The following is a 72089-nucleotide window of genomic DNA, read 5'->3' as shown; positions in this document are numbered from 1 at the left end:
GGTTGTGAAGTATATTGAAGTAAATGATGACGAGCAAAATCACCATAAATGATGTAATTGACTTCATGCTAAGACCTCTACCTCCTTCATCCTGGACCTCCTGCACCTCCTTCATCCTGGACCTCCATCATCCTGCACCTCCTTCATCCTGCACCTCCTACACCTCCTTCATCCTGCACCTCCTGCACCTCCTACCCCTCCTACACCTCCTTCATCCTGGACCTCCTTCATCCTGCACCTCCTGCACCTCCTACACCTCCTACACCTCCTTCATCCTGGACCTCCTTCATCCTGCACCTCCTGCACCTCCTACACCTCCTACACCTCCTTCATCCTGGACCTCCTTCATCCTGCACCTCCTACACCTCCTACACCTCCTACACCTCCTTCATCCTGGACCTCCTACACCTCCTTCACCTCCTACATCCTGCACCTCCTACACCTCCTACATCCTGCACCTCCTACACCTCCTACATCCTGCACCTCCTAAACCTCCTACACCTCCTTCACCTCCTACACCTCCTACACCTCCTACACCTCCTGCACCTCCTAAACCTCCTACACCTCCTACACCTCCTACACCTCCTACACCTCCTACATCCTACACCTCCTACATCCTGCACCTCCTACACCTCCTACACCTCCTACATCCTGCACCTCCTACATCCTGCACCTCCTGCACCTCCTACACCTCCTACACCTCCTACACCTCCTACACCTCCTGTACCTCCTGTACCTCCTACACCTCCTGCACCTCCTACACCTCCTACACCTCCTGCACCTCCTACACCTCCTACACCTCCTGCACCTCTTACACCTCCTACACCTCCTGTACCTCCTACACCTCCTGCACCTCCTACACCTCCTACACCTCCTGTACCTCCTACACCTCCTGCACCTCCTGCACCTCCTGCACCTCCTACACCTCCTACACCTCCTGCACCTCCTACATCCTGCACCTCCTACACCTCCTGTACCTCCTACACCTCCTACACCTCCTGTACCTCCTGTACCTCCTACACCTCCTGTACCTTCTACACCTCCTACACCTCCTACACCTCCTGCACCTCCTACACCTCCTACACCTCCTACACCTCCTACACCTCCTGCACCTCCTACACCTCCTACACCTCCTGCACCTCCTACACCTCCTACACCTCCTACACCTCCTACACCTCCTACACCTCCTACACCTCCTGCACCTCCTACACCTCCTACACCTCCTGCACCTCCTACACCTCCTGCACCTCTTACACCTCCTACACCTCCTACACCTCCTGCACCTCTTACACCTCCTACACCTCCTACACCTCCTGTACCTCCTGCACCTCCTACACCTCCTACACCTCCTGCACCTCTTACACCTCCTACACCTCCTACACCTCCTGTACCTCCTACACCTCCTACACCTCCTACACCTCCTGTACCTCCTGTACCTCCTACACCTCCTACACCTCCTACACCTCCTACATCCTACACCTCCTACACCTCCTGTACCTCCTACACCTCCTACATCCTGTACCTCCTACACCTCCTACATCTCCTACACCTCCTACACCTCTTACACCTCCTACATCCTACACCTCCTGTACCTCCTACACCTCCTACACCTCCTACACCTCCTACATCCTACACCTCCTACACCTCCTACACCTCCTGCACCTCCTACACCTCCTACATCCTGTACCTCCTACACCTCCTACACCTCCTACACCTCCTGTACCTCCTGCACCTCCTACACCTCCTGCACCTCCTACACCTCCTACACCTCCTGCACCTCCTGCACCTCCTACACCTCCTGTACCTCCTGCACCTCCTACACCTCCTACACCTCCTACACCTCCTACACCTCCTACACCTCCTACACCTCCTGCACCTCCTACACCTCCTACACCGCCTACACCTCCTACACCTCCTGTACCTCCTACACCTCCTGCACCTCCTACACCTCCTACACCGCCTACACCTCCTACACATCCTGCACCTCCTACACCTCCTACCCTTGTGACACTTGATCTGAAAGGGAGCTGTTAATAGAGTGTGATCTGACCACGCCACCACAATCCTGAGAAATAGTCTGAGCAGCCAGATGAGCTGTTTTTGAGCTGGGTTTAATAGTCGTTATTAACGTTTTTGTAATCCTACAGATTTGGCTGGGTGGTTTATAACACATTTTTCTGTGGTGCGACAAACATCAGATCAATGAAATCAGACAGAATGCTGTAACGCTGGGTTTATTCTACGTCGCTAGGGCATGTGACTAATCCTCAGGTCAGTGGGTGAAGGGGTTTAAAAAGGCACTCGTTGCCCATTGATTTTCTTTTGCAACCCAAGGTAATAGAACATGGGAACTTCGAGTGCTGCTGGTTGAATATTCATCATCTTTTGCAACACATTTCCAACGGTTAGTCACTGGATTCTCTCCTTGGCCTCTCGTGGCCCATTATTTCTGTTAACTCTTCATCCAGGAAACCAACCATGTTGGATAATAACTAACTGATTTTGTTGATGTCTTTTCTGTGTTGATGCCATGCACAATACAGACCGTCTTTTGGGGCATTGACCTGAAAGAGGCTCTGAAGAAGATCTGTTGATACAATGCTAGATTTCAAAGACAAAAATTTCAATTTACACACACCTCTGCATTTATTTACTGAAGTGACGTAGATGTTTAGGTCACAAGGACCTTTCTCAAGGTAATTTACCATTTACTTCATTCACCTAACATGACCTATAGAGCAGGACTTCACCATCAGGCTTCACCTAACATGATCTATAGAGCAGGACTTCACCATCAGGCTTCACCTAACATGATCTATAGAGCAGGACTTCACCATCAGGCTTCACCTAACATGACCTATAGAGCAGGACTTCACCATCAGGCTTCACCTAACATGATCTATAGAGCAGGACTTCACCATCAGGCTTCACCTAACATGATCTATAGAGCAGGACTTCACCATCAGGCTTCACCTTACATGATCTATAGAGCAGGACTTCACCATCAGGCTTCACCTAACATGACCTATAGAGCAGGACTTCACCATTATGCTTCACCTAACATGAACTATAGAGCAGGACTTCACCATCAGGCTTCACCTAACATGACCTATAGAGCAGGACTTCACCATTATGCTTCACCTAACATGAACTATAGAGCAGGACTTCCCCATCAGGCTTCACCTAACATGTTCTATAGAGCAGGACTTCACCATCAGGCTTCACCTAACATGATCTATAGAGCAGGACTTCACAATCAGGCTTCACCTAACATGATCTATAGAGCAGGACTTCCCCATCAGGCTTCACCTAACATGACCTATAGAGCAGGACTTCACCATCAGGCTTCACCTAACATGAACTATAGAGCAGGACTTCACCATCAGGCTTCACCTAACAGAGCAGGACTTCACCATCAGGCTTCACCTAACATGACCTTAGGGACCTGCACTGGCTCTCCATTGCTGCACGAATCCGCTTCAAGGCCCTCGACCTAGCATACCGTGCGGCAAAGGGAACCGCTCCCGCCTACCTCCGGTCAATGGTCTCTAACTACACACCCTCAAGACCCCTACGCTCTGCATCTTCTGGCCGCCTCAGACCTACTCCTATCCAAGCTCCGGGAGGGTCATCAAAGAGAAGTCGCCTATTCTCAGTCCTTGCCCCACAATGGTGGAATTAACTACCCACCCCAGTTAGGACAGCCGAAACACGTCCAATCTTTCGCCGTCGACTAAAGACGCACTTCTTCAACCATTATCTGAATAAAAAAAAAATAAAAAAAAAATCTAACCCTAACTAACCGTACTGTCATGCACTTGTCCTAATATACTAACCTACACTGTAGCACTCAACACTTTGATGAACATTGTTGCTCAGCTGATAGAGTTGTGCCCTTCCTGATGGCTTGTCGTACAGAACATGTAAGTCGCTTTGGATAAAAGCGTCAGCTAAATGACTAAATGTAAATGTAAATGTATAGAGCAGGACTTCACCATCAGGCTTCACCTAACATGACCTATAGAGCAGGACTTCACCATCAGGCTTCACATGGACTGTTTAATTTCCAAAAATACTTTATCCTGATCTGTTTCTTATCCACAAAAACAGTCTATGTGCAGCCCCGACTTGGCTATGCAGGTGGCTCTGTGTGGGACGCAGGGTGGAATGTTCCTTGTCCCCACACACACACACACACACACACACACACACGCACGCACGCACGCACGCACGCACGCACGCACGCACGCACGCACGCACGCACACACACACACGCACACGCACACGCACACGCACACACACACACACATATTGAACAGCATGCACATCAAAACACTCACTCAAACTCAAACACAGCTGGCCAGCTATGACACAAACACACACACACACACACACACACACACACACACACACACACACACACACACACACACACACACACACACACACACACACACACACACACACACACACACACACACACACACACACACACACACACACACACACACACACTATCACGGTCCATCACTGAGTAACCAGTCATACTGTCCTCTGTGAGGAGCCTCTGGTTGGAGTTAAGTTGCTCTGAGGGATTGAAGTGCAGGCATTGCTACTTCACAGCGAGAACTCAAATTCAATGAAAACAACCGTTAATAAGAGGTTTAGTTGTGCGTTTTTAATTTGTTCAGAAAAGCCTATGGAATTTGAGAGCTCACTATGCCCCACTCTGCCCTGTAGCAGCTAGACTCCTTCTGCCTCCTCCTCCTCTCTCTCTGCCGGCTTGGAAACGCTTGGGAATCAGGTATCGTCCTCGGCGCATGTTTGCTGCGTTGTCTGCCGTCGATGTGGCGTTGTGTGTGAGCAGACGTTCACATTGGATTTTACTTTCATGAGAGTAAAGCCTTTCATCTGGTAAGTGTATCAACCCTAGAACACCATTACAAAAGAAAATCTATGATGAAAACACTCCCTGGGCACTTTTTGTTTGTTTGTTTGCTTTTATAGTTCCAGGTGCCTTCACTCTCACCTCCATTACCAGTATTTGCAATATTTGCAACAATGCATATATATATAGAGCAAGTTGAACCTCTCTGCTGATGTGAACACTAGAGCAAGTTGAACAGTCTCTGCCAATGTGAGCACTAGAGCAAGTTGAACCTCTCTGATGTGAGCACTAGAGCAAGTTGAACCTCTCTGATGTGAGCACTAGAGCAAGTTGAACCTCTCTGCTGATGTGAACACTAGAGCAAGTTGAACCTCTCTGATGTGAGCACTAGAACAAGTGTACATTGGAGGTGGTTGGGTGGGTGGGTGGGGGGTTGGGTAGGAGGGGCGGGTGGGGGACACTGTACAACTGTACAATCAAAACTGTACATTGGAATATTGACTAAACCATACTTGGTCATTTACTGTACATTGGAGGGGGTTGGGTTTGGACATTTACAGGGGCCAGTTTCGAATTGCAGTCTCCCGTAGGTATTCTTTGAGAGTGGTTTTGAAAGTGGGTAGTGATTCACATTCCTTTACAGCTGTGGGTAGGGCGTTCCACATTGATGTGGCATAATTGCGAAACGTGTTTAGTCCCTTGTTTGAGCCGAATCTGGGTTTAACATGATTTGTGGAGCTCCCTCTGGTGTTGTGGTCGTGGTATTCACTGACCTTTGGGAAGTATTTTGACATGTACATGGGTACCTTAGTGGTGTAGTGTATCTTGTAGACCAGGCCCATTGCAAGTTGCTGTACTCTGTCGTCTACTCTAAGCCATCCTAGGTAGTCAAACTGGGCAGGGGTGAGGTGGGTTCTAGGAGTAAGGTCAAGCAGTAGTCTGACCAGTTTGTTTTGTAATGTTTGTAATCTTGTTTTTAGCGCCTTTGAGGTGCTTTGGTACCATGAGGTGCAAGCATAGTCGTAGTACCCTTGAATGAGTGCTCCTGCCAGAGTCTTCAGGGTATTCTTGTTTACCAGAGAGGAGATCCGGTACAAGAATCGAGTTCGTTGGTTGACTTTTTTTATTACATTGGATGCTATTTTGTCACAGGAACGATTTGCCTCTAGGCTGGAACCTAGGTATATAATTTCATCTTTCCTTGTGACAATATTGTCACCCACTGTAACAGAGAAGCCGTTTGTCTTGCTGAGTTTGTTATTTGAACCAAAGAGAATGGACTCTGTTTTGCCCAGGTGTAATGATAGTTTGTTATCAGCGAGCCATATGCAGATTTTGCCTAGTTCCGAGCTGAGGGTCTTTTCAACCTGTAACTTGTTCTTGTCAGAGACCAGCAGGGCTGAGTCGTCCGCGAACAGGAACAAGTTACAGTCACAAGCTGATGACAGAGCAAGTTGAACCTCTGCCAATGTGAGCACTAGAGCAAGTTGAACCTCTCTGATGTGAGCACTAGAGCAAGTTGAACCTCTCTGATGTGAGCACTAGAGCAAGTTGAACCTCTCTGATGTGAGCACTAGAGCAAGTTGAACCTCTCTGATGTGAGCACTAGAGCAAGTTGAACCTCTCTGATGTGAGCACTAGAGCAAGTTGAACCTCTCTGATGTGAGCACTAGAGCAAGTTGAACCTCTCTGATGTGAGCACTAGAGCAAGTTGAACCTCTCTGATGTGAGCACTAGAGCAAGTTGAACCTCTCTGATGTGAGCAGTAGAGCAAGTTGAACCTCTCTGATGTGAGCACTAGAGCAAGTTGAACCTCTCTGATGTGAGCACTAGAGCAAGTTGAACCTCTCTCATGTGAGCACTAGAGCAAGTTGAACCTCTCTGATGTGAGCACTAGAGCAAGTTGAACCTCTCTGATGTGAGCACTAGAGCAAGTTGAACCTCTCTGATGTGAGCACTAGAGCAAGTTGAACCTCTCTGATGTGAGCACTAGAGCAAGTTGAACCTCTCTGATGTGAGCACTAGAGCAAGTTGAACCTCTCTGATGTGAGCACTAGAGCAAGTTGAACCTCTCTGATGTGAGCACTAGAGCAAGTTGAACCTCTCTGATGTGAGCACTAGAGCAAGTTGAACCTCTCTGATGTGAGCACTAGAGCAAGTTGAACCTCTCTGATGTGAGCACTAGAGCAAGTTGAACCTCTCTGATGTGAGCACTAGAGCAAGTTGAACCTCTCTGATGTGAGCACTAGAGCCAATAATCTAGTTCCAGAGCAGAGAGGATGCTTCTTAGACTAGGCAGAATTTCAGAAAATGTGCTTGTATAAAGTGCTGAAGGCATTTCGTGTTTATTTTTGGTACACAACATTTCTAGGGGTATTAAGGGGTGCTGAATCCAAATTTGCTGTATACCAAGCTCAAAAATGTCAAATAAGGCCTCAAAATTGAGAAATCCAACATGGCCGCCAGCACCAGGCCCTCTCTCCACAAAAACAGGTGCTAAACCCACAGTTTTTATTCTACTGACATGAAACTTTGCACAGAACATCTGCACCTATGGAGGAAGAGAGTAGGAATATAGCTGGGGTGCAACCATGAGTAACAGGGTGTTTTTGACTGTCTAACTGTAATATTTGTATAGGCGAGGATAAAAAAAACGACATTTATTCAGTGTTTGCAGGAATACGACAGCAATTTGGTAATAACTGTACAGTGTAGGACACCAACATTAGAATCCCCCAAGTCTTAGCTTTCTTCAGGCACCAAGTTTATGCAAGTAGCTCTTATAGATCTGGATATATAAGCATTTTAATGTAAGCATGCTGTTTTAGGCGAATTTTCTATAAATAAATGGTGGGGCTTAATGAGTTAAGTGTGACTACACAAGGTACAAACCTGAATTAAATGTGCTTTTGTAAGTTTTCTTACATACATCAACAAGGACGTAGTCACACCGGAGATTCAAGAATCCATACTTGCCGCAGAACACCTTGGACAGGCACAACTAAACATGTTTGTGGACAAACGTTTGTGTGAACCTCCAGATAGTGACCAGCACCTGAACCTGAAATCACCCATTCGAAAGAACAAAGCCAAGACATTTGCCTCTTTGTATGAAGTTGTGCAACTTTCCAAGAACAAGCAAAACACCATCAAAGTGGACAGGCAGATTCTACAAAGGCTCATCACAGCTTACAGAGCAGGTCGTAAGGTAGACCATGACAATATCCTCCAGCATGAGCTCATGCCCATCACGCCATCTCTGGCCACAACTAACGGGAGTCTACATTCCACCAACAAGTCTGTGTTAGCAAATATACTGACGAAACAAGTTAAAACCCCTGCAGATCTTACCCTTCAGGGACCCAGCTGCCTGGTCATTGATGGCCAAGCTCTGGTAATGGCACTCGGAAAGCCACCTGACACTACAACATTTGGTGACTATGCCAACAAGTTCACTGACACCGTGTTGAAGATGGGAGCAAAATACCAGAGCGTAGATGTCGTCTTTGACAGATACCATGACCAATCCATCAAAACAGACACAAGGGTGAAACGCAAACAGCGCCACAGACCAGTACGTTGTGAAATAAAAAACAAGTCTGTTCCACTTCCTGCCGATTGGTCGAGCTTCATGGCCCTTGAAGACAACAAATCAGATATCGCTCAACTACTCTCAAACCACCTGATAGAACACAGCCCGGATGATGAACCTGTAGTTGTAGTATCAGAGAGGTTTGCTGAAGCGACAACTGTCAAGTCAACAGATCCAGATCTTGAAGTCTCCTCTCTGAGTGCTGACCATGAGGAAGCTGATACACGTCTGATTTTCTCATCCAGGCTCCAGTGGAAACAATCGTCATGTCAGCGCGTGACACAGATGTGCTGCTTCTACTCTTGGCTCACTATGACAGAATCCGATGTACGCATCTCTACATGAAAGCTGGATCTCTACATCTCTACATCCACCTGCAAGACTGTATACTCTAGACTGTTTGTCGTTAACAGAATTGTGAACATAATGTCTATAACAGAGAGAAAAAAAGGAATGAAGGAACAGAATAAATCACTGTAAGGACAATTGTATCATGTGTTCGAATATACTTGTACGGGAGCTGGCTATAATCTTTTAATTATCTTCTACTCTATTCTATTCAGGAAGAGTCACATGGCATGTATCGAAGCATGCAACTGTAAGAAAGTCAACACCTGCCGGAACACTGAGGAAGCGTGTGAATAAGCTGTCACTGTAAGGATTACTGTAACAAGTATTCAAACGTACAGAGGAAGATTCCGGTAAAAAGCGGGAAGGTGGAATAGCTTTCATGTTGAACAACAATTGGTGTGATCCAGGCAACGTGAAGGAGCTTTCAAACCACTGCTCCCCAAACCTGGAGTATATATCCATCAAGTGCCGGCCATTCTTTCTCCCGAGAGAATTAACGTCGGTCATTCTGATCGGAGTGTATATTCCACCACAAGCAAACACAGGCGACACGCTCTCCAAGCTCCACAACGAGGTAAACAAGCTCCAAGCAGCTAACGTTGACGCTGCTATTGTGGTTGTGGGTGATTTCAATAGCGCTAATCTGAGAAAAGTGCTGCCAAAATTCTACCAGCATGTGACTTCTTCTACCAGAGGCGGGAATATTTTAGACCATTGCTACTCGCAATTTAAGAGCGGTTAAAAATCACATGCTGCCAGTCCTTTCGGCAAGTCAGATCACGATGCCATCTTTCTTGTACCGCAGTATAAACAAAGTCTCAAGTGCATTCCTGTAGTATCGCGAGAGGTGAAGCGCTGGACGGTGGCGTCGGAGGAGACGCTCCAAGCTGCACTAGAATGTACAGACTGGGGGGTGTTCCGCGATAACACAGATAATATTAATGACCAAACGGAAACAGTGCTGGACTTTGTTTGTACTTTGGTAGAAGAAACAATCCCCTCTACCACAATTAGAGTTTACCCAAACCAAAAGCCCTGGGTAGACAAATCCGTCCGTGAAGCTCTGAAGGCGCGCACCTCAGCATACAATGCCAGGCTTGTGACAGGCAACATGAATGACCACAAGGTGGTGAGATACAATGTTAGGAGGACAGTAATAGAAGCAAAAAGGCGCTACAGGGATTCAATTGAACTTCAATATGAACAGGCTGACTCTAGAGCTATGTGGCAGGGCCTCAGAACGATGACAGATTACAAAGGCACCTCCCTCAAACTGAACAGTGACATCCAACTGGCAAATTATCTCAATACCTTCTATGCGAGGTTTGAGGCTCGGAATAACAGCACCAGCCTACAAACCACTGCAATGGAGGAGGGGGGGGGGCACTGCTGATGGAGACTCAGTGTTCAGGATAAGAGAACATGAGGTGAGGAGGACGTTTAAGAAAGTGAATATCAGGAAGGCAGCAGGTCCGGACGGTATCCCCGGCCGCGTCCTAAAATTCTGTGCCGACCAACTGGCCCCGGTATTCACTGACATATTTAACTTGTCCTTAGAACAGGCTGTCATCCCCACCTGTCTGAAGAAGTCCACCATTATCCCTGTACCCAAAGAATCCAAGCCAGCTTGCCTCAACGATTACCGCCCTGTAGCTCTCACCTCCATAGCCATGAAGTGCTTTGAGAAGCTAGTGAAGGGCTACATCTGTTCCTCCCTCCCCATCAACCTGGACCCCCTGCAATTTGCATACCGCCCCAACAGGTCCACGGAGGACGCCATAGCCTATGTGCTGCACACAGCAGCATCACACCTGGACAAGAGGCAGGGGAACTATGTGAGAATTCTATTCATCGACTACAGCTCAGCATTCAATACCATAGTCCCCTCCAAACTCATAGCCAAGCTCAGGGACCTGGGCTTGAACTATGACCTCTGCCAGTGGGTCTTGGACTTCCTGACGGGCAGACCCCAGGTGGTGAGAGCAGGCAACTGCACCTCCTCATCCAGCACTCTCAACATAGGGGCCCCCCAGGGCTGTGTCCTGAGTCCCCTCCTCCACTCCCTGTACACACATGACTGTGTGGCACAGTGGAACAACAACACAATCATCAAATTTGCTCACGACACAGTAGTGGTGGGCCTGATCTCTGCAAACGATGAGAGGGCCTACCTGGAAGAGGTTAAGGTTCTAGCAGGATGGTGTCAAGAGAACAGCCTCTCCCTGAACATCAGCAAAACAAAGGAGATGATTGTGGACTTTAGGAGGTCGGGGTCAGGGACTACAGCCCCCTCAGCATCGACGGGGCACCGGTTGAGAGAGTGAACAGTTTTAAGTACCTCGGAGTCCACATATCCGAGGACTTGACATGGACCACACACATTGACAGTGTTATCAAGAAGGCACGACAACGCCTCTACTTCCTTAGGCGCTTAAGGAAGTTCAACGTGAGTCAGAAGATCCTCAAGAACTTCTACTCATGCACAATAGAGAGCATGCTGACTGGCAATATCACCTCCTGGTTTGGGAATAGCACTGCACAAGACCGCAGCAGACTACAGCGAGTGGCCCGTTCAGCCGAACGCACAATTGAAGGTGGGCTTCCCACTCTCCAAGACATTTACAACAAGCGGTGCATGGGCAAGGCTAAGAGAATAATCAAAGACTCCAGCCACTCAAACAACTGCCTCTTTGAACTGCTGCGATCAGGCAAGCGATACCGGAGTCTCCATGGCAAGCACAGAGAGACTCAGAAGGTGCTTCTATCCCCAGGCCATCAGGATGCTCAATGAATGAACAATAAGCAAACCATCAACACACCCACAGCGCACATACACTCACTTAAATAAACAACACACTGTATCACCCACTTTACCACTTTAGACACAATTTACACTTTATATTTATATTTATATTATTGGTAAGGAAATTGCACATCATTCTCATTCCTTATTGCACCTCACCACTACAAGGTGGCACCACAAGCTAAGCTATACCTCACCATTTTTGTACCAGCTGTACATACTGTATATATAGAAACACTGAACAATTTTGTTGTTTACATTTGTTTACGTACTTGACTTCTTGACTTTCTATTTTATACTTACTGTATTATACTTATTTTATACTATCTTGTTATTATCTAGCACACTCTCAGGAGCAACACAGAAAGAAACATTTCATGCAAAGTATTCTGTATTCTGTATGATAACTAATAAAGAAACTTGAACCTTCACTTATATTGATATGGTAAAATAATATTTTTATTTTATTATATTATAATCTATTCTATTCTATTCTGGAAAAGTGGCATTGGATGAATCATGCAACTGCAAGACACCTGCAACACCTGCCTGAATACGATTGATGACTGACAATAAATTACTGTACCTAAGCTACTGTACGCATATTAAGGACTATCTCATTTGCATAAATTACATGTTGATTAAAAAAAATCAAGAGAAAAGAGTTTGATGAATAAATCCATGGCCTGGGATCATCCCGCTTTTCTTTCTTATTTGGTTGATGAGTTATGCATCAATAACGACCACCGTTTCTGCTATAAATATGAGTTTCAAGCAACATTTTCACAACTGATCTAAAATCAGGATATGATTTTAAATTCCTCATGTATGCAAACATATAAAAACACATTTCATTCATGTTTCTACCTTGTTTAGTCAAAAAGATATGCACTTAAATAGATTTCAGCCTGGCGCTGGCGGCCATGTTGGATTTCTCAGTTTTGAGGCCTTATTTGACATTTTTGAGCTTGGTATACAGCAGATTTGGATTCAGCACCCCTTAATACCCCTAGAAATGTTGTTTACCAAAAATAAACACGAAATGCCTTCAGGGTTATGATTTTCTGAAAATGTATCTATCTTGGACGTTTCTGATTCCAGATAAAATAATGACATATTGCATCAATCTCTTTAAAAATGGAGGGAATGGGCAAGATTTAGAAGAGGAAATTCAAATGAGGCAAGATGTTACCCAAATAAATATATTTGTATTTTCTTTTTTAATTGTATTTATTTAACCAGGCAGGTCAATTAAAAACATATTTTTATTCACAATGACGGCCTGGCGAGAGGACAAGGGAAATAATTAAAACACACACCAAACAAACAACCAAATCAAATTACAAGGTATGTAATACATGAAGCAGAACAGACAAATTACAGTTAAAAAGCTGGGTGACAGTTGCAGGTGTGTGTCAACAACTCCGATAGAGTCCTTAAAGTAGTGAGAGGGATCAAGCCCAGAGGTTGGAGTTAGATAGGGAACGATAAAGAGGAATTTAGAGATGCTTTATTTAAGGGCATTAAACTAGATCTTTCTATTTTTCAGTTTATCTTAAACCCAGAGTTTAAAATATCTATGTCAAGTGTACAGTATATGGCAGGGAGTTGGAAGACAAGAACAGTAATATTTGTGTGCTGTGCCTTTCATCACGACTGTGTTCTGTGTAGGTGATCTGCACCTTTATGAAGTTTTCTTCAGTACAAATACAATCTTTTTTGAAGGCTTCTAGACTACAGCAGGAACGAGACCCAACCCCATCAGATCTTCTAGACTACAACAGGAACAACCCCATCAGATCTTCTAGACTACAACAGGAACAAGACCCAACCCCATCAGATCTTCTAGACTACAACAGGAACAAGACCCAACCCCATCAGATCTTCTAGACTACAACAGGAACAAGACCCAACCCCATCAGATCTTCTAGACTACAGCAGGAACAAGACCCAACCCCATCAGATCGTCTAGACTACAACAGGAACAAGACCCAACCCCATCAGATCTTCTAGACTACAACAGGAACAACCCCATCAGATCTTCTAGACTACAACAGGAACAAGACCCAACCCCATCAGATCTTCTAGACTACAACAGGAACAAGACCCAACCCCATCAGATCTTCTAGACTACAACAGGAACAAGACCCAACCCCATCAGATCTTCTAGACTACAACAGGAACAACCCCATCAGATCTTCTAGACTACAACAGGAACAAGACCCAACCCCATCAGATCTTCTAGACTACAACAGGAACAAGACCCAACCCCATCAGATCTTCTAGACTACAACAGGAACAAGACCCAACCCCATCAGATCGTCTAGACTACAACAGGAACAAGACCCAACCCCATCAGATCTTCTAGACTACAGCAGGAACAAGACCCAACCCCATCAGATCTTCTAGACTACAGCAGGAACAAGACCCAACCCCATCAGATCTTCTAGACTACAACAGGAACAACCCCATCAGATCTTCTAGACTACAACAGGAACAAGACCCAACCCCATCAGATCTTCTAGACTACAGTAGGAACAAGACCCAACCCCATCAGATCTTCTAGACTACAGTAGGAACAAGACCCAACCCCATCAGATCTTCTAGACTACAGCAGGAACAACCCCATCAGATCTTCTAGATTACAGCAGGAACAACCCCATCAGATCTTCTAGATTACAGCAGGAACAACCCCATCAGATCTTCTAGACTACAACAGGAACAAGACCCAACCCCATCAGATCTTCTAGACTACAACAGGAACAAGACCCAACCCCATCAGATCTTCTAGACTACAACAGGAACAACCCCATCAGATCTTCTAGACTACAACAGGAACAAGACCCAACCCCATCAGATCTTCTAGACTACAACAGGAACAACCCCATCAGATCTTCTAGACTACAACAGGAACAACCCCATCAGATCTTCTAGACTACAACAGGAACAAGACCCAACCCCATCAGATCTTCTAGACTACAACAGGAACAAGACCCAACCCCATCAGATCTTCTAGACTACAACAGGAACAAGACCCAACCCAATCAGATCTTCTAGACTACAGCAGGAACAACCCCATCAGATCTTCTAGACTACAACAGGAACAAGACCCAACCCCATCAGATCTTCTAGACTACAACAGGAACAACCCCATCAGATCTTCTAGACTACAACAGGAACAACCCCATCAGATCTTCTAGACTACAGCAGGAACAAGACCCAACCCCATCAGATCTTCTAGACTACAACAGGAACAAGACCCAACCCCATCAGATCTTCTAGACTACAACAGGAACAAGACCCAACCCCATCAGATCTTCTAGACTACAACAGGAACAAGACCCAACCCCATCAGATCTTCTAGACTACAACAGGAACAACCCCATCAGATCTTCTAGACTACAACAGGAACAAGACCCAACCCCATCAGATCTTCTAGACTACAGTAGGAACAAGACCCAACCCCATCAGATCTTCTAGACTACAACAGGAACAACCCCATCAGATCTTCTAGACTACAGCAGGAACAACCCCATCAGATCTTCTAGACTACAACAGGAACAACCCCATCAGATCTTCTAGACTACAACAGGAACAACCCCATCAGATCTTCTAGACTACAACAGGAACAACCCCATCAGATCTTCTAGACTACAACAGGAACAAGACCCAACCCCATCAGATCTTCTTGACTACAACAGGAACAACCCCATCAGATCTTCTAGACTACAACAGGAACAACCCCATCAGATCTTCTAGACTACAACAGGAACAACCCCATCAGATCTTCTAGACTACAACAGGAACAAGACCCAACCCCATCAGATCTTCTAGACTACAACAGGAACAGATCAGATCTTCTAGACTACAACAGGAACAACCCCATCAGATCTTGTGACACCTGGACAGTTCCTAACCATGGCGTTCGGTGACCTGCTGGACCAGGTCGGAGGCACTGGTCGTTTCCAGGTGTTTCACGTCAGCCTCCTCTGCCTCCCCGTCCTCATGATGGCCAGCCACAACCTGCTGCAGAACTTCGTTGCTCTGGTGCCTCCTCACTACTGCAGCGCCCCCCCGCAGAACCTCTCTCTGTCTCAGCTGAGCGCAGAGCAGACACTGCTCCTCACGGTGCCTCTGGACACGAGCGGAAAGCCAGAGAGGTGCCAGCGTTACGTGGATCCACAGTGGCATCTCCTGAACCAGAGCCATACTCCAGAGGAGAAGGAGAGAGGCCTACAGGGATGTACCGATGGCTGGGTCTACAACATGACCGAGAGGACCTCCACAATCATATCTGAGGTAGGACTAGAGGTTTTTCTCACCTAGTTTTGTGGTTTGAATAATCTCCATTGTTTAACCTACCTGAGGTGTTGTGGGCATGTCTAACTTCTCTAAATATCTGTGATGGGAGGTACACACTTGACCGCAATTACCCCCCCCCCCCAACAGACACACGTTCACACGTTATATCTTGTGTGCTGTAAATTATTTTTAAATCTCTTAAAGGTGACATATTTTTGTATATTTTCACAATTCTATTAACAATTCTATATGATTTCCACACATCTGTGTTTTGTTACGTATTCTCAGAAGAAACTAAATCTAACTTTAAGTTATTTCATTTTCCAGCTCCTATTTCTTCTCTTGTATTGAATTTGTAATTACTTAGTTCCGTCCCTGATTGGCTACCCCACACCCACAAGTAAAAAAAAAAAAAAAAATCATTGAAATAACACAATGTGCATTCTGTTGTTGAGCGGATTGTGATATTTCTGTCTTTTCCATGTGTTCCCTCAGTGGCATTTGGTGTGTGATCTCCGCTCACTAAAGCAGATGGGACAGACCACCTACATGGGAGGGGTGCTGCTGGGGGCTGGGATCTTCGGAGGTCTGTCCGACAGGTAACTACCGTGTGATTACTATCAGGGCCGGTCCTAGTATATCTGATGCCCTATAGGTGAGATGTTAGACTATAGCACGCTCCGCCCTCAACACAACCACCCATCACTAGCCCAACATCATACTGGTCCCACTGGGAACCAGCACTAACCGCTGGATCCTGATCTGCTCCTGATGTTTCTGTAGGCAGTTCTCAAACCTTCCTGACTGAGATTTACAAACTGAAATCCTGAACCCTTTTCTGTTACCGGGGGAAAGTATTCGGTATGAAAGTATTTGGTATTTGGAGTATGAAGTAAACAAGCGTCAACCTTCAGTAGCTGCGAACGCGTATAGTGCATCCACACACACGCACGCACAACATTTTTGAATATTTCAGCTAATGAAGTTTAAGATAAGAGTCCTAATACCAAGACAGGTGAAACAACACTCGGACCAGGAGTGACAGGGGTGTAGGCCTCTTATCCTGGCTCAGTGATGATGAGATGAGTCTCAGGTGTGTAGACCGGCCCAGGTAGGCAGGCTGAGGGTGAAGCGGGACCATGGAGGGGCCCATATAGTAGTGGGGACCTGCTGATAGACAGGGGAGAGAAAGGCCCTGGCTGTGGCCATAACATGTTACTGTTCCACTGCAACCAGTAATAAGACACCAACTTGTTATGTTTTTGTTGAAAATATGTCTCATATATCAACACATGGCAGTGATTGTTTCTTCCAACATGGAGGATAATGGGCGTCTAAACATTCTGTGAAACATTCTGTTGTTGAGAAGTCATTGTTTCATGTGAGATGCATTGGAATGAACACACAAGCAAGCCACACACAGCTGTGATTTCATACTTTATACTGTAGCTAATATTTTCAAATAGCATATTTCACTCAGGTAACAGAAAAGGGTTCAAGGACTTCAGAAATCAGCAGTTTGGCAAACTTCGGTCGGGAAACATTGTCCACCTGAAGTCGAATTTTGAGAACTGCCCTTTTCGACAGAGCACCTTGGAACTGTAGTTCAAATAAAATTAAATCAAATGTATATAGCCCGAGATCACATGGAATAGCCCCCATGGGCTGTACAAGTCTTCTTGTACAAGTCAAGAAGAAATATCACAATAGATCAAAAACAAAACCACCATAAAATCCAAATATGCAACGCTCCCAGACTTTCCCCAATGAAGATAAGGAACGACTCACTAAAAACCTAGCAATAGGGAAAAAAACACCACAGGTGGGGTGGAGGAGAGAAACCTCAGATGGGCTGTTCAAAGGTTGACCCCCCAACTGCATGTCAGTGATAATATAGTGTTGCAATGGATGATAGATGGATGGAAAATAGAACAGGCGAATAATTGGTATGAATGTATATATACATGTAATGAAACACATATATATACATACATGGTAGTAGTAGTATCTAAGGTACATTTCCCCAAAAATTCAAACAAATAAAAAAAGCTAAGAACAACAACAAAAAAAGAAAAAGGGCATAGGAAAACTGAGGGCGATGTAGAGTGAATCCATCGCGCTTGTGGTAGTCAGAACCTGTTTAAGGAAGAATAGCCGCTGTTGTCGATGCTGTTAGCCACATTAAGGACGGTGCAGGGAAGATCACACCACCTTGACCATCACACCACCTTGACAGGCCCAACGGGCTGAAAGCAGCTCTGTTTTGCTTAGGTTCAGTTTGAGGTGGTTGGTCGCCATCCAGGTGGAGATGTCGGACAGACAGGCCGAGACATGGATATCTGAGGGAGGAAAGGAGAGGACGAATTGAGTATCATCGGCATAGCAGTGATACGAGAAGGCATGAGATGTGATAATGTTACCCAGATATTTGGTGTAGAGGGAGAAGAGGAGGGGTCCAAGAAGCCCTCTGGGGGATGCCTGTCTGAAGGGGGTGACAGGGTACCTCACCATTATACTTGGTAGGAGCGGTTGTCGAGGTAGAATGACAGCCATGCCAGCGCAGAGCCTACCACTCCCATTCCTGCGAGGGATGCAAGGAGAATCTGGTGGTTGACTGTGTCGAAGGCTGCCGACAGGTCCAGGAGAATCAGGACAGAGAGGCCCTTCGCTCTTGCTAAGTGAAGAGCCTCTGTGACTGCTATGAGGGCCGTCTCTGTGGAGTGACCAGTCCTGAAGCCTGACTGATTAGGGTCTAGGACAGGGGTGGCCAACCAGTCAGAGACTAAGAGCCACAAAAAAATTACTGTGGTACCACAAAGAGCCACACCATATACCAGCGTTTCTCAACCTTTTTTTTCAGTCACGGCACCCTTCATGTGTTTATAGGTCTCACCCTCTGGCCTCTGAAGTTGCTAATGTCTTTTTTATTTGGGCCTCACAGGGTTAAAAGTACCCTGTGAGACCCACGGTTGCAAAATTACAAAATCACTTTTAGCCATTTAAAAAAATAATGTTTATTTAAAAAATGTTAAAGGGGAACTATTTTACTATTTCTTTCACTATTTGGGCACTTTTACACAATTCCTGTGAGTCTATGGAACACCTAGGTTTTTTTCAAAAAAAATGCATTGTTTTGTATTTCTAATCAAGTACTAAAAACCACATTTTTCTACCTCAAGATCTTAAGCCGTTTTGAGGCTGGGCTCCAACCACTGTGTGGCCTGGTGCCAACTGCCACATCAACTGCCACATTATTATGCAGCTGAGAAATCTCTGACATCACAGATATGCACATTTTCAGATGACTCAGTTCAGTGAGGGTGAATATTGTGAGAGGAGAATTGGAAGAATTCGCCAATATGAGAATTAGAGACATATATCCTATTAATATAAGTCCACATAGCTAAGAAACAATGGTAAACACTGAAAAAAGCCATTTATAAGATAGTTCCCCTTTAAGCACATGTATAGTCAATTGGTCCTGTTGTTCAGCCTCACAATGCTATTTGATAGTAAATGTGTTTATATGTCCCACCCTCTGGCCTCTGAAGTTGCTAATTTCTTTTTAATTTGGGCCTCACAGGGTTAACCTCTTAAGCCCGAGATATACAGTAAAAGTGTATATTTTCAGCATTATGTTTGTTTACCAATTATTTTAACTGTTATTAGTGAAATATAAGATTATAGAAATCTCAGGGCATTGAGTCGGAAACCGGCGCATATTGACAGGAGGAAGTGGCACAGCCAAAAGTGAGTGTAGTCTTTTGAAGGAAGAGACTCAGGGCTTTCAAATTTCGAAAAACTACCCTACCCAGCTCACACCAGCCCCTGTCAATCATCTGACTTCTGGATTTACTTTTTAATTTCTCTTGTTTTTTGGGATTATCTCCCACAAACCTGAACGTTATTGCCATAAAACAGAACGCAGTTAGTTTCTCTACCTTTCTGTGAACGTCTTGCAAAAAACGGTGTTGCAATATGATGAAAAATGGTGGAGAAATTTACATTATAAAAAAGATGGCAGAATTCAGTACTGTATCTACAAAACCTTCTGTTTAATCATCTTCCCTTTATTCATTTGCTTAGATTTTTCAGGTCTGGTCAATTTTAGCATGGTGTTATTTACAGTCAAAGATAATTTTTTTTTTAAATAGAATTGATATTCTCCTTTGGTTCATTACAATTTACTCAAGCCTAGTAACAGACACACTATTTCTGACACTGATCCATATATGTCCCTAGATTCAGATACCAAGAACATGCAAATGGACCATTTAAAAAAAAATTGTAAATGTTTATTCTACGTCCTTATGGAATGAGTGACATAAAAAAAAAATTTAAAAAAAAAAGGTAAAATAATTTTTTTTTTATGGATGGAAGAGCCGCACATTGACGGGCAAAGAGCCGCATGCGGCTCGCGAGCCGCGGGTTGGCCACCCCTGGTCTAGGAGGTCATTCTGTAATAGATAATCAGCGAGTTGGTTGGATACAGCACGTTCAAGTGATTTAGAAACGAAGGAGAGAAGAGAGACAGGGCGATAGTTATCTATGACGGTGGGGTTCATGTTTTTTTTTATTTTTACGAGCGGTGTGAGTCTGGCTTGTTTTAGAGAGGTGGGAACCACCCCTGAGCTAACATCAGCTAACATCATACCAATATATGCAATGTTACTGTCGTAAATCATACTAATTTAAGAGTAAAAATAACTCATGACGTTCATCATAGACAGTTGAAATTCTAATGGCATTCAAATATCCCTTTTAATTTGACAAAGTATATTCTGTTTTGTTATAAAGAGGCAGTCAGATAAAACTCCACACAGACGGGCAGTCACTGCTGCTCTGCTGATGGGGTTTTTATGACGGGCAAACCGATCTAAAGCTGCCGGCTCACAGGTCCTGTTGTCTGGTGTTTCAGCTAGTTCCCTTGGCATTCCAGCAAATCACTGTACCAAGGTTGCACATTATTTTTTGAAGTTAACCATATCAAGTCAAGGGAAGACACTCATTTTAAGGGATACTGTAAAAGGCACTTAGTGTACCCTGTGTCAACAAGCAACCAACGAGAAAATAGGAGTCTAAATCTGGCACTCAGAACCTCAGGGCCGCTGTGATAAGCAGCGACCTCGGGCCTGAGAAGGTTTGTATAGTGTATTGTTTTGTGGACTCAGACCGCAGATCTTCTGACAGCTTCCTGTCTCCTCAGGTTTGGACGACGCGTCCTGCTGCTGATCTCCAACCTGATGATGGCAGTGGGGGGGACTTGCACGGCATTCTCCACCTCCTTCACCTCCTTCTGCGTCTTCCGCTTCATCTGTGGCATGGCTATTTCTGGCATCGTGCTCAACGCCTTCTCCCTCAGTAGGTTTATTGTTTTGTCTTTATAATCTTCATATATATCCAGGGGACATTTAGCTGAGCATTCAGTTTATTTAATTGAGACCGAAATCATCCGGAGACACAGGTTGCCAGCTCAATCAGTCCTTGATCTACTGGATGAAATAAATGATGACATTGAGCCATGCAGCCACCCAGAGATCCCATGCAATCGTATTTATTATTATTTAAATATTGTTATTTAATGTTGGCTTTCCCAATAAATATAAATAATTTATAAATAAAATAAATAATTTATAAATAAAATAAATAAAATAAATAAAATAAATAAATAAAATAAATAAAATAAATAAAATAAATAAAATAAATAAAATAAATAAAATGAATAAAATGAATAAAATGAATAAAATGAATAAAATGAATAAAATGAATAAAATGAATAAAATGAATAAATAAAATAAATAAAATAAATAAAATAAATAAAATAAATAAAATAAATAAAATAAATAAAATAAATAAAATAAATAAAATGAATAAAATGAATAAAATGAATAAAATGAATAAAATGAATAAAATGAATAAAATGAATAAAATAAATAAAATAAATAAAATAAATAAAATAAATAAAATAAATAAAATAAATAAAATAAATGGAATAAATAAAATAAATAAAATAAATAAAATAAATAAAATAAATAAAATAAATAAAATAAATAAAATAAATAAAATAAATAAAATAAATAAAATAAATAAAATAAATAAAATAAATAAAATAAATAAAATAAATAAAATAAATAAAATAAATAAAATAAATAAAATAAATAAAATAAATAAAATAAATAAAATAAATAAAATAAATAAAATAAATAAAATAAATAAAATAAATAAAATAAAATAAAATAAAATAAAATAAAATAAAATAAAATAAAATAAAATAAAATAAAATAAATGTGTCGTCGGGTCCATGAGGAGTATAGACGCTGGAAGCAGGCCAATGAAACTTTTATTCTGGAGGATAATGCTGAGGTTCTATTATCCTAACTAAACATTAAATACAACTTGCTCCCTCAAAATATTCGTCAATTATAAAATATCTTCACTGGCACATTGCCTCATTGTCAAGAGGGGTGTGTAGTTGCGGGAAAGGTTACAGTAGTACAGTAATGATGCAATAAGGATGCTCCCTTACATTTCGTCCTGTACAGCCAGAATCTATGGACGGATTTAGTTGATTGAGGTTTCGTTGGAACACTAGAAAATAGATCTTATAAACAGTATATGATTTGTTCGAGAAATATAAAGCCACAGGCGGAGATAGCCTTCGCAAAGTGGCGTGATTTGCTCCATGTCTGGCAGTGAACGCTATTATAAATAAGGCACTAACCCATGTAATTTCAAATGCTTGTGTAGCAGGGTGGATTATCCCTGCTTCGTGGGAACGGTTGCTGGCAGTCAGGAGGTAGCTGGACACAGCAGAACTCTGTCTGGCTGCACCCTCGTCTTTGGGCCTGGGGCGTCGACTGGAGGCTGGTAGTGTGAGTGGATGGGGCCCGGGATTTACCAACCTGGTCTGGTACTCTGGTCTTCCTTCCCTGTCGCAGGGCGGTCAGCAGTACTCCCCAACACGCTCCCACTCCTCCCAGTCGCTCCTTAGACCCTCCCACACCTCGTGACTGAATTGTAATCAAATACTCTGAGTTCCCCCCGCAAGCAGTACCCTCCCTCACTGACCCTAGAAACCTTCCACTGAAAAGGGGAGAGTTGGGTAGGAAGGGGTTAACCATATATATACGTTACCCACACCAAAAGAGTTAATGCAGGGCACAGGAATGGACACGCACACAGAACCCCATTCAAGTCTTTATGTTAATTGTACTGTTCAGTTACAATTATTTAATACTACTGGCCAATTGGGCTGAAGTCCTACTATAGCCCCTGCTGTTCAACTCAATACCTCATAAACACGTATATTATGCACCCACCTCTGGGTTACTATCCGGGATAATATACTTCACTGTGTTTGACTCATCACCCACGTCTGGGTCTTCACCCTGTATAATACCTCAACAGGCTTTAATTATACGGCCAGAATAATACCTCAAAAGGCTTTAATTATAATGCACCAGGTCTGTAACTTCCCCCCCCAGGGAAGGGTTAATTGAATGGGAAAATATTAATACACACACATTGTATCACGCTCAAAGAAAAGGAAATAAAACCAAAGTGTGGGCCCACAATTACCAAAACAAAAGCCCTATGCTAATGCCGGCATGTACTGTTTATGGGGTACCCCTATGCACTGTGGTTAGCAAACACCAGCTTCGCCCGTAGGCTGCGACACACTGTGTAATGTACGATAGGATCCTGGGCGCCGAAGCCCTAATGTTTACTCTACCAAAATGGCGGCCGCGCCGCTCCACCACCGTCCTGGTGGCAAGATGGCGTCGAACACTCGCGCCGCAGGGGCTAGCAGGCGGAGCTATAGCAGAGAGGCAGTGCTGGCTGAGCTGGTGCTGGGCGAACTCTGCTGGTGGTAAAGAACTCCCCGTGTCCTGCAGGCAGCCTGGAGCAGGTGTGCTGCTGCTCTCCGGTGCAGACAGCTGTTGACGCCCGGGCAGACTGCTTGGATGTCCCGTACGTCTCTGGCACGCAGACTATACCGTCACTGTAACTAGGTATAACACGAGCAATGCTACTGTGATCCTTAGCCGCACGCTACCTATACCGCTCACTGTAACTAGGTATAACTCGACTCTTAGTGCCTGACTCTGCACTTAATGTTCATAATATCATAACACTGGTACTGCTAGGATATCGTATCCACTAGCCAGTACTTCCTATCACCCGTCACTGTTCCACGGGGCACTCCGGCATAAAGTCAGCAACGGGGCTATCCAGAGCCCCCCCGTTAGACGTGACTTCTCGTTGTCAAGTTCACTGCCGAAGAGAACGACTTCCGCTGGCCTCCTCCCTTTATCATCTCTCAGCTCTCTCCGCCACTCTCTGCCTGCTACTGCCCCCTGCTGGTCCCGCCTGCCAGTCACAAGGGGGACGCACTGTAGAATATTATGAATCAATACTGTAATTCATAATCCGTGTTCCAATGCTCTTTGGCCGGGGACGTTTGTGTCATTGTTCGTGTGAATCAATGACACTAGTTAGAATGTCTTTGTGTACAAAAAGGGATATAAACACAGTCAGCAGTTCTGAATAATATACCATATTTTCCAGACTGCTACATTTCCCCCCACTTTGAACTTGCTAAGTCCTCTGCAAGTTAACAACAAAACAACAAAAACAAACGCATGCATGAAAACGGTCCTGAGACCAACAGTTTCACACATCGGTTGACAATTACACATTATGCCAACAGTTTTACACACTCCCTCAGGAGTTGGACACACTGTTCAACAAACACACTCTTGAGCACGTGGTCCTGTCGCCGACCACTGGTGCTCCGACGGATTGATCCGCTTCTCGGGGCTCCGGCGAGCACGGATGGGGCCCGCTCGACCCCCCGCAGCCCGAAGCAAGAGAGCCCGAACTTCTTCCGCCGAGATCCTTACATAACCTTCGCTGTTGACTTCCATGTCAGATTCCTCCGTCTCGGTTGGCAGGTCCTCGGCCACGGCTTCGCCCTCCGAGGCCTCTGAGGGGCCGCTCGCGGCGCCCTCCTCGCCCCGGTCTCCGCCGTCTTCGCCGCTCTCCCCTGAGGGGACCAACTCTACCTCTCCTCCCTCGTTCGGCGCTGCTTCAGCGACGACCCGCGGGACCCTGGGTGGGTTACACGCCCTAGGGTGCGGTTTTCGAGGGTAAACGAAGGCACCACCCACGTCTGCTTCGGATGAGCTCCGCGCTCTCCTCAAGGTCCTTCGGGGAGCTCTCGTCCGCTCTTCCGGGTCGGAGGCCGGGAAGGAGCAGATCTTGCTCTGATCTCTCTGCACGGTCCTTTCGGGGCCCCCTCTTTCGGGACGAACCGTGAACACTGACGTCCTCTTGACGTTTCCATCGCCGCCCTCTGGGCCCGGCTTGTCACCGGCCGGCGAGCGTCTGCGGTGGTTGTTGAAGTTGTGGCGGTAGCGGCGCCGACGAGGCCCCTGGTCCTGGCCGGCCTCGCCCCCTTGACCTCTTTCCGACCTGTTCCCCTTGTTCTCCTCTCGGTCTCGCACCAGCCTGGGGCGGGGGAAACTCCTTGGTCGGAAGCCTCCGTAATAGTTCTGTCTCTTGGGTACAGCCTCCGGTTCTGACCGCATCGGGCTGCGCGGCCGGGCGCCAGCGCTTCCGTCGGAGCGGCCGCAGTGGTATCGAATCCTACAAACACTACGGCACGCTACCACACCTCCCCTTTCAGACCATGGTCTGGCGGTCGCCAGGTCGGACGACCCGCCTGCTGCTGTGTGGGTGGCGTCCTGTACTTGTGGGGGAGAAACCGCACCGCCCGGTGCTTCCGTCGGGCGTGGTTCTCCCCTCGCGCGAGGGCACTCGCGGCCAATATGGCCCGGCTGTTGACAGGTGTAGCAGATCAGTCTCCCATCCTCGCTCCGGCGGGGTAGTCTGCGCGGGGTAGAGGGCCCGTCTCCCCTCCGTCGGCTTCCGGCGAAGCCTCTCGGGGTCGTGTCTCGCTCCTGTAGCGCGGCTATGTCCAGAGGTGGCTCGCATCTCTTCACGGTGACGCCGCGTATCATGCCCCTGCCGGCACCCCCTGTGGGGGGAAGGACAATCTCCTCTTCGGACCAGTCTATCGCCGCCATCATCAATTCGAAAAACGTCCGCTCCCCGTTCTCCTTTACGGACCTCTTCATTTCCCGTCGCAGCATCCCATCCTTCAGGCCTACCACAAACTGCTCCTGCAGCCGGGCGGCAGGATCCGCGACTCGTTGGGGTTCTCGGCCCTGTATGCGGCGCATCTGCTCTTGTAGATCGTAAGCAAACTCCCTCACGGTCTCGCCCTCTCTTTGTCGGCAGTCGAGGAACTCTCTCAGGCGGGCACTGACCGAGGTCTTATCTCCGTACGTCTCCTGCAGCACTCGGAACACGGCGTCCGGCTCCGGGGCGGTCCCTTCTAGCACGAAGCGCACCGTCCGTTTAGCCTCGCCTTTTAGATGCTGTTGTATGAACTCTGCCTGTTCGTCACCGGGCACTCTGCTGCTCCGGAAATGCGCTTTCATGTCCTGGATCCAGTCCTCCACCAGCGGCCCTCCTCTCTCTTTTCCCCCTCCGAACTCGCTGCACTTTCGGTCCCGTTGGACGTACACGGTAGAGGGGCCGGTGCGGGGTTCGCGGCCGTCCCGGTCGAGAGCGGCTTGGGTCTTTTCCAGGACCAGCGCCTGTCGGTCCAGGAGACCGGCGAGTGTGTGGGTTCTGTTTGTCAGGGCCTTCACCTGTGCGGTCAGTTCCTCCATGCGTTCGGCCTCCTCTTTCTTCACCTCGGTGTCCAGCGCCAGTAGTGCCGCCTGCCTCCGACACTCCGCCTGCAGGTCCTCTAACTCCGCCTCCCTCTCCTGCGCGTGGTAGGCCTCCCCTTTCTGTATCAAGGTGGCGGCGGCCTGGCCCTCTCGTAGCTCCTGTAGGGCCGCCTGAGTGCGGAGGGCCTGGTCAGTCAACTCCTTCATCGCTGCGGCTTGCTGCTTTAGCAGTGCTGCCTGAGTCTGACACTGCTCCTGCAGTTGCTCAAACTTCGCCGCCATCTCTTGCGCGGCGGGGGTCTCCTTCTTTGACATCGTGGGTCTCTCTACGGGTCTCGGTCAAGGGAGTAAGTTAGGATGTTGATCCTGTTCGTGACGCCAAATGTAGCAGGGTGGATTATCCCTGCTTCGTGGGAACGGTTGCTGGCAGTCAGGAGGTAGCTGGACACAGCAGAACTCTGTCTGGCTGCACCCTCGTCTTTGGGCCTGGGGCGTCGACTGGAGGCTGGTAGTGTGAGTGGATGGGGCCCGGGATTTACCAACCTGGTCTGGTACTCTGGTCTTCCTTCCCTGTCGCAGGGCGGTCAGCAGTACTCCCCAACACGCTCCCACTCCTCCCAGTCGCTCCTTAGACCCTCCCACACCTCGTGACTGAATTGTAATCAAATACTCTGAGTTCCCCCCGCAAGCAGTACCCTCCCTCACTGACCCTAGAAACCTTCCACTGAAAAGGGGAGAGTTGGGTAGGAAGGGGTTAACCATATATATACGTTACCCACACCAAAAGAGTTAATGCAGGGCACAGGAATGGACACGCACACAGAACCCCATTCAAGTCTTTATGTTAATTGTACTGTTCAGTTACAATTATTTAATACTACTGGCCAATTGGGCTGAAGTCCTACTATAGCCCCTGCTGTTCAACTCAATACCTCATAAACACGTATATTATGCACCCACCTCTGGGTTACTATCCGGGATAATATACTTCACTGTGTTTGACTCATCACCCACGTCTGGGTCTTCACCCTGTATAATACCTCAACAGGCTTTAATTATACGGCCAGAATAATACCTCAAAAGGCTTTAATTATAATGCACCAGGTCTGTAACTTCCCCCCCCAGGGAAGGGTTAATTGAATGGGAAAATATTAATACACACACATTGTATCACGCTCAAAGAAAAGGAAATAAAACCAAAGTGTGGGCCCACAATTACCAAAACAAAAGCCCTATGCTAATGCCGGCATGTACTGTTTATGGGGTACCCCTATGCACTGACCAGCTTCGCCCGTAGGCTGCGACACACTGTGTAATGTACGATAGGATCCTGGGCGCCGAAGCCCTAATGTTTACTCTACCAAAATGGCGGCCGCGCCGCTCCACCACCGTCCTGGTGGCAAGATGGCGTCGAACACTCGCGCCGCAGGGGCTAGCAGGCGGAGCTATAGCAGAGAGGCAGTGCTGGCTGAGCTGGTGCTGGGCGAACTCTGCTGGTGGTAAAGAACTCCCCGTGTCCTGCAGGCAGCCTGGAGCAGGTGTGCTGCTGCTCTCCGGTGCAGACAGCTGTTGACGCCCGGGCAGACTGCTTGGATGTCCCGTACGTCTCTGGCACGCAGACTATACCGTCACTGTAACTAGGTATAACACGAGCAATGCTACTGTGATCCTTAGCCGCACGCTACCTATACCGCTCACTGTAACTAGGTATAACTCGACTCTTAGTGCCTGACTCTGCACTTAATGTTCATAATATCATAACACTGGTACTGCTAGGATATCGTATCCACTAGCCAGTACTTCCTATCACCCGTCACTGTTCCACGGGGCACTCCGGCATAAAGTCAGCAACGGGGCTATCCAGAGCCCCCCCGTTAGACGTGACTTCTCGTTGTCAAGTTCACTGCCGAAGAGAACGACTTCCGCTGGCCTCCTCCCTTTATCATCTCTCAGCTCTCTCCGCCACTCTCTGCCTGCTACTGCCCCCTGCTGGTCCCGCCTGCCAGTCACAAGGGGGACGCACTGTAGAATATTATGAATCAATACTGTAATTCATAATCCGTGTTCCAATGCTCTTTGGCCGGGGACGTTTGTGTCATTGTTCGTGTGAATCAATGACACTAGTTAGAATGTCTTTGTGTACAAAAAGGGATATAAACACAGTCAGCAGTTCTGAATAATATACCATATTTTCCAGACTGCTACATTTCCCCCCACTTTGAACTTGCTAAGTCCTCTGCAAGTTAACAACAAAACAACAAAAACAAACGCATGCATGAAAACGGTCCTGAGACCAACAGTTTCACACATCGGTTGACAATTACACATTATGCCAACAGTTTTACACACTCCCTCAGGAGTTGGACACACTGTTCAACAAACACACTCTTGAGCACGTGGTCCTGTCGCCGACCACTGGTGCTCCGACGGATTGATCCGCTTCTCGGGGCTCCGGCGAGCACGGATGGGGCCCGCTCGACCCCCCGCAGCCCGAAGCAAGAGAGCCCGAACTTCTTCCGCCGAGATCCTTACATAACCTTCGCTGTTGACTTCCATGTCAGATTCCTCCGTCTCGGTTGGCAGGTCCTCGGCCACGGCTTCGCCCTCCGAGGCCTCTGAGGGGCCGCTCGCGGCGCCCTCCTCGCCCCGGTCTCCGCCGTCTTCGCCGCTCTCCCCTGAGGGGACCAACTCTACCTCTCCTCCCTCGTTCGGCGCTGCTTCAGCGACGACCCGCGGGACCCTGGGTGGGTTACACGCCCTAGGGTGCGGTTTTCGAGGGTAAACGAAGGCACCACCCACGTCTGCTTCGGATGAGCTCCGCGCTCTCCTCAAGGTCCTTCGGGGAGCTCTCGTCCGCTCTTCCGGGTCGGAGGCCGGGAAGGAGCAGATCTTGCTCTGATCTCTCTGCACGGTCCTTTCGGGGCCCCCTCTTTCGGGACGAACCGTGAACACTGACGTCCTCTTGACGTTTCCATCGCCGCCCTCTGGGCCCGGCTTGTCACCGGCCGGCGAGCGTCTGCGGTGGTTGTTGAAGTTGTGGCGGTAGCGGCGCCGACGAGGCCCCTGGTCCTGGCCGGCCTCGCCCCCTTGACCTCTTTCCGACCTGTTCCCCTTGTTCTCCTCTCGGTCTCGCACCAGCCTGGGGCGGGGGAAACTCCTTGGTCGGAAGCCTCCGTAATAGTTCTGTCTCTTGGGTACAGCCTCCGGTTCTGACCGCATCGGGCTGCGCGGCCGGGCGCCAGCGCTTCCGTCGGAGCGGCCGCAGTGGTATCGAATCCTACAAACACTACGGCACGCTACCACACCTCCCCTTTCAGACCATGGTCTGGCGGTCGCCAGGTCGGACGACCCGCCTGCTGCTGTGTGGGTGGCGTCCTGTACTTGTGGGGGAGAAACCGCACCGCCCGGTGCTTCCGTCGGGCGTGGTTCTCCCCTCGCGCGAGGGCACTCGCGGCCAATATGGCCCGGCTGTTGACAGGTGTAGCAGATCAGTCTCCCATCCTCGCTCCGGCGGGGTAGTCTGCGCGGGGTAGAGGGCCCGTCTCCCCTCCGTCGGCTTCCGGCGAAGCCTCTCGGGGTCGTGTCTCGCTCCTGTAGCGCGGCTATGTCCAGAGGTGGCTCGCATCTCTTCACGGTGACGCCGCGTATCATGCCCCTGCCGGCACCCCCTGTGGGGGGAAGGACAATCTCCTCTTCGGACCAGTCTATCGCCGCCATCATCAATTCGAAAAACGTCCGCTCCCCGTTCTCCTTTACGGACCTCTTCATTTCCCGTCGCAGCATCCCATCCTTCAGGCCTACCACAAACTGCTCCTGCAGCCGGGCGGCAGGATCCGCGACTCGTTGGGGTTCTCGGCCCTGTATGCGGCGCATCTGCTCTTGTAGATCGTAAGCAAACTCCCTCACGGTCTCGCCCTCTCTTTGTCGGCAGTCGAGGAACTCTCTCAGGCGGGCACTGACCGAGGTCTTATCTCCGTACGTCTCCTGCAGCACTCGGAACACGGCGTCCGGCTCCGGGGCGGTCCCTTCTAGCACGAAGCGCACCGTCCGTTTAGCCTCGCCTTTTAGATGCTGTTGTATGAACTCTGCCTGTTCGTCACCGGGCACTCTGCTGCTCCGGAAATGCGCTTTCATGTCCTGGATCCAGTCCTCCACCAGCGGCCCTCCTCTCTCTTTTCCCCCTCCGAACTCGCTGCACTTTCGGTCCCGTTGGACGTACACGGTAGAGGGGCCGGTGCGGGGTTCGCGGCCGTCCCGGTCGAGAGCGGCTTGGGTCTTTTCCAGGACCAGCGCCTGTCGGTCCAGGAGACCGGCGAGTGTGTGGGTTCTGTTCGTCAGGGCCTTCACCTGTGCGGTCAGTTCCTCCATGCGTTCGGCCTCCTCTTTCTTCACCTCGGTGTCCAGCGCCAGTAGTGCCGCCTGCCTCCGACACTCCGCCTGCAGGTCCTCTAACTCCGCCTCCCTCTCCTGCGCGTGGTAGGCCTCCCCTTTCTGTATCAAGGTGGCGGCGGCCTGGCCCTCTCGTAGCTCCTGTAGGGCCGCCTGAGTGCGGAGGGCCTGGTCAGTCAACTCCTTCATCGCTGCGGCTTGCTGCTTTAGCAGTGCTGCCTGAGTCTGACACTGCTCCTGCAGTTGCTCAAACTTCGCCGCCATCTCTTGCGCGGCGGGGGTCTCCTTCTTTGACATCGTGGGTCTCTCTACGGGTCTCGGTCAAGGGAGTAAGTTAGGATGTTGATCCTGTTCGTGACGCCAAATGTAGCAGGGTGGATTATCCCTGCTTCGTGGGAACGGTTGCTGGCAGTCAGGAGGTAGCTGGACACAGCAGAACTCTGTCTGGCTGCACCCTCGTCTTTGGGCCTGGGGCGTCGACTGGAGGCTGGTAGTGTGAGTGGATGGGGCCCGGGATTTACCAACCTGGTCTGGTACTCTGGTCTTCCTTCCCTGTCGCAGGGCGGTCAGCAGTACTCCCCAACACGCTCCCACTCCTCCCAGTCGCTCCTTAGACCCTCCCACACCTCGTGACTGAATTGTAATCAAATACTCTGAGTTCCCCCCGCAAGCAGTACCCTCCCTCACTGACCCTAGAAACCTTCCACTGAAAAGGGGAGAGTTGGGTAGGAAGGGGTTAACCATATATATACGTTACCCACACCAAAAGAGTTAATGCAGGGCACAGGAATGGACACGCACACAGAACCCCATTCAAGTCTTTATGTTAATTGTACTGTTCAGTTACAATTATTTAATACTACTGGCCAATTGGGCTGAAGTCCTACTATAGCCCCTGCTGTTCAACTCAATACCTCATAAACACGTATATTATGCACCCACCTCTGGGTTACTATCCGGGATAATATACTTCACTGTGTTTGACTCATCACCCACGTCTGGGTCTTCACCCTGTATAATACCTCAACAGGCTTTAATTATACGGCCAGAATAATACCTCAAAAGGCTTTAATTATAATGCACCAGGTCTGTAACTTCCCCCCCCAGGGAAGGGTTAATTGAATGGGAAAATATTAATACACACACATTGTATCACGCTCAAAGAAAAGGAAATAAAACCAAAGTGTGGGCCCACAATTACCAAAACAAAAGCCCTATGCTAATGCCGGCATGTACTGTTTATGGGGTACCCCTATGCACTGTGGTTAGCAAACACCAGCTTCGCCCGTAGGCTGCGACACACTGTGTAATGTACGATAGGATCCTGGGCGCCGAAGCCCTAATGTTTACTCTACCAAAATGGCGGCCGCGCCGCTCCACCACCGTCCTGGTGGCAAGATGGCGTCGAACACTCGCGCCGCAGGGGCTAGCAGGCGGAGCTATAGCAGAGAGGCAGTGCTGGCTGAGCTGGTGCTGGGCGAACTCTGCTGGTGGTAAAGAACTCCCCGTGTCCTGCAGGCAGCCTGGAGCAGGTGTGCTGCTGCTCTCCGGTGCAGACAGCTGTTGACGCCCGGGCAGACTGCTTGGATGTCCCGTACGTCTCTGGCACGCAGACTATACCGTCACTGTAACTAGGTATAACACGAGCAATGCTACTGTGATCCTTAGCCGCACGCTACCTATACCGCTCACTGTAACTAGGTATAACTCGACTCTTAGTGCCTGACTCTGCACTTAATGTTCATAATATCATAACACTGGTACTGCTAGGATATCGTATCCACTAGCCAGTACTTCCTATCACCCGTCACTGTTCCACGGGGCACTCCGGCATAAAGTCAGCAACGGGGCTATCCAGAGCCCCCCCGTTAGACGTGACTTCTCGTTGTCAAGTTCACTGCCGAAGAGAACGACTTCCGCTGGCCTCCTCCCTTTATCATCTCTCAGCTCTCTCCGCCACTCTCTGCCTGCTACTGCCCCCTGCTGGTCCCGCCTGCCAGTCACAAGGGGGACGCACTGTAGAATATTATGAATCAATACTGTAATTCATAATCCGTGTTCCAATGCTCTTTGGCCGGGGACGTTTGTGTCATTGTTCGTGTGAATCAATGACACTAGTTAGAATGTCTTTGTGTACAAAAAGGGATATAAACACAGTCAGCAGTTCTGAATAATATACCATATTTTCCAGACTGCTACACTTGGTTCTGAGTTGGTTTCCCACTTTAGTTTGAAAGTTGTGTCTGTTTGTTATTTAAATTTTTTCTCCCTATAAGCGACCTTGGGTTTTATGAAAGGCGCTATATAGCCACCCAACTCCTCGTCCAGTCATCCCCCGCCTCGACTACTGCAACGCACTGCTCGCTGGCCTCCCGGCCACTGCCACCAAGCCTCTTCAACTCATTCAGAACGCAGCGGCCCGCCTGATCTCAAACCTACCGAAGTCGGCCCATGTCACCCCACTTCTTAGGGACCTGCACTGGCTCCCCATTGCTGCACGAATCCGCTTCAAGGCCCTCAACCTAGCATACCGTGCGGCAAAGGGAACCGCTCCCGCCTACCTCCGGTCAATGGTCTCTAACTACACACCCTCAAGACCCCTACGCTCTGCATCTTCTGGCCGCCTCTGACCTACTCCTATCCGAGCTCCGGGAGGGTCATCAAAGAGAAGTCGCCTATCCTCAGTCCTTGCCCCCACAATGGTGGAATTAACTACCCACCCCAGTTAGGACAGCCGAATCCCGTCCAATCTTTCGCCGTCGACTAAAGACGCACTTCTTCAACCATTATCTGAAATAAATAAAAAATAAATACAAATAAAAATATTTTTTTTAACCCTAACTAACCTTACTGTCCTAAAAATTCTAAATATGTGCATAACGTATTTTTCACCATTAGTATTCCGTTCATTTCGTATTGTATTTCATTTACTTCGTAATGTATAGAGCTTGCTTAATTTGTATTTTGTGTCTATGCCTCATTTCGGGCTTATTTTTCCACTTCCTGATATCTGCCAACAGCGCTGTCAGGAGTGCAGACTGCTCCGTGAGCCACACATAATGGGCGCCATCCGCGCAATGTCCTTAGTGGATAGCTCGCAAAGACGGAGCAGAATCAGCGTCCAAACCCCCACGCAGTTAAAGGTGCAATTCCCACCGCGCAATCCAATCTTAGTGGATCCCGCCCTGAGTGTGTCTCCTTGGGAGGTGTAAATTCCCGGACACAGCCTGCCACCTGCGGCATCCCCCAAGGTTCCGTCCTCGGCCCCCTTGGTCGTGTCATCAGCCGGCATGGGATATCCTTCCATTGCTATGCTGATGACACCCAACTCTATCTCAGGACTGCCCCACTCCCCTCTGTCCCCCTGCTGTCACCACCATCGTCACCTCATCCACACTGACCACCTGCCTTGAGGAGATAAAGGCGTGGATGACTCACAACTTCCTGCAACTTAACAGCTCCAAGACAGAAGCCATTCTAATCGGCACCCCACACCATATCAAATCATCCCCAATAACCAGCATCACCTTTTCCAGCCAGAACCTCCCCCTCTCACCTGTAATCACCCCACCTGACCTTTGACTCCCACATTAAACACCTGTGCAAAACCTCATTCTTCCACCTCAGAAACATAGCCAGACTCCGTCCCACACACTCACCCTGCCAGATGCCGAAAAACTTGTTCACGCCTTTGTCTCCTCAAGGCTTGACTACTGCAATGCACTGCTCATTGGGATTCCTAGCAAGAGCATCCAGAAGCTCCAGTACATCCAGAACTGTGCTGCTAGGATCCTGATGAGAGTGCGGAAATATTAACACATCATGGATACTCCATTCTCTACACTGGCTGCCCGTCTCCTTCAGGATAGAGTACAAGGTCTCCCTCCTTACCCATCAGTGCGTCCACAGCAACACCCCCTCCTATCTAAAGGAACTCATCGCTCCCCCGACCTCCACCCGCTCCCTCCGCTCTGGACACTCAAACACACTCAAACCCAAACACCAAACGAACCTCCGCACCAGGGGAACCTCTCCTCAGCTGTGGAATGCCCTCCCACAGTCCGTTGAGGCACCACAGTCCGTTGAGGCTTTCAAAAGGGGACTAAAACCATTTATTTTTAACAAGGCATTTGCCTAAATGGACCGACTGATGCCATGTGTGTTTTTAACTATTTCAAATTTTTTATCTGAATGTTTCTTTCATTTCATTGGTTGTTTTATTCATTTTAATTGTTTTATTCATTTAAATGTTTTGTATCTCTATCTGCCTCTTTTATGTAGCACTTTGAGATTGTTACAAATATAAAGTGCGTTACAAATATAATTTATTATTATTATTATTATTATTATTATTATTATTATTATTATTATTATTATTATTATTATTATTATTATTATTATTATTATTATTATTATTATTATTATTATTATTATTATTATTATTATTATTATTATTATTATTATTATTATTATTATTATTATTATTATTATTATTATTATTATTATTATTATTATTATTATTATTATTATTATTATTATTATTATTATTATTATTATTATTATTATTATTATTATTATTATTATTATTATTATTATTATTATTATTATTATTATTATTATTATTATTATTATTATTATTATTATTATTATTATTATTATTATTATTATTATTATTATTATTATTATTATTATTATTATTATTATTATTATTATTATTATTATTATTATTATTATACCATTAGTCACTAAGCTGCTCCACCGGGGACTTTGGGGGGTTCAATGTCTTGCTCAAGGGCACTTCAGCAGTAGTTTTGAGGGAAGGAAGAGCGATGCTCAGTTCCCTGTTGGTCTGGTCCCATCTGTAACCTGCCTGTTACCTGCCTGGTTCTGACTGAAGCTTGAGGTTCACTGCTGTCTTCACAAGAGTGAGACATGGACAGCAGAGTGAGACATGGACAGCAGGGTGAGACATGGACAGCAGAGTGAGACATGGACAGCAGAGCGAGACATGGACAGCAGAGTGAGACATGGACAGCAGGGTGAGACATGGACAGCAGGGTGAGACATGGACAGCAGGGTGAGACATGGACAGCAGGACAGCAGGGTGAGACATGGACAGCAGGGTGAGACATGGACAGCAGGGTGAGACATGGACAGCAGGGTGAGACATGGACAGCAGGACAGCAGAGTGAGACATGGACAGCAGGACAGCAGAGTGAGACATGGACAGCAGGGTGAGACATGGACACCAGAGTGAGACATGGACAGCAGAGTGAGACATGGACACCAGAGTGAGACATGGACAGCAGGACAGCAGGGTGAGACATGGACACCAGAGTGAGACATGGACAGCAGAGTGAGACATGGACAGCAGAGTGAGACATGGACAGCAGAGTGAGACATGGACAGCAGGGTGAGACATGGACAGCAGGGTGAGACATGGACAGCAGGGTGAGACATGGACAGCAGGACAGCAGGGTGAGACATGGACAGCAGGGTGAGACATGGACAGCAGGGTGAGACATGGACAGCAGGGTGAGGCATGGACAGCAGGACAGCAGAGTGAGACATGGACAGCAGGACAGCAGAGTGAGACATGAACAGCAGGACAGCAGAGTGAGACATGGACAGCAGGGTGAGACATGGACACCAGAGTGAGACATGGACAGCAGAGTGAGACATGGACAGCAGAGTGAGACATGGACAGCAGGACACCAGAGTGAGACATGGACACCAGAGTGAGACATGGACAGCAGAGTGAGACATGGACAGCAGAGTGAGACATGGACAGCAGAGTGAGACATGGACACCAGAGTGAGACATGGACAGCAGAGTGAGACATGGACAGCAGGGTGAGACATGGACAGTAGAGTGAGACATGGACACCAGTTCAGCAGAGTGAGACATGGACAGCAGGACAGCAGGGTGAGACATGGACAGCAGAGTGAGACATGGACAGCAGGACAGCAGGGTGAGAGATGGACACCAGAGTGAGACATGGACAGCAGAGTGAGACATGGACAGCAGAGTGAGACATGGACAGCAGGACAGCAGAGTGAGACATGGACATCAGGGTGAGACATGGACACCAGAGTGAGACATGGACAGCATGGTGATACATGGACAGCAGGACAGCAGAGTGAGACATGGACAGCAGGACAGCAGGGTGAGACATGGACAGCAGAGTGAGACATGGACAGCAGAGTGAGACATGGACAGCAGAGTGAGACATGGACAGCAGGACAGCAGGGTGAGACATGGACAGCAGGACAGCAGAGTGAGACATGGACAGCAGGACATCAGGGTGAGATATGGACAGCAGGACAGCAGGGTGAGACATGGACAGCAGGGTGAGATATGGACAGCAGGACAGCAGAGTGAGACATGGACAGCAGGACAGCAGAGTGAGACATGGACAGCAGGACAGCAGGGTGAGACATGGACAGCAGGGTGAGATATGGACAGCAGGACAGCAGAGTGAGACATGGACAGCAGAGTGAGACATGGACAGCAGGACAGCAGGGTGAGACATGGACAGCAGGGTGAGATATGGACAGCAGGACAGCAGAGTGAGACATGGACAGCAGGACATCAGGGTGAGACATGGACAGCAGGACAGCAGGGTGAGACATGGACACCAGAGTGAGACATGGACAGCAGGACAGCAGGGTGAGACATGGACAGCAGGACAGCAGAGTGAGACATGGGCAGCAGAGTGAGACATGGACAGCAGAGTGAGACATGGACAGGAGGGTGAGACATGGACAGCAGGGTGAGACATGGACAGCACAGTGAGACATGGACAGCAGGACAGCAGAGTGAGACATGGGCAGCAGAGTGAGACATGGACAGCAGGGTGAGACATGGACAGCAGGGTGAGACATGGACAGCAGGGTGAGACATGGACAGCACAGTGAGACATGGACAGCAGGACAGCAGAGTGAGACATGGGCAGCAGAGTGAGACATGGACAGCAGGGTGAGACATGGACAGCAGAGTGAGATATGGACAGCAGAGTGAGACATGGACAGCAGGACAGCAGGGTGAGACATGTACAGCAGGGTGAGACATGGACAGCAGGACAGCAGGGTGAGACATGGACAGCAGGGTGAGACATGGACAGTAGGGTGAGACATGGACAGCAGGGTGAGATATGGACAGCAGAGTGAGACATGGACAGCAGGGTGAGACATGGACAGCAGAGTGAGATATGGACAGCAGAGTGAGACATGGACAGCAGGACAGCAGGGTGAGACATGGACAGCAGGGTGAGACATGGACAGCAGGACAGCAGAGTGAGACATGGACAGCAGGGTGAGACATGGACAGCAGGACAGCAGGGTGAGACATGGACAGCAGAGTGAGACATGGACAGCAGGACAGCAGGGTGATACATGGACAGCAGAGTGAGACATGGACAGCAGGACAGCAGGGTGAGACATGGACAGCAGGGTGAGACATGGACAGCAGGACAGCAGAGTGAGACATGGACAGCAGAGTGAGACATGGACAGCAGGGCGAGACATGGACACCAGAGTGAGACATGGACAGCAGGACAGCAGAGTGAGACATGGACAGCAGAGTGAGACATGGACAGCAGGGTGAGACATGGACAGCAGAGTGAGACATGGACAGCAGGGTGAGACATGGACACCAGAGTGAGACATGGACAGCAGAGTGAGACATGGACAGCAGGACATCAGAGTGATACATGGACAGCAGGACAGCAGAGTGAGACATGGACAGCAGAGTGAGACATGGACAGCAGTGTGAGACATGGACAGCAGAGTGAGACATGGACAGCAGGGTGAGACATGGACACCAGAGTGAGACATGGACAGCAGAGTGAGACATGGACAGCAGAGTGAGACATGGACAGCAGGACAGCAGGGTGAGACATGGACAGCAGAGTGAGACATGGACACCAGAGTGAGACATGGACAGCAGAGTGAGACATGGACAGCAGTACAGCAGGGTGAGACATGGACAGCAGAGTGAGACATGGACAGCAGGGTGAGACATGGACAGCAGGGTGAGACATGGACAGCAGAGTGAGATATGGACAGCAGGGTGAGACATGGACAGCAGAGTGAGATATGGACAGCAGGGTGAGACTTGGACAGCAGAGTGAGACATGGACAGCAGGACAGCAGGGTGAGACATGGACAGCAGGGTGAGACATGGACAGCAGAGTGAGACATGGACAGCAGGGTGAGACATGGACAGCAGGACAGCAGGGTGAGACATGGACAGCAGGACAGCAGAGTGAGACATGGACAGCAGGACAGCAGGGTGAGACATGGACAGCAGGGTGAGACATGGACAGCAGGGTGAGACATGGACAGCAGAGTGAGACATGGACAGCAGGGTGAGACATGGACAGCAGGACAGCAGGGTGAGACATGGACAGCAGGACAGCAGGGTGAGACATGGACAGCAGGGTGATACATGGACAGCAGGGTGAGACATGGACAGCAGGACAGCAGGGTGAGACATGGACAGCAGGGTGAGACATGGACAGCAGAGTGAGACATGGACAGCAGGGTGATACATGGACAGCAGGACAGCAGGGTGAGACATGGACAGCAGAGTGAGGCATGGACAGCAGAGTGAGACATGGACAGCAGGGTGAGACATGGACAGCAGAGTGAGACATGGACACCAGTTCAGCAGAGTGAGACATGGACAGCAGGACAGCAGGGTGATACATGGACAGCAGAGTGAGACATGGACAGCAGGACAGCAGGGTGAGACATGGACAGCAGGACAGCAGGGTGAGACATGGACACCAGAGTGAGACATGGACAGCAGAGTGAGACATGGACAGCAGGACAGCAGGGTGAGACATGGACAGCAGGACAGCAGGGTGAGACATGGACAGCAGGACAGCAGAGTGAGACATGGACAGCAGGGTGAGACATGGACAGCAGGACAGCAGGGTGAGACATGGACAGCAGAGTGAGACATGGACAGCAGAGTGAGACATGGACAGCAGGGTGAGACATGGACAGCAGGACAGCAGGGTGAGACATGGACAGCAGGGTGAGACATGGACAGCAGGACAGCAGGGTGAGACATGGACACCAGAGTGAGACATGGACAGCAGGACAGCAGGGCGAGACATGGACAGCAGGGTGAGACATGGACAGCAGGGTGAGACATGGACAGCAGGGTGAGACATGGACAGCAGAGTGAGACATGGACAGCAGAGTGAGACATGGACAGCAGGACAGCAGGGTGAGACATGGACACCAGGATTTGGATCAAATAGTGTTGCTCAGCATTTATTTAACCTGCTTTGAGAATCAAAGGAAAAGAGGATTACAATTCAGATAAGTACAGTAAGTTAAGGCCGTTTACGGCGTTGACTGCTGGCTCACCAGGTTGGGTCCGATTGCCACGCAATTGCAGCGTCTTGGCTGGGTTTGAATCTGGCCTGTGGACCTTTGTTGACTGTCAATCTTTATCCATGATCCTCTTGTCTTCCAGTCGTGGAGTGGATTCCCACCCGCGTGAGGACGGTGGTGGGCACGGGGACAGGGTACTGTTACACCATGGGCCAGCTCATTCTGGCGCTGGTCGCCTACTTCATCCGGGACTGGAGATGGCTGACTCTGGCCGTCTCCCTTCCCTTCTACGTCTCCTTCCTCTACTCATGGTGAGATGAAAAATGCTAAACTCCAAAGTACTACTTGGCTTGAAACTAAAAGGATAATAATAATTATTATTATTATTATAATAATAAACTTTATTTGTATAGCACCTTTCATACAATAATTGCAGCTCAAAGTGCTTCACAGCAGTAAAAAAGACTGAGCACAAAATTGGCAGATCAATGCATAAGTGCAGACATAAAATAAGTATAAAACAAGCATAAAATACATGGATGTTCGATATTGGCTTTTTTTTTTACCGATATCCGATATACCGATATTGTCCAACTCTTAACACAACATTATGCATACTTTTGACAATAAATAAAATAAGAATTTGTTCTTACTTGCTTGCCTGGGTAAATAAAGGTTAAATACACTTATTATTATAATTTTTTTTAACCGATACAGATCATTTCCGATATTGCATTTTAATGCCAAGATCGCCAAAGTGCAATACCGGCCGCATCCTGCCAGATGGCAGTGTCGCCCACCCTTTGAAATCTTATATCTAACTCTGTGTTACACTCAAATGTCTCCGGGCACTATATTTAGACGGAGCCGAGTAAGTCGCTTCATCCGACCTATTCTAAACGCATCTGGCACACTCTATCCATAAGTTGTGCCAAATTATGTCCAGGACCAGATGGACACCAATACTGGAAATCGCGATCAGACAATTGGAATATTCTTTTTGGAATACCACCGACCACAGGTAAGGACTATCTGAGATCAATTTCAGCTTGATCCAACAATGTTTTCATATCCATCCAGCTGATCGGCTTCTGTAGTGTTCAACACGAATGCCATTACTGGCAATCAAAGCATCAGAAACGTTATGATGAAACATAATACCTATTATATACGTTTGATTTGGAAATAGTAGCGTGTCCAGGCAAGAAACGCCAATGCTTATAGTAGAATTCACGTTGCGCCCTATTATTTACTTCCCAGGAATGATCCCGGATCACTCTGAAATTATACGTCACCACAGGATAACATGTGAACGTATGCATGCAAAAATGATCTCTTCTTTGCATCTTGGACGGAAGAAAGTCAGTGTCAAATGACTATAGTATTGTCTCCATAGCTAGAATATAGAATATTCTATATTATAGATATAGCTCTACAAACAAGGTGACGCACTCCTATCTTTAAAGCGTGGCATAGCTACAACGGGACCTGGCTAATCCCTGGCGCTGAATGAGTTAATAGGCCTCTTTGTTTACGGTTTGATTCTATGGCAATTTTAGAATAGACAGTAATAAAAGAGTAAAATAGGATAGACAAAAGAGTAAAATAGTGCAATAGTGCAGTGCAATAGAATAGTTGGTAAAATACTAAGATAAGATAAGATACCTTGACCTCTTTTTATTTGGTTATGTTTCTACACCAGTAGAAATCAGTTACATCATCTACATGTCTTCAACTGGGCCTTTAACCCCTAATTTCCCACTTTAAATGTTGTGTCTGTCCACCATGTTTGTTATTTTTTATTTATTTTTTCCCCCTACTGTACAGTGGTGGCCAAATGTATTAGAACACTTGGCATATTTAAAAGGTTTCAGTTGTTCTTGTTCAATTGGCCATTAAAATACATATAAAACTAATTTAATATATACAAAGTCATCATTATGCTCTATAAACCATAGAATAGAGCCATCATAAGGCGATTTATGTCATTTTCCTTACAAAAAACTAGCTAGGCCTATTTCACTGTCAATGTCACACAATCATGTTCCTTCAGTCCAATCACTGTAAAGTACGATTTAGGCCGCCATGATGCCACCAATTCATACCAGAACCGAAAGGGGAGAGGTTGGACAAATAAACGTTCAGATAAGTGAAGCATCTCATAATTCTCAGTCTAAAGGACCAAAGAAAGACCTCGCGAGAACTGCGCGACAAGATCAACACCACAATGACTAATGGTGCAACAGTGTCTTCAAGAACTGTGCGTCGGAAACTGGGAGAACAAGGACTTTACTTTACAAAGAAACCATTACAGAGAGAGAAAAATATGGTGAAACGCCTGAAATTTGCAAAAGAACACAAGAAATGAACCAAGTAGGATTGGTATAAAGTGTTGTGGACTGATGAGTCCAAGTTTGGCAACAAGCGAAGAGTGTATGTTCGACGGAGGAAGGGGGAGAGATATAAAAATGAGTGTCTCTTGCCAACAGTTAAACACGGAGGGGGTAGTATTATGGTGCAGGGTGCCATTTCAGCCTCAGGAACAGGTGACTTAGTGAAAATGTATGGCATCATGGATAAGAAAGTATACCACAACATTCTGGTGAGGCACAGAGTACCATCTGGGAGTCATCTTATTGGGATTTTCTCCCATCCCAATGTTAGTTGTTATGCCAATTCCCAATTCCCTTCCTGGTCGCTGCGCACTTACCCCCCACAGTCGGTCTGGGAGAGTGGAGGCTATCACGTGCTTCCTGCGACACACGTCCAGCCAATCAACCGCTTCTTTTCACCTGGCAGCGCGGACTCTCACTGAGAGGGTGGAACAGCAGGATCACACTACCCCCCTTAGATCCTATCCACGCTGAACAGGCGCCCCGACCGAACTGTAGGAGTTGCTGTTTACAACGACCCGGACCCACCCCGCCAGCTTTGCCACCCTCTAATACAGCCAATTGTATTAGTGTGAACGGCCAGCCAAGCTGGTGACAACGCCGGAGCTGTGAGCTGGATCTCCGGTGTTGGTGACGAATGCAATCTCCGCTACGCCACCTGACCGCAATGACCCTAAACATTCTTCGAACTATTGCCGGAACTATCTGCAACAGAAGGAATCTGTTGGAACATTGAAAATGATGGACTGGCCCCCTCAAAGTCTGGACCTCAACCCCATTGAGCTAATTTGGGGCGAGTTGGACAATAAACTGGACAGATCTATTACACATTCAAAGGAAAGCCTTTGGCTTGAGTTGCAGAAGGCATGGGATAACATTAGTGTTGAAGTTCTCAGGAAATATATTGACACTATGCCAGAGAGATGTGCTGCTGTAATTGCTGCAAAAGGTGGACATACCAAATATTAAAGTTAAAAGTGGATAAAAACAGTAGGACTCACTTCATCTGATATTTGTTGTGCTCAGAGCAACCATCTACATATTTCATGAACATTAGGAAATGAAATCATGTTTTGGAGGCAAGAAAGGGTCAATGTTTTCAGATCTGTCAGGTGTTCTAATAATTTTGGCCATTACTGTATGTAAAGCGACCGTGGGTCTTATGAAAGGCGCTATATAAAACGAAGTTATTATTATTATGTGTGTCATTCACTGGCTGGTAAAGGAATACATTTGTTTTCTGGCATGGTACCAATAATAGACGTTCCATCAGTAGCTGAATTGTTCTCCCTTATGTACGGTGTCCAGTTTGTGACAGTTCCTTTTCTCTTGTACGATGGTTACCATGTGCATGTAAGATGGATATCAGAAGTACTACTATGTTCCCTGAGATTTTCAACTTTGTTATTCTTTTTTGAGGGGCCACTATGAGAGAACATAGCCTAAGTGATTCCCTTAAAGGAAGAACACATGTGAATTCTTAGGATGGGTGGCATTCCCCTCTTAAGTGTTTGTACCTAACATTTAGTTACAGTATTAGATCCATGGTAACTGCAAGACGTTTTAATAAGTGTATCATATTTATGTTGTTAGGTGGTTTCTTGAATCTGCAAGATGGTTAGTCCTGAACAAAAAGTCTGAGCAAGCTGTCAAAAACCTTAAAACCGTCGCCCGCATTAACGGAAGACACGAGGAGGGAGACAAGATTAACCTTGAAGTAAGTCCTGTCATGTTTGTGTTACTGTGAGGATGTTAGTGTTACTGCGAGGATGTTAGTGTTACTGCAAGGATGTTAGTGTTACTGCGAGGATGTTAGTGTTACTGCGAGGATGTTAGTGTTACTGCGAGGATGTTAGTGTTACTGCGAGGATGTTAGCGAGGATGTTAGTGTTACTGCGAGGATGTTAGTGTTACTGCGAGGATGTTAGCGAGGATGTTAGTGTTACTGCAAGGATGTTAGTGTTACTGCGAGGATGTTAGTGTTACTGCGAGGATGTTAGCGAGGATGTTAGTGTTACTGCGAGGATGTTAGTGTTACTGCGAGGATGTTAGCGAGGATGTTAGTGTTACTGCGAGGATGTTAGTGTTACTGCGAGGATGTTAGTGTTACTGCGAGGATGTTAGTGTTACTGCGAGGATGTTAGTGTTACTGCGAGGATGTTAGTGTTACTGCGAGGATGTTAGTGTTACTGCGAGGATGTTAGCGAGGATGTTAGTGTTACTGCGAGGATGTTAGTGTTACTGCGAGGATGTTAGCGAGGATGTTAGTGTTACTGCGAGGATGTTAGCGAGGATGTTAGTGTTACTGCGAGGATGTTAGTGTTACTGCGAGGATGTTAGCGAGGATGTTAGTGTTACTGCGAGGATGTTAGTGTTACTGCGAGGATGTTAGCGAGGATGTTAGTGTTACTGCGAGGATGTTAGCGAGGATGTTAGTGTTACTGCGAGGATGTTAGTGTTACTGCGAGGATGTTAGTGTTACTGCGAGGATGTTAGTGTTACTGCGAGGATGTTAGCGAGGATGTTAGTGTTACTGCGAGGATGTTAGTGTTACTGCGAGGATGTTAGTGTTACTGCGAGGATGTTAGTGTTACTGCGAGGATGTTAGCGAGGATGTTAGTGTTACTGCAAGGATGTTAGCGAGGATGTTAGTGTTACTGCGAGGATGTTAGCGTTACTGCGAGGATGTTAGTGAGGATGTTAGTGTTACTGCGAGGATGTTAGTGTTACTGCGAGGATGTTACTGCTGCTGTGTGCACCGCGTTAAGATTATGAAGATGCTCTGGAGGTGTTTACATTCACCATGATTAGATATGCACAGATACAGTGCCACGCTTTTTCATAATCTTTTACCATTACTGAAAATCGAATTGTTTGCCAATTCATCACTGCATGAAGTCCAACGTATCCGAAAACACGTCTAAAACACCACATGAACCCATAACAGTCGCCACAATTGTCTCTGCTATGCTAACCTCTGTCACTCTGGAAGGTTTTGCCATTGATGTTTGTTTAAGTTAGTATTATTATCATTTCTTATCCAGGGACAGTGCACATTAATAAACATCTTCAGTTTCCACATCAATGTAAATGTGCCAGATTTGAGCTAATGAGCTAGTTTCCATCTGTAGTACCTGCCTACCATTGATTGATTGATTGATTGATTGATTGATTGATTGATTGAAAACTTTATTAACAGATTGCAGAATGGGTACAATACAGTACATCTCAATACACACAATTGTTAAGGGGATGCAGACCAGAGAAAGACTTTCGTCTTGTTGACATCAGGGTCCCCCATTTTCAATTCATCAGGACATATATGACATGACATAAAGATAGACATGTCTTTATGGTGTGGGAGGAAACTGGAGCACCCAGAGGAAACCCACGCGAACACAGGGAGAACATGCAAACTCCACACAGAAAGGCGAGGCAGCAGTGTTCATTAATTTGCACTGTCCCAGGGTAAAAAACAAATAAACAAACTTAAACTTAATCACCATGTATACGCTGGACTGAGACGGTTGTGTGTCGTTCAGATGCTACAGGAGTCCATGAAGAAGGAGATGCTCTGCTCTCAGGGGACGTACTCGGCCCTGGACCTGTTTCGCACCCCGACCATGAGGAAGATGACCCTCTGCCTCAGTGTTGTCTGGTACTAATAGCTCAAACCCTGCCCTCTTTTCTTTGTATTTTATTTTTTTATTATTTTTTAAACAAACACATAAACAAACATGACAACACACAATAGGATATACAAATACACATATGCTCCAGCTCGTACCCCCCTCTCCCGGACCCCCCATTGGATAATCCAACCATTATAATTTGTTCCTAACCAGACACTACCATTATATGCTGGCTTTTATTCTCTCCACCACTTCTAACCACATTGCCATTTTGGATTCATTGAGACCCAAAATTCTAGCTGTTGATATTTCTTGATAAATCACATCGAGATATGTAAGAATCCAGACCTTACGGCACATTTTTTCCGGTTGAAACCATCGTGATGCTATCAGCTTTTTAGCCACTGTGATACCGGATAAAACCAATCTCTTTAGCTGTGGAGGTACTGCATGCTCAAAGACATCATTCAGCAGTAATACAGAGGGGTGTACAGGTATATCCAGAGTTAAGAGATTTGACAATTGCTGGGTCACTTCTTTCCAAAATATCTTAACTGGTGGGCAGTCCCAGTACATGTGCATAAATGTCCCTTCATCCCCATTTGTACATAAGGAGCATTTGGAGTCTTGTTTAAGACCCATTTTGTTCAGTCTTATAGGAGTTAAGTATGTCCTGTGAATATAGTTAAGATTGATTTGTTGATGGTCCGGGTTCCTTGATGCAAGGCGTACATTTGCCCAGGCTTCTTGCCAGTCAAAGTCTATCTCCAGGTCTGGTATATCCCTCCTCCAGACTGAGTCTAGATGTAGGGTTTCATACGAGGCCGTTAGTAATTGATGATAAAAATCTGAAACAAAACCTCTCGATGTCTCTCTTTCATAGAAGAATTTGTGGTATCTGTGGTGTACAATTGGTATCCTTAATGGAACACCGTGAGCCTTCAAACATGCCAATAACTGTGCGTAAAAATAATATGAGGACTTGGTGAGATTAAATTTTTTGCATATGTCATCAAAACTACAAAAACCCTGTTTGTTGAAAACGTCTCCTAATGTGTGTATGCCTTGCTTTTCCCATCTAGGGAATCTTATAGGTTGTTTTCCAATCAAGAGTGCATTGTTATTGAATAAGGGAGTATGATTATGCCATGTATGTGGGATAGAGTCTTTTTTTTGTGTTTCACGCCATATCCAGATTGCATGAGTGATTATGGGGCCAAATTTCCGTTCGCATTGCTTAATTGATAATTTGGTGTACACTATGTCCTTCAGCCTATGTGGAGCTACTATATTTTCTTCTAAATTTCTCCAGGATACTGATGCTTGGGGATCAAACCATGTTGTCAGTGGTCTTAAAGTGTATGCCTTAAAATAGTGGTGGAAATCTGGAAATGCCATACCACCGTCTGCTTTGTTTCTCTGTGCGGTGGATCTTTTTATACGTGGTGGTTTGTTATTCCAAATAAATTTGTATGTGGAGGAGTGTAATTCTTTCCAGTAACCCTTTGGAGGGGGTAACGGTAGCATTGAGCTGAAGAAGTTGATTCTAGGTAGGACGTCCATCTTAATTATTGATATTCGTGCTTGTACTGAGTTTTTAAGTTTTGACCACCTGACAAGGTCGTATTTGATTTTGTTTTGGATTTTTATGTAATTGTGCTTCACCGTTTGGCTTATGGTAGGGAATATTTCAACTCCCAAACATCTAAAGTGTTTTACCATCGGTATCTCTTCTGGGAGGGTTATATTTCTTTTTGCAGGGGCGTTAAGTGGGAGGAAGGCCGACTTCGGCCAATTTATCCTAAATCCCGATAAATCTCCAAAGTCCTCAATCAACTTGAGAATATGAGGCAATGCGGTGTTGGGGTTTTGCATGAACAGTATTACGTTGTCCGCATATAAACTAATTTTGTGTTGTGTGCCCTTGATTACGATTGGTTCTATGGATTGGGATTGTCTTATATATTGTGCTAAAGGCTCTAATGATAGATCGAATAGTCCGGGACTAAGGGGGCAACCCTGTCTGGAAGACCGTGATACTGGAAAGATTTCGGAGGTGATTGTACCTGTTGTAATCATGGCCGATGGGTCTTTGTATAATACTTTAATCATATCAATGAATCCTTTTCCTAACCCCATCCTTTCTAACACTGCCCATAGATACGACCATTCCAACCTGTCAAAAGCTTTCATTGCATCCAGGGACAGCATCGCCTTAGGTGTGTTGTCTTCCTTGTTAGCATCTAGTACGTGTAGTAATCGTCTTATGTTATCAGTGATCAGGCGGCCTCTTATGAAGCCTGTTTGGTCCGGATGAATTAAAGACGTCATATGCTTTTGTAGTCTGATGGCTAATACCTTAGAGTACAGTTTGATATCGGTTCCGAGGAGGCTTAAAGGTCTGTAACTACCGCACTCGGTGGGGTCTTTGTCTTTTTTGAGGAGGACTGTTATGAGTGCAATATTGTCATTCTTATGGAAGTTCCCCTCCTTGACTGAGTATAAAATCATATTTAGTAATAAGGGTCCAATTATGTCCCAACAAGAGAGGTACATTTCTGGTGGGATACCTGCCCTCTTTTCTTGATCCTCCAATCACAACTGTCGCTTCCCGTGGACAAACAATGGTAAAATGGTAAATGGTGCATTTATATAATTAATTTATCCAAAGCGCTTTACAATTTGTTCCTCACATTTTACCCATTCACTCACACATTTACACACACCGATGGCAGAGGCGACCGTGCAAGGTGCCGGTTAGGGGGTCAAGTGTCTTGCTCAACGACACTTCGACACGCTGCCCGGGAGGAGCGGGAATCGAACCGGGAATCTCCAGATTACCAGACGACTGCTCTACCTCCCGAGCCACTGTCGCAATATAACATGATTAAAGTAACGTTTTCTTTATGATATATGGTCACAAATGTTTTATATACAGTAGGCTTACTTTGAAATTATTTTATACATTGTTCGAAAATGGGAACCGCTGTTCTAATAGAACTCTTGATGATGACTTAAAGGGGAACACCACCCAAATTAAGAACTCCAATATGTTATTTCCATCGCCTAGGAAAGTTCAATCAATATTTGTGAACATGAACATATCCTCTCTCTCTCAAAGCCAGACACCAGATAAGTAAGTCTGGAGCTGCTCCATAGACAATTGGAGACTGATTTAGTAATTTTTTTTATACCCAAATAAACTTTATTCTATTGTAGTGTTCACAGAAAATTTACTTTTATACCCATTCTCCTGGGTGCTCTCATTATCATAGGCCAGTGAAGCAAGTAACCTTTAGCACAAGACCTATGAAACTCATTAAAATGTTAGTTATTAGAGCGGCCGGGTAGTGCAGCGGACTAAGCATCTGTCTACCACCACAGACAGTGGGATCGAATCCAGCTGTGGTGCTTCCGGGTTGGTCGGCCGTCCATACTAACACAATTGGCAGTGTTAGCGGGTGGGAAACCCGGCGAGGGTGGGTCCTGGTCGTTGTAAACAGCGACTCCTACAGTTCGGTCGGGGCGCCTGCACAGCAAGGGAAGGATCTAAGAGAGGTAGTGTGACCTTCCACACGTTACGCTTTCCCAGTGAGAGTCCGCGCTGCCAGGTGAAAAGAAGCGGTGGGCTGGGTACACTTGTGTCGGAGGAAACATGTGATAGTCTCCGCCCTCCCGGACCGACGGTAGGGGGTAGAGTGCGCAACGACCAGGAAGGGGATTGGGAATTGGTATAACAACTAACATTGGGATGGAAGAGAAAAACGAAAAAAAGGAGGAAAAAAGAATAAAAAAAAAATAAATAAAAAAAATAGTTATTAACACTTTAATCGCCATGGGTTAAATTCATAATTTACCATCCCTAGCCAGCTCTATTTGTCTATGGAGAAGTTCCCCTTCTTTGCAGGGCTATAACTTTTTTAATTCTATTGCTAAATTGCCATTATTATGGCCCATTCAATGTCCTATATCCATTGTTCAGGGTGTAGCAACGATATACTTTTTCATTCACATATTCATACTAAAATATGGTCTAAAGTATAAGTATGTTTTTATCGTTTTCTGCAGCTTTCTCCAGAACTTGATTTATAGCTCCAAATGCATTATATTGATGATGAAATACAGTTTGATAGCAATCGGCGCGAGATAAAAAATTTCAACTGGACGTGGTTCTAGAAGTTACTACGTATCATCTGATATTGACCGGATGGGCGAGGGGGCGTTTATAATTCCGTGGGCAACGTTATACCATTCGTCTAGTGTGGGTCAGGTCATCAGAGCAGTTTATATGGAATACGTTAGAAAATAACGCTGGATCTTACCGTATGTTCCTCGCGCCGTTGGACGATCAGCGCGGAGTAGACAATTTTCGATTATGGGATGTTGATCCTGATGAACCATTTCCAGGTTGTATAATACTATATACGTCCAAATAACGTTGTTTATTGAGTTAAGGCGAGCGATTGATCATCCAGTGTGTTGAGATGGAGTCCGGCTACCGATCGCGAGTGCCCGGACGACATATGGATGAGCACTTCCTGTTTGGCGCGCCCCTCCCTCTTGGCCGATCTGCCGATCGGCCACCAGATGGCGCTCTTGAACCGTTAGACAGTTGAGTGGAGCTCACCAGTACATCTCATGTCTCCGGAGGAGAAATATGATTTCGATCACAGATTTTTGAATTATTGATATCAAAGACGAGTTACGGCGTCTTCGGCAGAATGAGCATGGCTAGGAATGACGTCTAAACACGTCATCGGCGATTAAAGTGTTAACGATGGAGCTTATTCAAAAGTGAATCGTTATGCAAATTCCCTTCCTGGTCATTGCACGCATTGCCCCACTGTAGTTCTGGGGAGGGTGTAGACTACCACATGCTGCCCCACTGTCGTTCTGGGGAGGGTGTAGACTACCACAATACCACATGCTGCCCCACTGTCGTTCTGGGGAGGGTGTAGACTACCACAATACCACATGCTGCCCCACTGTCGTTCTGGGGATGGTGTAGACTACCACATGCTGCTCCACTGTCATTCTGGGGATGGTGTACAGTAGACTACCACATGCTGCTCCACTGTCATTCTGGGGATGGTGTAGACTACCACATGCTGCCCCACTGTTGTTCTGGGGAGGGTGTAGACTACCACATGCTGCCCTACTGTCGGTCTGGGGAGGGTGTAAACTACCACATGCTGCCCTACTGTCAGTCTGGGGAGGGTGCAGACTATCACATGCTGCCCTACTGTCGGTCTGGGGAGGGTGTAGACTATCACATGCTGCCCTATTCTCGGTCTGAGGAGGGTGCAGACTATCACATGCCTCCTCCGATACATGTGGAGTTGCCAGCCGCTTCTTTTCTCCCAGGAGTTTCACTGGGAGAACGTAACGTGTGCAGAGGTTCACACTATCTCCCCCTGATCCCCTCCCTCCCAACCAGTAGAAGTCGCTGTTTGCAATGACTAGGACTCACACCCCACCGGCTTCCCACCTATTTATCACTAGATGACTGATTGATATTTCCCACTTGCAGTCATTTCAAATCACATTAACACCGAAAACACCTCTGGTTTGTTCCCAACACCAGGTTGTCCACCAGCTTTGCCTACTACGGACTGGCCATGGATCTGCAGAAGTTTGGCGTGGACATCTACTTGATACAAGTGATCTTCGGAGCCGTCGACATCCCCGCTAAAGTTATTATAACCGTGTCTATGAGCCTCATCGGACGGCGGCCTTCGCAGTGCGCTGCACTCGTCATCGCTGGAGTCACCATCCTAGTGAACCTGTTGGTTCCTTACGGTACGTTATCATCCCAGTGAACCTGTTGGTTCCTTACGGTACGTTATCATCCCAGTGAACCTGTTGGTTCCTTACAGTACGTTATCATCCCAGTGAACCTGTTGGTTCCTTACAGTACGTTATCATCCCAGTGAACCTGTTGGTTCCTTACAGTATGTTATCATCCTAGTGAACCTGTTGGTTCCTTACGGTACGTTATCATCCCAGTGAACCTGTTGGTTCCTTACGGTACGTTATCATCCCAGTGAACCTGTTGGTTCCTTACAGTACGTTATCATTTTAGTGAACCTGTTGGTTCCTTACGGTACGTTATCATCCCAGTGAACCTGTTGGTTCCTTATGGTACGTTATCATCCCAGTGAACCTGTTGGTTCCTTACGGTACGTTATCATCCCAGTGAACCTGTTGGTTCCTTACGATACGTTATCATTTTAGTGAACCTGTTGGTTCCTTACAGTACGTTATCATCCCAGTGAACCTGTTGGTTCCTTACAGTACGTTATCATTTTAGTGAACCTGTTGGTTCCTTACGGTACGTTATCATTTTAGTGAACCTGTTGGTTCCTTACAGTACGTTATCATCCCAGTGAACCTGTTGGTTCCTTACAGTACGTTATCATTTTAGTGAACCTGTTGGTTCCTTACGGTACGTTATCATCCTAGTGAACCTGTTGGTTCCTTACGGTACGTTATCATTTTAGTGAACCTGTTGGTTCCTTACGGTACGTTATCATCCCAGTGAACCTGTTGGTTCCTTACAGTACGTTATCATTTTAGTGAACCTGTTGGTTCCTTACAGTACGTTATCATTTTAGTGAACCTGTTGGTTCCTTACGGTACGTTATCATCCTAGTGAACCTGTTGGTTCCTTACGGTACGTTATCATCCTAGTGAACCTGTTGGTTCCTTACGGTACGTTATCATTTTAGTGAACCTGTTGGTTCCTTACGGTACGTTATCATCCCAGTGAACCTGTTGGTTCCTTACGGTACGTTATCATTTTAGTGAACCTGTTGGTTCCTTACAGTACATTATCATCCCAGTGAACCTGTTGGTTCCTTACAGTACGTTATCATTTTAGTGAACCTGTTGGTTCCTTGCGGTACGTTATCATCCCAGTGAACCTGTTGGTTCCTTACTGTTGTGAAGGATCAGATTAAACCGAATATATATATTTATTTATATATATATATTTAAATAGTATTTGTATATCGTTTGCTATCCCCTGTATATTCCTTGTACAATATGCACTGAATATCCCTTTAGTCTACTAAACAGCCCATAATAGTTTCATTCTACCATTGGACGAGAACCTGGCGCCAGGTTGCCATACCCCTAGGTTCAAGTTCAATCGTGCCGCCCAACATGTCGTGGCAAGCCCCGGTTCCGCGTAGGAATACGTCTGGCGAAATACGAATGGTACTATTTGTTCATAGCGCATATATATATGGCGCAAGTAAAGTAGAACTTTCTTTTAGTCCAGTTCTTTACCCTCCAACAGAGTGACAGACGCGAAGCCTCACCCACGACGCACGTGTGGTGTAGTAAGGCCTACTTGGCCTCAGAATAGGCATTGAGATATCGTGTGGATTAATAGTTGAATAGTCATAGTTTGGCACTATACCGTCGAGTTGGACGTATTCTATTAAGCTAATAATAGTCTATTTATGTATGGTGCATCGTTCGGTTAGAGTTATAAAGTTATCAGTACCCCCATCGTTCCTGACGTTATCTGGACGCTTAACCAGGCTGGGCAGACCCCTAGTGGTGCTTGCATCCGAGGAGCTCCGGGCCAGGGCGACTGGACCTGTATATTGGATTACTCTACCCGGACGACGGCGAGCCTTCCACGGCTTGGATTATGCTTTGGGTGCTTTGATTATTCCATGGATAACGGCCAACACTGCGGAGTGTTGGAACTACCCCCCGGAGAGGACTCCAGGTGAGACGGCGCTCTACACCAGTGAGGTCGCCTCACGTCTCTCCGTTGTGGACCGGCAGCTACCGTCCACCAGAGGGTCCAGCTGTATTCGTCTGCGGACCGAGGTTCTGTGGGCACCGTGTTCAAGACTTTGAATTCTCCCAAGAAATCGTCGCCCAGATGGGATACCGCCAGCGGCTTCTCTAACCCCCCCCTCCTACTGTCTTACAACCAGCGGGACCCCCCCCCCCCCCTTAGTGTATCCAGCTATAATCATTTAAGTACCATCGCTATAGTTTCCTAAATATCCAGGTTGTATACTTACTCCCTGCGTAACCAGAGATTGGACATTCAATGTTGATTTACCTACGAATACTCATTTGCCATACAAGTGCATATTTCAAATCATAAGTGTAAACAAGTGAACGTTGTATATACCTTTTGCTATATTAAATATTCGATTTGTACATTTGTGTGGATTCGTTTCATCAGGTGGGAAAGTGTTCATCATACTTATATCATGTACTGGATGGCCAGAAGTTAAAGTACAAGAGGTAGTGGTATTAAATATCATATCTAACAATACAGTCAGGGAATTGTACCCCTCAGTTACACTTACGGTACGTTATCATCCCAGTGAACCTGTTGGTTCCTTACAGTACGTTATCATCCCAGTGAACCTGTTGGTTCCTTACGGTACGTTATCATCCTAGTGAACCTGTTGGTTCCTTACGGTACGTTATCATCCTAGTGAACCTGTTGGTTCCTTACAGTACGTTATCATTTTAGTGAACCTGTTGGTTCCTTACGGTACGTTATCATTTTAGTGAACCTGTTGGTTCCTTACGGTACGTTATCATCCTAGTGAACCTGTTGGTTCCTTACAGTACGTTATCATTTTAGTGAACCTGTTGGTTCCTTACGGTACGTTATCATTTTAGTGAACCTGTTGGTTCCTTACGGTACGTTATCATTTTAGTGAACCTGTTGGTTCCTTACGGTACGTTATCATTTTAGTGAACCTGTTGGTTCCTTACGGTATGTTATCATTTTAGTGAACCTGTTGGTTCCTTACAGTACGTTATCATCACAGTGAACCTGTTGGTTCCTTACGGTACGTTATCATCCAAGTGAACCTGTTGGTTCCTTACGGTACGTTATAATCCCAGTGAACCTGTTGGTTCCTTACGGTACGTTATCATTTTAGTGAACCTGTTGGTTCCTTACGGTACGTTATCATTTTAGTGAACCTGTTGGTTCCTTACAGTATGTTACCATCCCAGTGAACCTGTTGGTTCCTTATGGTACATTATCATTTTAGTGAACCTGTTGGTTCCTTACGGTACCTTTTATTTTTTTCAGATATTGATTTAATGGTGAAACATTTGTTTGGCATGTGTGCAGATCAACAGACTCTGCGCACGATTCTGGCCGTCGTGGGGAAGGGATGTCTCGCTGCCTCCTTCAACTGCTGCTATCTGTACTCTGGAGAACTCTTCCCAACCATCATTAGGTAAGAGAGCCTCTGTGCACTCAGCCCTGTGTTCTACTGTTGTTTATTCATACAGGTTTCGTCTCATTGAGATCTCTTCTTCCAAACACCTGTAGGTTTCATGAAATGTTCAAATGTCAACGTTACAAAGTTACAAGGTATCTAACGCTAAGTGATCCTATAACCTAGTAACATATTTGCTGTATTTAAAAGCAATTACGGACCAGAGATACTATTATAATCCCTATGGAAGTTCCATAATGGCTAATGCAAAAGCAGTTATAGTCATTGTCACAAACGGGTCAATTGTGACAAATAGGGAGTCCACAAGTGAAAGCAATCTAACAATATAATTTATTTAAACCTATATAACAAACAATCCTTTACATAAACAATGAATATGTATGTATACGAATCAGTGATGAATGCAGTGTGTGGATTAGTGAAAAGCAAAGTGCGGTGCGGTGTGGTCTAAGTAGGAAAACTGTAATTCAATGGGTGGTGGATAACCTGTTCAGAGGAGAGGGAGAAGCAGAGAGAGGTTAACCAGGGACATATTTATACAGGCAGCTCTCGCTGACGAGCCACCCACTCTACCATGCTCCCTAGAGAGGCAGCAGACTCACCAATAAGCAGGCAGAGTGGGGCCGTCACAGTCATGCACAGAGTTTGAGTTCAAGTTCTTTATTTGTAAAATACAGGGGCTTTGCAGGTACTGTAATGACATTCTTGTGAGCTCAGACTCAACAGTGCACAATTAAGAAACAACAATGAATACAAGAATGGTAACAATAAGTAGTAGTAGTAGTAATAACATAAAATTAAATATAAAATGGAGTCTGTTGATCTCAACCTGCCGCGTGTCTTGTCATCTTCTGCTCCTCAGACAGAACGGCATGGGCTGGGTCTCCATGATGGCTCGGCTAGGGGCCATGACCGCTCCCATGGTGCTCCTGGTCGGGGATGACGCCGCCTGGCTGCCGGGGTTAATCTATGGAGGGGCTCCGATCATAAGTGGCGTGGCTGCATTCTTCCTACCAGAGACACTGGGGACACACTTACCTGATACGATACAGGATGTGGAGGACAGGTACGTAGAGGATTCCTCCAATCAAAGTCCATGTCTCGACTATGACGAGGGTTAAACATTCTTCTTTATGGAATATGAAAACTAACATTCTTCTTTATGGAATATGAAGACGAACATTCTTCTATATGGAATATGAAAACTAACATTCCTCTTTATGGAATATAAAAACTAACATTCTTCTTTATCAAATACAGGGGAAATGGGAGGAAGTCTAAAAAACCTTCCTTGCCAGACACAGAAGAGTCTTTTCAAAAGGAGGCTCCTTAAAGCCCCCAACAAGGTAATTCGGCAATTGCTTTTGATTATGGCATTTGGGATGGAAAAAGAATGACAATGAAAGAAAATATGATTTGAGAGACGTTTCTAAATTTACTGTTCAAGAAGCTAAGAGAGGGATTAAAAGGAGATGTATCTCTATAGCTGTGGTTAACTTGTGGAACAATGCTGATATAAATTTACCCTCTTAAGTCCTAGCCATATTTTCAGAAAATTCTCCTAAAAGTACATACCCAAGTAAATGGAAGATTGCTCTACTTCTACAAGGTCCATTAGCATGTTCTTGGTATCTAGGGACATCTATGGACCTCATGGAATGTATTCCCAGTGTCAGAAATATTTAGTATGTCATTTACTATGCCTGAGTAATATAAATTATTATTATAATTTTCTAAAACCTGTTCACTCAGAATGGATAATTAAATTGCCTCAACTACTGCAATGCACTGGCTTTCCATTGCCGCTTGAATCCGCTTCAAAGCCCTTGACCTGGCATACCATGCAGCGAGGGGAATGGCTCCCTCCTACCTCTGGTCAATGGTCTCTAACTACACACCCTCAAGACCCCTACACACTACATCTTCTGGCCGCCTCAGACCCAGTCCTATCTGAGCTCCTGCAGGGTCAGAAGCCGCCTATTCTCGGTCCTCACTCCACAATGTTCAAGTTGGTCAGAGCAGTAAAACTCCTGTTTTTATACATAATCAGATTGTCTTTAGTAATACTGTGCATGAGCATTACACTAGACTAGGTTCCAGTAGTGGGCAGCTTGAATTGCCAGGTCCTAAAACCAACACTTTAAGGGGATCTTTTATTTTTAGAGCATTAACTCTTTGGAATAACCTGCCTCAAAACCTCTGCTGCATTTACAGTAGATTCACTTTTTTAAATAATCTTAAATTGTTTTTAAATAGTTTTTAACACTGTAAAGTATTTTTTTGTTTGTTTTACACTGTAATGTAATTGTAGCTATCTTAATTGTTAGTTTCATCATGCATTGTGTGTACTGACTTTTAATAATTTAGTTTTTGCAATAATAATTGTTTTTGTATGTTTTTTTGTGTGTGATGTGGACCCCAGGAAGACTAGCTGGTTGCTATGGCACCAGCTAATGGGGATCCTTAATAAAATCAAAATGTTGGAATGAACTTCCCACAATTTAGGACAACCGAAACCCAACCAATTTTCTGCCGTTGAACGACTAACCTTCATACTGTCTTTTACTATTATGCACTTTGCTACTAAGTAATCTACCATGTCTATATTACCTATGCTATATGTCTCTACTACTATGCACTCAAGACTGTAGAACTCATGTTCAACACTGTTTTGCCGATCAATCTTGCTATACCCTTAGCTGCCAGAGTTGTACCCTTCCTGCATATACAGGAAGGGTTGTACAGAAGTGGCTTTGGATAAAAGCATCAGCTAAATTACTAAATGTAAATGTAAAATGTAAATGTTCTCCATTGTTTACTAATCAAGGATTCTAAAACGAAGCCTGACAGGATCATTTAGACAGGGTGGTCATTATTTAAATCACTTATTATACCTGACAGGACACTGGACAGTGAGGCTAAGAACACAGGCATCTGTAATCGTGCAGAAAAAGGGTCAAGTTGATATGGCTGCTGTAGATGCCACCCAGAGAAGAGACATACCCCCCTAATCTTTTTTATTATTATAATTTGTTCAATCAATAGTTAATAAACCATAACACACCTTGTTTGAGCTTCACCTAAAAAGGGAATAAACACAAGCTAATTATATGGAGCTTCTGTCGTAGTGGGAGAATTAATAATTAAACCATAATTCATATGGAGCCTCTGGGCTTCCTGACAGCCAGTGTTCTTTTAATGAGGCCAGAAACATGTCCAGCAGCAATGCTGGTTAAAAACATCACTAATTTCAGTCAGACATGTTATAGCCTCGTTTTAAAAGCACTTTGGTTTGTTGGCAACCTGTCATGACGTCAATTGTAGTTAAGAGTTAACCTCTTCAGGTGTACCATCTCACATCTGAGATTAGGATCTTGAGAGACAATCGTTCCAATGACGATGTCGTCACAATGACTACAGTGCTGAAATCTACTGAGTGGTGGAATTCTCTAAGAAATCTACTGAGTGGTGGAATTCTCTAGGGTGCACATTCCCAGCCATTAGATTAGACAGGCCCCACTCTAGGACGCCAGCTTTTCATTACAACTTTTCACTGTGTGTCACGTTGTTTGTAGAGCTAAATCTATATTTTACATTATAGCTATGTATCCATTGTCATTGTCAATTGACAGTATAAACCTTCCCTTCAATATGCCATAAAGAAATAGTTTTTTCATCAATACCTTCCCTTTTTATAGCGTAATGAATATGAGCGTTATATGGGAATGATCTGGGATAATTCCTGCAAAGCTAGTTTCCAAAATACAGCTCCATGACAGTGAATAGGATATTAAAATCGAATAAAAGAAAAAACGAGTTAAACATGTATACATGATTGGCTGTCATGCTTCTATTATTAGAAGGGTCATTCTTTTTATTTTTTATACATTTTTTTTATAAGTTTTATTTAGCAACAACAACAAACAACATAATATCAACATCAACAGTAACAACAACAATAATGACAAAACAATAATAAATACAGATCTAAACTTAACTAATAAATACAAAATACAAATATACCAAATAATTTTTTTTAAATAAAAACACACCACAAACACAAAGGACATTAGACAAACATCCCCCCCCCCCCCCCAAGACTGCCGGATTCCACAGGACCAACACCCTACCCCCACTCCACCGCCGCTATAGAAGGGTCATTCTAATATTGTTTTCTTTCTATGTTGATACACCTTTTTTTTTTTTTTTCATATCTACTTTTTCTCCCATTTTAAATTTTTCTCCCATCCCAATTTCGTATTGTCCAATTCTACCCTCCCCTGTCTCGAACGCTGTTAGGCTATGCCTCCCACAGGCCGGCTGCAATGTGGACCAAGCCTTGCATCACGTGTCCCCTCCGGTACACGAGGAGGCAGCCGTCGCATCTTTTCACCTGCACAGCGCCATCTCTCAGCGGCGAGGGTCTGCATGGGAGGGTCACGCCGCCCCCGTTGCTTCCTGATTCTGCTGCGCAGGCGCACCAACCGACCTGTAGGAGTCGCTGTCCACAACGTCCAATCCCCACCCACCAGCTTCCCACCCCTAACACTGCCAATTGCGTTAGTATGAACGACCAGCCAAGCTGGTAGCAATGCCGAGAGCTGGGCTCGAACCCAGCATCTCCTGCATTAGTGGCGAGCACCTTGTTGATACACTTTGTGAAAAAAAATATACTTATTGATTTCTATGTACATACAAAGAAAAGGTTAATGACCAAAATAACTTAAGTAACTAAATTATGTGATAATGTATTTAATGTGGTCTGTTTCCTCAGATATGTGATGTTGGAGCTGAGCTACTGGAACCAGCCCTGCCGTTAAAGACTTATATGATCTGATCAATAACTCTGTATATTTCAAACTCTGTCTGTTCCAACTGAATGATTGCTACATTATCAATACTGTTAAATAAAGGTTAGGACATTTCTTTTTTGCAAATACGCCTCATTGTGCAAATGTCCCTCATTATTATTTGGCCTCATAATGAATGATCACAGGAAGACCTTAAAGGAACACGCCAACTGTTTTGCCACATGGAGAAATAAATGTAAAATAATTTTACATTTTCCTTTTCTAAGCATATTATATGCTCAGAACAATTTTTTGCCGAACCACTGCTGCCTGGGCGCAGTGATTTCATCACCTCAAAAGGGCTGTTTCCTAAGCCTAATGCATGCACAGAGAAGAAAATGGTATGTATCTGCTTGTCTAACTCGAGGGTAGATGGCTGTTATGCCCCCCTGTGGTCACTCAATGGAAGGGCGCAACATAAGGCAACTAAGGTTATTATATAACCCTAGTCATATGAGTAATAGCGAGCGCTTTGCTCTATTGGAACTATCCCTTTAATCATATACTATCATGAAAACTTTCACCACGTGTACGCACCCATCTGCCTGACCACTCCCACATATAAGCGGGGTCATGGCCATACTATCAGCTCCTTCCCCAGTCTTTCACCGCCGAAACGGAAGACCATAGGGTCCTCAGTGAGTCAGAGCAAAGTGCTCGCTATTACTCATATAACTAGGGTTATAGAATAACCTTCGTTATATTTCATATATAGCTTACGCTTTGCTCTATTGGAACACAAGAGCTGAGCAGAGCGGAAGCCCGACAGATGTACCCGCTGAGGCCCCCTACAACCATCAGAATACCGGGGACGATCCGGGCCCCCCCGCCTCCCCTAGCGAGGGACAGGAGGGAGATCAGACCCTGACTGTGTGAAGAGGGTTTAGCGCCTCAACGCACAGGGTGAGCAGACCGTGGGACTTACCTTTGTTTAGAAGGGCCCGCGACTACTCAGACGTGCATCCCACACGCCACCAGGGAACGGAAGTGAGCAAAAAGCCCCCGTCACAGCCCCCAACATCGCGGGGTCGAGGTAAAAAAAAACCAACCCTGTGGCAAGGCCATAGCAGCAAGGCACGGAGAAAAAGGGGCCTGGTGAGGTCAATGAGGCCGCGGCATCGAGACCCCACCAGACGGTCACTGGTGACACCACCCCCCACATCGCCAGCGCATTGGACAGAGCCTAAACCAGGTGAAGGCCCTTCTCCCCTTGGCACGCCGCTCCGAAGCGCTCCCAAGGAGGCTTCCCCCCCCCACAACATCGAGGGGCCAGCCGGCGCGCCGGGAGACAACCCTCCAAGGAGGTTTGTCTCCTTCCCAGCCCCCGCATAAAAAAACACAGTTTTTATGATGTTGGACAACCAAGGCACGCCGGTCCCAAAAAGCGGATTCAATCATTGAAAAACACCCCGGGCCAGCGCTGATCGGTCTCGTAAGACCACACGCCGATTTCATAAAACAGCGTGTATGCTCGTAAAGAACCCGAGTACAGTGACGGTGAATTTCTAACAAGAAAGAACCCCACAATGTTTCCGCTTGCTGTCTGGGACAAGCAGCAGGAAGCCGATCTACAAAAGACACAAACACGGGTCCTCACATGACGAGCCTGGGAATAACAACCACGTCAATTCTGCTCTTTATGTAAGAGGGGAAGACAGCGGTTTTCCCAGAGAGACCTCAACGTGAGTAAACAATTGAAAAAGGTTCATGTAACACATTGGACTAAGACTCTCTGAGGAGGAGGCTCTGAAACTCTGAGGAGGCTCCCTCACTGAGAGGGAGGTTCTGAAACTCAGAGGAGGCTCTGAAACTCCCTGAGGAGGAGGCTCTGACCCAATATAAACTACTGGTAGGGAGAAGAGTAGAAGACAAATTGTCTCTACTGCATTGCATCACCTATCCTTTACAATGACAGCGGTCTGCAGCACAGGCCCTGTAACTCACGGACATGTCTCTTGGCCAATAAGAAAACGTGCTTGTGCTTCAATGGCCTCTCGAGCCTGGGAATAAAAACGTGTCAATTCTGCTCTTCATGTAAGAGGAGAAGACAGCGATTCTCCCAGAGAGACCACAACGTGAGTAAAACAATTGAAAAAGGTTACTGTAACAATTGGACTAAGACTCTCTGAGGAGGAGGCTCTGAAACTCTCGGCAGCGGAGTAATGTGCCCCAGTCTGGAGCAGAAACCCACACGTTAAAAAAGTTGATGCGGCTACTAACAATGCCCTCCGGATCATCACTGGATGCCTGAAGGCTACACCCGTCTTCCTGCTGCCAGTCCTTGCAGGAATCGCACCAGCTGGCCTACGACGAGAGGCTGCCACTCTCGCCCTAGCAAGGAAAGCAGTGAAGCATGACTGGCACACCCTACATAACACCACAACAACAACAGCACCTATGAGCAGACTCAAGTCCCGCCACCCCTACAACAAGGCGGCACAAGAGATGCTCCGTTCCACCACTGAGGACCTATCCAGAAATAGATGGCTGGCGGCAGCCTGGAAGAGAGAGTGGGAGAGTGCTGGGCCAACCCGTATCCACCACTACATCTGGGATCCAGGAGATGGCGCCACAGGAGACGATCTTCCACGCCGGCAATGGGTTCTGCTGAACCGTTTAAGATCTGGGGTCGGTCGCTTTAAAGCAGCATTAAAGAAGTGGGGCCTGGTAGACAGCGCTGCATGTGAGTGTGGAGACCCTGAGCAGACTGTTGACCACATCCTGACCATCTGCCCCCTATACAAACCACCCTCGGAAGCCAGCCTCTTTGATGTGGGACCAGAGTTAAGGGCATGGCTACAAGATACAGAGTTGGACCTCTGACGTTACACGAAAGAAGAAGACAGCGGTCTGTAGTACAGGCCCTATAACTCACGGACATGTCTCTTGGCCAGCAAGAAAAAGCGCCTGTGACGTTTTCAAATGGCCAGGGGAAAACCGTGTCCCACCTATCCTGATTTGGTGTGGGAGACAGGAAAATCCCCCCCCCCCCCTTGTGAGGAGAGAGAGAACATCCTCGACAGGGAGACTGATAGGTAGAAAGCATCAGCGTATTTAGACCACTATCACTAGGGCACGTGCCCTAGTGATGATCATCTGTGCCCCAGTGATGAAAAAAAAAAAAAAAAAAAGTTTAACAAATGTTTTTTATTTTCCCTTTTTTAACATGATCAAATGATCATTTAACATGATCAAATAATTATTATAATATTTTTTACTTCGCTTTGAAATATTATAGTGAAATATTTTGCACTGCATTTATCTTGTTGAAATCCTCCAACAGGCTCTTTTTTGTAAGTTGACTGGTTTGCACACCAATAATACAGTGCAATAATAGAATAGTAGAATAGATAGTAAAATTATGCAATAGAATGGCCAGAGTAAAATAGTGCTACAGTACAATCAACAGCGGGGTGTATTAGAAGGCTATGGTGAAGAGGTACGTTTTTAGCTTATTTCTGAAAATATTAAGAGATCTAGCTTCCCTAATGTCCATATAGTGTGTTCCATAACTTTGGTGCATAGTTAGCAAAGGCTGCATCCCTGATTTTCTTTAGACTGTGGCTTGGAACCTTCAATAGACCAGTAGTAGATGATCACAATGTTTATACTTTGTATATAAGGAGGAGGACCTTGAAATCAATTCTAAATGTTATCAGAAGCCAGTGTAGGTTACTTACTTGTAACTTCGGGTTTGATCCAAGGAGTAAGTTGCCCCATATTGCTCTGTAACATTTCTCTTTTTGTTATAGGACCGACTAGTAGGATTTCAGTTTTGCCCTCATTTAATTTTAGGAAGTTGTTCGTCATCCATTTGTTTATTGCTAAGAGACAGGCGGAAATGGAGTTTATAGCTGTGTGATCATTTGGTTCAGCGGAGATGTACAATTGTGTGTCATCTGCGTAACTATGGAAACATACATTGTGCTTTCTAATGATGTCTCCTCAATGTTCAATGTTCAATGCAATGTTCAATGCAAGTAAAGCACTTTAAACTTTAAGTATGACTAAATGCTTTATTGACTATATATATAGTAACTGTTCCAAAATGCATAGATTTCTATGTATTTTAGGGGTTTGGGTGGCTAGCTCTTTTTAATATAAATGTCAGATTGTGTTATGGTTTGTAACCGACCCCAATCGCACAACACAAGACAGGTATGATGGTTTGCCAAGAAACAGATATTTATTGAACAACAGGGAAAAACAGGGAAAAGGGCACTGTCCCTTTAAGGGAGAATCACAAATACAGGAATATAATATGAGGGGAAGGAAAGGTGCCTTTAAGAGGCGGGCAGGAAAAGGGAACACTATGGGAAGGTAAGGGAACGCCTAAGGGAAGGTTAAGGGAACGCCTTGGGACAGAGGAACTAGAGACTAGGTAAACAAGGGACAAGGAGAACTAGGGATAGAGGACTAGGGACTAGGAGAACTAGGGATAGAGGACTAGGGACTGAGGAGAACTAGGGATAGAGGACTAGGGACTAGGAGAACTAGGGATAGAGGACTAGGGACTAGGAGAACTAGGGATAGAGGACTAGGGACTAGGAGAACTAGGGATAGAGGACTAGGGACTGAGGAGAACTAGGGATAGAGGACTAGGGACTGAGGAGAACTAGGGATAGAGGACTAGGGACTAGGAGAACTAGGGATAGAGGACTAGGGACTAGGAGAACTAGGGATAGAGGACTAGGGACAGAGGAGAACTAGGGATAGAGGACTAGGGACTAGGAGAACTTGGGATAGAGGACTAGGGACAGAGGAGAACTAGGGATAGAGGACTAGGGACTAGGAGAACTTGGGATAGAGGACTAGGGACAGAGGAGAACTAGGGATAGAGGACTAGGGACTAGGAGAACTTGGGATAGAGGACTAGGGACAGAGGCCCGCGGAGGCGGGCTGGGGAACAGGAAGGAACAGGGAGGACTGGTGGAAATCATCTGGGCCGCTCTGCAGGACAGAGGAGATAGTTAATGCACAAAGGGAAAAAACAGAGCAGGTGCAGAACAGTCCAAATAACAAAGTGAACAAAGTAATAATATCTTCGTGTGACAAACACACAGGGGGAGATGTAAAGTCCAAAAATACTATTCTAAGTGAGAACCAAAAACAGAGGCAATACGCTGGGGAACAGCAGCGGGACGAGGGCAAGGGGCACTACGCTGAGTGAGTGACATCAAAATCAAAACTCACCCAGGCGTATGCGTAAAGGTACAGGGACAGCAACGGGGGGTGCCGGCTGTCCGAGCCGAGGACAGAGTGGTGCAGGAACAGGCAGCGGGGCGAGAGCGTCGCCACCGGGGCGCCGGCTGTCCGAGCCGAGGACAGAGTGGTGCTGGAACAGGCGGCGGTGGCGATGGCGGTGTCACCGGGTAGCCGACTGTCGGAGCCGAGGAACAGAGTGGTGCTGGAACAGGCGGCGGTGGCGAAGGTGTCGTCACCGGGTAGCCGACTGTCGGAGCCGAGGAACAGAGTGGTGCGCCACTGCTTGAGTGCGCACCGGAACCGAGAGACGCGTCGGGGTGCGTCTGCGAGGAGGAGTGTGCCAAGCACGAAGGTCTAGAAGATGCGCGTTGCGCGCTGGTCTGGAGAGCGTGCCAAGCTCGAGGGTTCTTGGAAGATGCGCGTTGCGCGCTGGTCTGGAGAGCGTGCCAAGCTCGAGCGTCCTTGGAAGATGCGCGTTGCGCGCTGGTCTGGAGAGCGTGCCAAGCTCGAGGGTTCTTGGAAGATGCGCGTTGCGCGCTGGTCTGGAGAGCGTGCCAAGCTCGAGGGTTCTTGGAAGATGCGCGTTGCGCGCTGAGGACTGGAGAGCGTCTGCGCTGGTCTGGATGTGCGTCAGGACGAACAGCTGCGCGGGGGTCTGCAGTGGAACGCTGGGGTGCCTCCCGTGGAAGTACAGGGAGCGCAGACCAGTCTCCCCCACAGGCAACGGCGACAGCTGGCGAAGGCTGGAGCAAACATCTCGACGCCGGAGAATGGAACAGCATAGGCAGACAGAGGATCTCCCGAAAGAGTCTAGATGTTTAGAGAATATGACTCGGCAAGTATACAACACGACCCCACGCCAAAACGAGGGGAAGCGCCCTGGTATTTAAAGCCCACAGGGGGACTAATTAGCCTGCCACCACAGGTGCGAGAGATAATAGAATATCGAACAGGTGTGGCCACTAAGGGTAAGGAACGAGAGGGTGGGGGCTAGAGAGAGTGAGTGAGAAGGGAAAATAAACAGTATAGAAGGGAAATAAACAGTATAGGCTTAAAGAAACAGAGAAAAGGTAGTGAGCAGCGGGCAAAACCTCACAGTATCCCCCCCTCCAACGGGAGCCACCCGGCGACCCAAAACAAATACAGACAGAGTGGCAGGGGGCAAAACAAGAGGTACTGGCCAAGCCAGCAGGGGAAGCCACCACAAGAGTGGGGCTAGCAAAAGAAACAGGGTCGCCGAGGGGTAACTGGGGGAACTGGTCTAGAGGAACTGGTCTAGAGGAACTGGGTCTAGAGAACTAGTCTAGAGGAACTGGTCTAGAGAACTGGTTTAGAGAACTGGTCTAGAGAACTGGTCTAGAGAACTGGTCTAGAGGAACTGGTCTAGAGCAACTGGTCTAGAGGAACTGAGGGGCAAGCAGGGCAGCAAAGGGGTAACCATGGTAGCACCGGGAAAGGGCTAGCAGAGGGAAGGTTGCTGCCAGGGCACTGATAGCTACAGGGCCTATGCTAGCTGTAATGCTACATCAACATAGAGGCTGCGCAAGCTGCCGGAGCCAGGCTAGCAGAGGGAAAGGGTAGCTGCCAGGGCACTGATAGCTACAGGGCCTATGCTAGCTGTACTGCTACATCAACATAGAGGCTGCGCTAGCTGCCGAGCTAGGCTAGCAGAGGGAAAGGGTAGCTGCCAAGGCACTGATAGCTACAGGGCCTATGCTAGCTGTACTGCTACATCTACATAGAGGCTGCGCTAGCTGCCGGAGCTAGGCTGGCAGACAGGGCTGGACCAGCATGAGAGAACAAGCTAGCTGGAAGGACAGTCCTAGCTGTGGGAATACTGACCTTGCTAGCTGAAGGGCAGTCCTAGCAGTGGGAGAAACTACACAAAAAAAAGTGGAGGCCATGCAGAGGGACCGGGTTAGCTGCTTGGGCCTGGCTAGCTACAGGGCCTATGCCAGCTGCAAGGCTGCATTAACATAGAGGCCGTGCTAACAGCCGGGGCCAAGCTAGCAGACCGGGGCCATGCAGAGGGAAACTGGGTTAGCTGCCAGGGCATGGCTAGCTACAGGGCCCATGCCAGCAGCAAGGGCTGCATAAACATAGAGGCTGTGCTAGCAGCCGGGGCAAGACTAGCAGACAGGGGCTCTGCTGAGGGACTGGGTTAGCCGCCAGGGCATGGCTAGCTACAGGGGGGTCAAACAGGGCAAAACGGGAAGCAAACAGGGGAGCTAACCGGGGAGACTAACAAGCTAAACAGGGAAGCTAAACTGGGCTAAAAGGGAAGCTAACAGGGCTAACAGGGGAGCAAGAGGGGACAAGAAAAAAAAAGGCAAACTCAACATACACAGTCTGTGCTGGCTGGGGTCGTAGACTTGGTGGGGTCGTACTGTTATGGTTTGTAACCGACCCCAATCGCACAACACAAGACAGGTATGATGGTTTGCCAAGAAACAGATATTTATTGAACAACAGGGAAAAACAGGGAAAAGGGCACTGTCCCTTTAAGGGAGAATCACAAATACAGGAATATAATATGAGGGGAAGGAAAGGTGCCTTTAAGAGGCGGGCAGGAAAAGGGAACACTATGGGAAGGTAAGGGAACGCCTAAGGGAAGGTTAAGGGAACGCCTTGGGACAGAGGAACTAGAGACTAGGTAAACAAGGGACAAGGAGAACTAGGGATAGAGGACTAGGGACTAGGAGAACTAGGGATAGAGGACTAGGGACTGAGGAGAACTAGGGATAGAGGACTAGGGACTAGGAGAACTAGGGATAGAGGACTAGGGACTAGGAGAACTAGGGATAGAGGACTAGGGACTAGGAGAACTAGGGATAGAGGACTAGGGACTGAGGAGAACTAGGGATAGAGGACTAGGGACTGAGGAGAACTAGGGATAGAGGACTAGGGACTAGGAGAACTAGGGATAGAGGACTAGGGACTAGGAGAACTAGGGATAGAGGACTAGGGACAGAGGAGAACTAGGGATAGAGGACTAGGGACTAGGAGAACTTGGGATAGAGGACTAGGGACAGAGGAGAACTAGGGATAGAGGACTAGGGACTAGGAGAACTTGGGATAGAGGACTAGGGACAGAGGAGAACTAGGGATAGAGGACTAGGGACTAGGAGAACTTGGGATAGAGGACTAGGGACAGAGGCCCGCGGAGGCGGGCTGGGGAACAGGAAGGAACAGGGAGGACTGGTGGAAATCATCTGGGCCGCTCTGCAGGACAGAGGAGATAGTTAATGCACAAAGGGAAAAAACAGAGCAGGTGCAGAACAGTCCAAATAACAAAGTGAACAAAGTAATAATATCTTCGTGTGACAAACACACAGGGGGAGATGTAAAGTCCAAAAATACTATTCTAAGTGAGAACCAAAAACAGAGGCAATACGCTGGGGAACAGCAGCGGGACGAGGGCAAGGGGCACTACGCTGAGTGAGTGACATCAAAATCAAAACTCACCCAGGCGTATGCGTAAAGGTACAGGGACAGCAACGGGGGGTGCCGGCTGTCCGAGCCGAGGACAGAGTGGTGCAGGAACAGGCAGCGGGGCGAGAGCGTCGCCACCGGGGCGCCGGCTGTCCGAGCCGAGGACAGAGTGGTGCTGGAACAGGCGGCGGTGGCGATGGCGGTGTCACCGGGTAGCCGACTGTCGGAGCCGAGGAACAGAGTGGTGCTGGAACAGGCGGCGGTGGCGAAGGTGTCGTCACCGGGTAGCCGACTGTCGGAGCCGAGGAACAGAGTGGTGCGCCACTGCTTGAGTGCGCACCGGAACCGAGAGACGCGTCGGGGTGCGTCTGCGAGGAGGAGTGTGCCAAGCACGAAGGTCTAGAAGATGCGCGTTGCGCGCTGTTCTGGAGAGCGTGCCAAGCTCGAGGGTTCTTGGAAGATGCGCGTTGCGCGCTGGTCTGGAGAGCGTGCCAAGCTCGAGCGTCCTTGGAAGATGCGCGTTGCGCGCTGGTCTGGAGAGCGTGCCAAGCTCGAGGGTTCTTGGAAGATGCGCGTTGCGCGCTGGTCTGGAGAGCGTGCCAAGCTCGAGGGTTCTTGGAAGATGCGCGTTGCGCGCTGAGGACTGGAGAGCGTCTGCGCTGGTCTGGATGTGCGTCAGGACGAACAGCTGCGCGGGGGTCTGCAGTGGAACGCTGGGGTGCCTCCCGTGGAAGTACAGGGAGCGCAGACCAGTCTCCCCCACAGGCAACGGCGACAGCTGGCGAAGGCTGGAGCAAACATCTCGACGCCGGAGAATGGAACAGCATAGGCAGACAGAGGATCTCCCGAAAGAGTCTAGATGTTTAGAGAATATGACTCGGCAAGTATACAACACGACCCCACGCCAAAACGAGGGGAAGCGCCCTGGTATTTAAAGCCCACAGGGGGACTAATTAGCCTGCCACCACAGGTGCGAGAGATAATAGAATATCGAACAGGTGTGGCCACTAAGGGTAAGGAACGAGAGGGTGGGGGCTAGAGAGAGTGAGTGAGAAGGGAAAATAAACAGTATAGAAGGGAAATAAACAGTATAGGCTTAAAGAAACAGAGAAAAGGTAGTGAGCAGCGGGCAAAACCTCACAGATTGTTTTATTTATTTCATAGATTTCTATGCATTTCAGGAGTTTGGGGGGCTGGCTCCCCAAAATAATTAAATAACATAACCCTAACCTAACCCTAAAACCGAAATAAAGTAAAAAAAAAATAGTTACAAAATCCACCCATTTTCGCCCACAAACCGGCCAAAACCGGCCAAATTTTTTTCTTCAGTTGTTGGTGCCCTTCTGTGCCCTACTGAAGTGCTGGGTCTAGATACGCCCCTGGTAGAAAGGCACAACCTCTCGGCCAATCAGTTTCGTAAGGATATAACTATATCCGGGGCGGGGGGTTATTTTATCCACCCCCTCACCACCTCACCCCTGATACGACCCCATAAGAAAGCAGAGCCGTGACACCAGTTGCATGGCGTGCCAGACGAAAGCACATACTTACCTGTAGAGTAAAAGCTTTACATCATGTACGCCAGCCACGGCCGATAACCTTGTTTGTGTAAAAAATTGGCTTTATCCACGGCTCTGGCTTATGTGTGAAAACTTGCCACCCGTTATTTTTATCATTACCCTTAAGCAAAGAAAAAATATCAAGCTAAAGAGAGGGACTCAAGGCCCTTGGTCATATGCCACATATGTACAACTCTGTAGCAGTGGCGGCCGCTGGCGCTGGTGCCTTGTAGGTCGCAGTTCTCGTTAATAGGTCGAGTTGAAAATGTAATGCTCTGAGATGCTCTGGAGCAATCTCTCTCTGTCTCTCGGATCAATCAAATCAAATAATTAACACATGTATGTTGTCATTTTAAACAACTCACCATTCATTCATTATGCATCAGCAGCAGCTAAATTAATGTTATAGTTCACAACACAGCAGCGCGTTTTGAATCGCTAGCCTATTAATTATCGTCTCAGCAAGCACAGTCAATACTTTTTTCCGTAGCCGCATTTCGCGGAGACAGCTGTGTATAGCGAGAGAGAGAGAGCGAGAGAGAGAGAGAGAGAGACTCACTGTTTAGTTGAAACGTCCAGGGCAGGAGAGCTTGATAAACGTGTATAATCCACTGTTGATGTATATCCACTGTCCACTGTCTCCAGACTGCATCCGCCATATAGCTTGTTAGCCAAGTGTTAGCTTGTTAGGCTGTTAGCACAACACAAGTACATTTCTTTGTCCATTTTTCCGCGTCGAACAGACTGCAAACTACCTGGCGTTCTATCGCCATGCTCTAAGACAAACTCTAACCTTAACCAACTTTGAAAGAGTGCCTAAGCTTAACCATCTAAAGAACTTGCAGTCACGGCACGCTCTGCTGCCTGCATTTCACAACAACACAACAACACAACTATCTCTCAGTCTCTCACCAACGGACCGGAAATTCCGGAATAAGCTAGAATTGGAACATTAGAAATTGGATTCGGCCAATCAGAGATCGTCTCTGTGAAATTCTGCTACGGAAAAAAATACTGGCGTCGGCCAATCAGAGAGCGTCTCCGCGAAATGCGGCTACAGACATTCTTGACGCTACTGGCTAGATCGCGCCCGGATTCCAACATAATAGTCATATTTCAACGCACAACGCGTTACGCACTGATTGGCTTCGACGGATACAGCGATCAAACCGTGACGCGCACTCAGAGCGCTATTGCGTCTAGCCCGGGCCGAAAAAAAATAAATAAAAATAAGTGATGTCACTTCCTGTTCAAGAAAACGAGTATTTTTTTATTTTATATAATAACGTTATATTGTGCATTGGAAACACAAACATACTTAAAATGAGTAAATGTTATTAATTTTAAACATGTTTATATTATTTATAG

The 72089-nt window shown here is 46.8% G+C and overlaps 1 protein-coding gene across 1 annotated transcript; it reads left to right on the top strand.

Moving 5' to 3' along the window:
- Positions 1-15552: 15552 nt before the first annotated feature.
- Positions 15553-60495, top strand: slc22a6l (solute carrier family 22 member 6, like; the record flags this gene model as incomplete). The annotated part of the gene is made up of 10 exons (XM_084321893.1): positions 15553-15933; positions 16432-16535; positions 21143-21297; positions 40557-40725; positions 44401-44524; positions 46350-46465; positions 52024-52238; positions 55564-55672; positions 56538-56741; positions 60450-60495. The coding sequence occupies 10 exons, from the start codon at positions 15553-15555 to the stop codon at positions 60493-60495; spliced, it is 1623 nt and encodes a 540-aa protein (XP_084178019.1).
- Between the last annotated feature and the right edge of the window lie 11594 nt (positions 60496-72089).

The sequence above is a fragment of the Notolepis coatsorum genome (genome assembly GCF_963971535.1).
Source record: "Notolepis coatsorum genome assembly, chromosome: 9".
Taxonomy (NCBI): Eukaryota; Metazoa; Chordata; class Actinopteri; order Aulopiformes; family Paralepididae; genus Notolepis; species Notolepis coatsorum.
The sequence above is the reverse complement of the archived record's forward strand: the minus strand, read 5'-3'. Positions and strand labels throughout refer to the sequence as shown.